The following is a 72,089-nucleotide window of genomic DNA, read 5'->3' on the forward strand; positions in this document are numbered from 1 at the left end:
GGGGTTAGACAATGGTCCAGTTTCATTCTCCTACATGTAGCTGTCCAGTTTTGCCAGCACCATCTGTTGAAGAGACTGTCATTTTGCCATTGTATGTCCATGGCTCCTTTATCAAATATTAATTGACCATATATGTTTGGGTTTATTTCTGGGGTCTCTAATCTGTTCCACTGGTCTGTGGCTCTGTTCTTGTGCCAGTACCAAATTGTCTTGATTACTATGGCTTTGTAGTAGAGCTTGAAGTTGGGGAGTGAGATCCCCCCTACTTTATTCTTCTTTTTCAGGATTGCTTTGGCTATTCGGGGTCTTTGGTGTTTCCATATGAATTTTTGAATTATTTGTTCCAATTCATTGAAGAATGTTGCTGGTAATTTGAGAGGGATTGCATCAAATTTGTATATTGCTTTCGGCAGGATGGCCATTTTGACGATATTAATTCTTCCTAGCCATGAGCATGGGATGAGTTTCCATTTATTAGTGTCCCCTTTAATTTCTCTTAAGAGTGACTTGTAGTTTTCAGAGTATAAGTCTTTCACTTCTTTGGTTAGGTTTATTCCTAGGTATTTTATTCTTTTTGATGCAATGGTGAATGGAATTGTTTTCCTGATTTCTCTTTCTATTGATTCGTTGTTAGTGTATAGGAAAGCTACAGATTTCTGTGTGTTGATTTTGTATCCTGCAACTTTGCTGTATTCCGATATCAGTTCTAGTAGTTTTGGAGTGGAGTCTTTAGGGTTTTTTATGTACAGTATCATATCATCTGCAAATAGTGACAGTTTAACTTCTTCTTTACCAATCTGGATTCCTTGTATTTCTTTGTTTTGTCTGATTGCCGTGGCTAGGACCTCCAGTACTATGTTAAATAACAGTGGGGAGAGTGGGCATCCCTGTCTGGTTCCCGATCTCAGTGGAAATGCTTTCAGCTTCTCGCTGTTCAGTATAATGCTGGCTGTGGGTTTATCATATATGGCCTTTATTATGTTGAGGTACTTGCCCTCTATTCCCATTTTGCTGAGAGTTTTTATCATGAATGGATGTTGAATTTTGTCAAATGCTTTTTCAGCATCTATGGAGATGATCATGTGGTTTTTGTCTTTCTTTTTGTTGATGTGGTGGATGATGTTGATAGATTTTCGAATGTTGTACCATCCTTGCATCCCTGGGATGAACCCCACTTGGTCATGGTGTATGATCCTTTTGATATACTGTTGAATTCTGTTTGCTAATATTTTATTGAGTATTTTTGCATCTACGTTCATCAGGGATATTGGTCTGTAATTTTCTTTTTTGGTGGGGTCTTTGCCTGGTTTTGGTATTAGGGTGATGTTGGCTTCATAGAATGAGTTTGGGAGTATTCCCTCTTCTTCTATTTTGTGGAACACTTTAAGGAGAATGGGTATTATGTCTTCTCTGTGTGTCTGATAAAATTCCGAGGTAAATCCGTCCGGCCCCGGGGTTTTGTTCTTGGGTAGTTTTTTGATTACTGTTTCAATTTCTTTGCTTGTAATTGGTTTGTTTAACTTTTGTGTTTCTTCCTTGGTCAGTCTTGGGAGGTTGTATTTTTCTAGGAAGTTGTCCATTTCTTCTAGGTTTTCCAGCTTGTTGGCATATAGGTTTTCATAGTAGTCTTTAATAATTCTTTGTATTTCTGTGGAGTCTGTCGTGATTTTTCCATTCTCATTTCTGATTATGTTGATTTGTGTTGACTCTCTTTTTCTCTTAATAAGTTGGGCTAGAGGCTTATCTATTTTGTTTATTTTCTCAAAGAACCAGCTCTTGGTTTCGTTGATTTTTGCTATTGTTTTATTCTTCTCAATTTTGTTTATTTCTTCTCTGATCTTTATTATGTCCCTCCTTCTGCTGACTTTAGGCCTCATTTGTTCTTCTTTTTCCAGTTTTAATAATTGTGATGTTAGACTATTCATTTGGGATTGTTCTTCCTTCTTCAAGTGTGCCTGGATTGCTATATACTTTCCTCTTAAGACTGCTTTCGCTGCATCCCACAGAAGTTGGGGCTTAGTGTTGTTGTTGTCATTTGTTTCTATATATTCCTTGATCTCTATTTTGATTTGTTCATTGATCCATTGATTATTTAGTAGCATGTTGTTAAGCCTCCATGTGTTTGTGAGCCTTTTTGTTTTCTTTGTAGAATTTATTTCTACTTTCATACCTTTGTGGTCTGAAAAATTGGTTGGTAGAATTTCAATATTGTGGAATTTACTGAGGCTCTTTTTGTGAGCTAGTATGTGGTCTATTCTGGAGAATGTTCCATGTGCACTTGAGAAGAATGTATATCCTGTTGCTTTTGGATGTAAAGTTCTATAGATGTCTATTAGGTCCATCTGTTCTAGTGTGTTGTTCAGTGCCTGTGTGTCTTTACTTATTTTCTGCCCGGTGGATCTATCCTTTGGGGTGAGTGGTGTGTTGAAGTCTCCTACAATGAATGCATTGCAGTCTATTTCCCTCTTTAGTTCTGTTAGTATTTGCTTCACATATGCTGGTGCTCCTGTATTGGGTGCATATATATTTAGAATGGTTATATCCTCTTGTTGGACTAAGCCCTTTATCATTATGTAGTGGCCTTCTTTATCTCTTGTTACTTTCTTTGTTTTGAAGTCTATTTTGTCTGATATTAGTACTGCAACCCCTGCTTTCTTCTCACTGTTGTTTGCCTGAAATATGTTTTTCCATCCCTTGACTTTTAGTCTATGCTTATCTTTGGGTTTAAGGTGAGTTTCTTGTAAGCAGCATATAGATGGGTCTTGCTTTTTTATCCATTCTATTACTCTATGTCTTTTGATTGGTGCATTAAGTCCATTTACATTTAGGGTGACTATTGAAAGATATGTACTTATTGCCATTGCAGGCTTTAGATTTGTGGTTACCAAAGGTTCAAGGTTAGCTTCTTTAGTATCTTACTGCCTAACTTAGCTCGCTTATTGAGCTGTTATATACACTGTCTGGAGAGTCTTTTCTTCTCTCCCTTCTTATTCCTCCTCCTCCCTTCTTCATATGTTGTGTGTTTTGTTCTGTGCTCTTTTTAGGGGTGCTCCCATCTCTCCATGGAATTTTTTAAAGAAAAATTACAAGATGCATCTGCAGATTTTAAACCCAGTTTTATTTTGTTTTGTTTTGTTTTTTCCCAAATGGATGGTTGAGCTATTGTTAAATGTTCCAGAAGGTGTGTGAGTAGGGAGACACCCAAAGATTGGGAGGGGGCGGCTGAAATCCGTGCTGAATCAGCTATGGAGCTCATGATGAATGTGTCAGGATCTAAGCTGTCTCTGTAGATTTCATACCAATCATGTTAATTGGAAACTGGAAAGAGGAAGTGGTCACAATCAACCCATTTATCACCCAAAAGGCTGGGCAGTTCATAAATTTAATCTAGCAAAGGAATTGGAAAATAGAATTGATGCTTATAAGAATCAGGGGCAGAGAAGGGGGGCCCCTATAAACAACCTTTTGCAGCCATATGGCTGGCAGTGCTTGAACATATTTTATTTGAAGCTATTAGAAATATGAAAAGGTGGCTTCCTCATGGCCCCTGGCTGAAGTATTATAGCTTTTTTTTAATAGTCTTTATAAAAGAACAATAAAGAGACACAAACAGGGTAGTTAAATTTAATGGTGGTAGAAACCAGACACCTGCATATATGTAATTTATTTTCCTAAAAAACTCACCCAATTGAAGCTGCTATTAATTAGCATGGAAATGCACTGCAGAGCCAAGATTGCATGAGGTTGGTTATCTTGGCTACTTTATCAAAAGGAAAAACAAAACCATCAGAAAAATCTTTTGACACTTCATCATAGAAGGAAGTGGATGCAAGTTATCCAAACAGCTTGGGGGCTTCATCTGGAAAAATCATTGTGTGAGATCCCACCCCCCAGAATTCCACAAGGAGCCTTCCTCCATCACGGTGCTGGGAGGAGGAACCTCAGTGGTTGGGGACCTACTGTGGCCAACAACAGGGCTATGTGCTTTACACATGGCAGGCACTCTGATTATCCCTGTACTTCAGACAAGGAAACCGAGGCTCAGTTCAGTGAAGAGCATTGGCCCAAGTGATGGATGTCCTTAAGGGAAAAACCAAGATCAAACACAGGCGAGCCAGGCCCGAAGCTCCTACTTGATTAGTGATTGGCTGGTTCTCAGGACAGTTGGGTTTTGTTTGCTTCTCAGCTGCCCAATTAGACCACTTACCTGGTTATTGGTCAGCAAGGAGGGAGAACTCAGAAATGAGCCAGTCGTTGTGACTTCTGAAAGCCCTCATCTACCTGTCTGCAGGGTAAGAAGGCTTAACCGTTTACTTGTTTCATTTTTACTCTTCATCACCACAGGCCTGGGTGGAGATAAGTCAGTAAACCTCATCTGAGCATCTACAGTGTCCACAGCAAGCTGCTGCTCAATAAACAGTTAACAGAGGATGTGGTCAGAGCTAAGAAGATTTTTAAAGGTGAACTGATCAAATCACATTATATTTGCATCCACTTGAGGAAATATCCCTTAACAAGTTGCTGCTTTTTGCCCCTTTCCTTTCTTCTTTCTTTCGTCCCTTTTTTCCTTCCCTTCTTCTTTTTCTTTCTTTCTTTTCTTTCCTCTTTTTTTTTTTTCAGAAGGTGGGAGAGGCATATGTTTGGCCTTACAAGTATGGTGTCATAGAAAGAACCAGGTCTTTTGTTGGAAAGAAAGGCTTAGGCCTCAACTCTGGTGTTCATTTACCATCAATCATTGTGCAAATTGCTTTACTCCACACACTCAGGTTTCTCATATGTAAAATAAGAGCAATAAATCAACCTGGCTTTCCGTGGGGCTCAGTGAGACAACACATGGGACAGTGTTTGGAACTCTGCCAAGTCAGAGCAATGCTCAGTAACTGTCAGCTCTTTTCCCGGAGGTGCCATTTCAATTCATGATGCGATAACCACCGCCGACGTTCCTCATTGTGTTGCACATGCAGGACACTGGCTTTAGATTTCATCTGGTCCTCCCCACAAACCTGTGAGGATGGCAGGACAGGGCAGGCATCACCACTTGCACACACTGATAAGGACTCTAAGGTGCAAGGAGATGAAATGCCCCGTCTGAGGCACATAGCATGGATGGGTTGTCCTGGGCTGTTCCTAAAACCCATGTTCTGGGGTGCCAGGTGCACTTGCTTTTATCGCCCCACATTTTTGCATTAGCAATGTCCACTTCATACTCCCCTGTTCATGCTGACACGTCATACCCCTTCAGCACCCTGGTCTCCTCCTGAGCAGAAGGGGAACTGGAATTTCAGCCTTGCAGAGTTATTAGAGTTGACTGGGTGGTGTATGCGATGCCCCTGGCATTGTGTCAGGCTCAACGCTCAGGAAAAAGGTGGAATTAAATGTATTATAACATGATATGGTTGTAACTATCTTGTGGCAATTACAGTCACAACCAGTAAGTATTGGTGCTTGCATTTAGACAGGGGTGAGAAAATCTGGGTTGCAAGCATTCTTATTGCATATATGGGTATATACACACTGCACTGGCAGAAGAAAAATAAAACAGGCATATAAATGGAATAATCACTCTGGAAACCTTTTCTGCTTCTTCAAATTGAGGAAATATGAGCAAAGCATGTTGCAGACTGAAAGAGTGAAGCAATGCCCGCTAAGGGGGCAGGAGGGGAGCTGATGGGTGGCCATCACTTGGTACTGAATGCTGATTTGCCAAATGGTCCATTCCTTTAGGAAGCAGAATGTCTTGCCAAAATAAGGCAATGGAGACACTCCTTTGATTAACAAGGTGTCAACATGTTGGCCAATAATTCAGAGAGTCAGCAAACACAGCTAACAGCTGGCCTGAAAACATTGGGAAAGCAATTTATGAGCCTCTATTCAATTCAGAAGGAGACAGGATGCAGTTCTAGCCTAATAACCGTATTTCTTACTTGCTTTGGGGGAAAAATCTTACCCTAGATTAAGAGGTTGTTTCTTTGATGATCCTGCATCCTGATTAGAAAAACATAAACTCTTTTGTGATTATCTGTGCAGTCTAGTGACTGCTGAACAGGAAACATGGCCATATTGTCCTGGTGCCATAAATATTGGGATGGTTACAAACCAACTCCTTACAGATGCTCACCGGCTCAAAGGGCTCTGAAACACTACCAAACATTTCAGATGAATGATAATGCAACTTCTGATCAAGCTGATTACTGGGTAACCACTAGAACTGAATTGCAAAGGGGAGATAAAAACGAAGGGAGAAAGGAGGGGATGACTTATGTACTAGGGAGGAGAAAGAGGGGCCAGTGAAACAGTGGCTATGAAGGAGTGAGAAAGGATAGTAGCTCTAAGCTATGAAGCATTTATTAAGTGCCAGACAAGTGGGCAAGGGCTGTCCACCAAACATTTTCCAATTAATATTCAAAATAGAATTATAAGTAGGAACTGTTCCTTTAGACAGAAGGACGTGGAAGCAAGCAGATTAAATCAGGAAACCAAGGTCACCCAACAAGTCACTGAAGAAACAAGGATTAGCATCCAGGATGGGTGAGGGGAGGAAGAAAAAGAAGAAGAAAGAGGAAAATTGATTTTGGAGAAGTGACTGACAGAGACCACCAACTTCTTTGTTGAAAAATTGGTGGCTTTTCTATCATGTGCAAATGGGCATAAACAAAGAGGCATTTTAATTGTGCCAAGCTTAACTTTCCACCCCAGAAAGTAAAAACTCCAATTAGAAGTGAGACTGAGCTGGAGATTCCTGCTTATAGGGCTGGAGAACATCAGTTGATGGGCCAGTTGGTTAGCAGGGGCCACTGCCTGCAGATTCAAAAGACTTTGGAAGGGTTTTACAAGCTGCCACAGCCCTGGGCTTCTTTGCACACTAGAAAGGAAAACCCTAGGGAGCAGGGACAGCCCACCATCCATTTGGTGGGAAGAGCTAGGAATGTACCAGAGTTCCAAGCAATCGCCCTTCCGGGGGCTGCTAGACGGGGCACTAAATAACACGGTCATACAACACAATCAGGGTAGATGCAGCTTTTCCCCTAAAAATAAATAGGAATGCAAGGAATAGAGGCAGTAGGGCTACAGAAAAGCTGCTTAGACTTTCTATGGCCCAAGGAGGAAAGACTCCAGTAGAAGCAAAATCGCTGAAAAGGGGCAAAGTGCAAATAAGCCCCCTCACGCATCCTTTCCCCCTCTGAGCTGCTCCCTGTCGCAGGCATTGGGAACAGTCTCTGTGCTCAAGATGGTTATCACACAGGTAAGTCTGGAGCCCACATTCCCACCTGATATTCTGGCCTCAAATCCCACGGACTTGGTTTGCAGATGCCACTGATCCTATTGATCCTATTGACTAATGCTCAGCTTCGCTTCCACTGAATATTTGATATCTCTGGTTTTGGCATCTTTGACAGAAGTTTCTGATAAAGCAGAAAAAGCATATTTAAAAATACATCAAGCCTGAATGTGCTCATTCACTCAGTGCATGTTAAAGGAGCCCTAGACAGTGGGGCCCCAGCTACAGACAAAGTCTTTGTCTCCATAGACAGGGACACACAGAGACTCCGACAAATCCCAGGGGACAGAGGAAAGGCGCTGCAGGTCTGAGGTATGCTTGGCAGATCACGTGCACAGTTCCAGGATGAAGACTGAATGGGGCAAGGGGGCTACTTTAATAAGGTGGCTCCAATTGCCTTCTAAGGAGGGGACACTTAATGGCTGTCACGAAGATAAAAATGAAGTCTGCAGGAAAACCCCCGTATCTATAGACACAGCATGGATGGGGCCCAGGGATGGAGAGGGGAGTGCATGCAGCCAGAGTCAGAGACTGGGGCCTCTACACGTCTCCCCTTAAGTCCTCACAACGATGAAGGACAGGAACCTAACTACCGAGGACCCTAAGCCAGGGGCTGATGGGAACCTACAGGCTTTCTGCAGATCCTCTGCAAACCAGGAGACATAAAATACTGACAATGAAGGAGAGGTTTTAAAAGCTACTGCACTGTCTGGACTCCTGAGTGCCCTTCACACGCTAACACTGGTGCCTTTCTGCACCAGGGAGAGCAGGGGTGTCCGGAGTAAGCACGGCCAGCTCCAGGCCCCCACACACTCCTGCTCCGTCTGCCCGGGAGGCACACAGCTGCCACACTAATGAGCACGTTCCCTTTGTCAGAATCATCTTCTGAGTCCAATCCTGTCTTAATCTTCAGAGCTGTTCTGAGCTGGCAACTCCTTCACTTGCACATGAGTGTGGTGATGGTGTCCCCCGGGACTCATTCACTGGCGCAGTTGGAGGAGGCTGGGAAGGAGGTCTTAGCATAGTCAAGGTTCAGGGGGTGAGACTCCAAAAGCCAGCCCTTGCAGTACTGACTGTCTGCACCTCCCAGCCAGGCCTGTGTTCTCCACCAGGAGCCACAGTGCCCCTGCCCTGCTCAGAGCGGGGATTCCCAGCTGCCCAGGGTCTGCTGCTCCCAGGCTAGCTTCACTGTTCCCAGCCGCCTCTGTGAGGCACTGCCATTGGGCTACCCATTCCACACTCAGCTGAGTGTCCTAAACCCCCAGCCTCTCCCTTCTCCCCAGAAACCTATCGTTAATGGAGAGCAGTCTTTGTGATTGATGCCACTTCCCAAGATATGGTTAATCGAGGTCTCTTTGTTCCATTGTGGTAGATCAAATAAAAAATGTTAGAAAATCCATTCATTCCCTTTTTTGGACAGAAACAGCTGGAAACCATTCCTAAGTATGAAAGTGGTGGTGTGTGGTAACCTCTGAAGAAAGTTAAATTTTATTTACATTGAGTTGCCATGCTAAGTTTGTTGTTTTGTCATAAGGACATCTAGAGTCAGCAGCTGTGGACATAACTGATTACATTCCTTCGGGTACAATATGCATGTTGTTGGATCAAAAAGGAATGAGGGAAGGAACATCAGCTCCAGAAAAACTGTATGAAGAACATGTAGTGTTTAACTGTATGGATTCCATATTTCATATTTGATTGATTTATGACCAGCAGCAAATACAAAAACAGGATGTCAATTCAAGTGTTAGTTTGAAATGCCCCTCGTCCAGCCTCATGGGGAGGGGGCACAAAAAAAGACAGAAAATTTGGACCTATGTGTCACAAGAACATAGATTCAGGTCCTACCCTGCTACCAGGAAGCTGTATCATCTTATCCAAATTATGTTACTTCTCTTAGTCGCAGTTTCCTAATCCTAAAATCCACAAGAACTAATCATAACCACTAATCGCAGTAGTTACATTGAGGGTGAAATAACGTTTTTCATCAGAAATCCAGACTAAGCCCTGAGACTTTGCTGAGTCCCATCTAAATGGTCTTATGCAGATAATCACCCTTTCTTTATAACTTTTCTTTTAAGAACTCATAAACCCAGGGAAACCCAAGACAATGGTGTGGGCAGCTGGGAGGTGGCAGTGATGTGAAAGGCTCGGGGGGGCTGGGAAAAGCCCTGTGCAGGGCCAGACATAAAATCTATGAAAAACTACTATTGATATGGGTGAGCCAAAGATTCAGTTTGGGGTCTTAAATGTCAAAAGACGTGGCAGCACCCTTAGAAACACAGATAAGAGAACGAAGAGTGAGGACCAGTAGGAGAGATGGAGCAGCACCTCTGGGCCCAGCAGAATGGTGTGTGGACTTCTGCAAGCATTGTGTGTGTGTTTATTTTTCCTTCCACCTTTTTTGGGCTCTCCCTTTATCCCTTAACTCATTTCTAACAACTCAGAACCACCTATTCACTCATCCATCCATTCAATCAATCAATAACCATGGAAGGCAATGTGACAAAGTGGTGATAAACACTGACTCTGGCCCCAGCATGCCTGGGTTCAAATCCCAGCTCTACCAGAAGTCCCCATGGGGGTCCTTTCCATGTGAGAGTCCCTAGGAAACCACGGTGCATGGGTTTCACTATTAGCATCCAGGTACAGTCGAAGACTCTCCAGCCAGGCTGGGCCCCTTGCTGTCACCGAATGTGCCCTCCAGGCATGGCTGTCATGACCTCACCGTGCCTACACAATCCACGGAAATCCCCCTTGTCTCAAAGGCCCATCCTACGAGGCTTCCTCTGTGTCACCACAAAGGTTTAATTCTCCAGTTAGCTCTTTCCCAGCTGGATGAGCGTCGCCCTTGCCGCCAGGAGCACAGGGTGCCGGGGGATAGTAGTTCTTGGTTCGCCGCTGATGGCACCCTTGAGCTATAGCACCCCCTGTTCATTCTTTGACTTCTCTCTGCAGCAGTTGCGACAAGTTTTTCATTCTGCCAAGAATGCATTTCCTCCTTCCTATGCTCAGTAAGTTAATACACCACAAACCAGGGAGCTCAGGGAGCCCTCTCCCAGCTCTTCCTGAACCACCTTGGCCCTCACCATCCTGACCGGCTGCCCCAGTGGCAAGTGCTGGTATGGGGAGACCTGTGAAGAATCTCAGTCTGACGTTCTAATGGAGAGGTGGGCCCTGAGACCTCTGCCGCCTGCCCTCCCTAGAGCTTCTCTGCATTTCCCTCCCTGATGCTGCCGCTCCGGACCGAGTCCAGAGACATAAGGAATGCTGAGCCCCAAGGGACAAGTGGACCCTTCCGTGGCTCCCCACATTCCCTCCCCTGCCTGACACAGAGGCTCCCTCACCTCGGGGCCAACAGCTGAAGTTTAACCGGCTGTGAGACATTTCCATGTCTGAATCTGATGCCCCACTCAGCCTCCTCCCCAGGGGTGGGCTTTGGGTTAGGATCAGGGGAATGTCCTCTAAGTCATGCTTCAGTCTAGGTGTCAGCCTTTCTCGCATGACTCACTCAACTTTACACCTGAACAGTGGACATGGTGTAGGAAGAGAAACCAAGTTCCTGAAAAGGTGAGGCGCTACTGGAGGGACTCACAGACCTGACCCTAGCCATGTGCCGTCATGCATCAACACTTGGGGCTGGCAATCTAGAGCTAGCTTCTGGGAAGAGGACAATCTTGGGCAAGTTTGCTCTGCCTGTCTGAGCCTCGGTTTTCTCACCTAAAAGAAAGACAATACTAGTGTTTATCTAGTAAGGCTGTTGCAAGAACTGAACATATATGAAGAAGCCTTTGCATGGTAGGTGATCAGTAAATGTTGCTTGAATGCATAAATCCTCCCAATGACCTAGAATCTGTCCCATCAGTGTTAATGGGAACATGGTGGTTTAGCTGAAGCTTCTATAGGCTAAAGAAGGCTCTTCAGTTATTTCCTTGTTTGAAACTTTACTATGAGTGACAGAAGGCAGACAGAAAAAACACACACAGCCTATATATCAGACAGAAGGTGATCTAGGTGGATCACATTGTTTAATCCTCACGTCTGCCCTGGGAGGCCACGGCTCAAGGAAGGAGAGCTGGCTGACTTCCCAACCTGCACACTCCCCCTGTGCTCCAGAAAAGTGGCCACAGGGCCTCCTCCCCGGCCTAAAGCCTGCAGCAAGACGTGAGGGCAAACAGGCCCACAGAGCAGGTCAGCGGGTGCATGTGCCAGTCACTGGGCCGTCGGCCAGTCGAGAAGCCACAGCTTTGCAGAAGTGATGCATATGGGAAACACGAAGAATTCACCGCTAAGCCAAAGCCCCAGTCCCCCACCTGATGGTTACTTGGTGCAGTCTCCTTGTCATTTTGTCACCATCCCCTCTTTAAGTACATCCAGATTTCATCTTTGCATAACTCCTGCCATGGTGTATCATGGACTTGAGCACAATTTTTTTTTTTTATTAAACTGAGATCATGTCTCTTCAGCTCCACATTGAGGACAAAGACCCTCCTTGTGTCTGTCTTCTCCACTGGTCCTGAAAACCTGACATCATCGTCATAATACAAGCAGCTAACACTCGAATAGCTCTTACCATGTGCCAAGCATCATTATTAGAATATATGATAACTCACAAAGTCCTCATATCATGTGATCCTATCATTATCATTCTTGTTTTACAGGAGAGGAAAGCAAAGCATGGAGAGGTTAAGCCACTTGTTCAAGGTCACACAGCTAGTAAGGGGTGGAGCCAGGGACTGAGCCCAGGGATTCTGATCACAGACTTTGCACTCTGGGGGGAGTGAGGGGGCTCACTGAAAGCTTCCTGGGGTGGAGGGGTTATGGGCATGTTAGAGTCGGCCTGGCATCGCTCAGCCTGACTCACCTCACTGACCCGAGTTTAACCAGCAGAGCTGTTACCTAATCATTGCCAGCACAGCCTTACTAACTCAGGGCCTTGGAAACCTGACTTATCATAATATTAACAGTCAGGTAATGCTCTAGTATTTAAAATGGCTTTCCACTAACCTGAGAATCAAATTTCAGCTGCTCCCCAGCACCATGAATGCCGTGAAGCAGCCACAGCCTCCAGCACCCCCCTTCCTGCCTGTTAGGGTCTAGGACTCCAGGGTTTCCCAGAGAACAAAACACACGGACACGGGGATGAAAATCCAAGCAAAGTCTTTATTCAGCCAGCAAGCTGGGGTCGACAGCACCTCCCCTGACACGCAGGTCAAGTCCGAGCTGCCGACCCCCAAGCAACTTTAGGTATGGTTTATATGGGATTTCTACAGTCATTGCACCAGAGCCCGCACATTACCCCAACCAATGAATTTGAAACACATTCTATACTTTGGCCAATAAAATTGGAACAGGGACACACCAGGTGCCTGACCTTTGCATAAGCATTCCTATGTGACTTATCACGAGTTTCGACCCCAGGGGGGTCGTTTACTTCTAGTTATCTAACTTAGGGCAGGGTCCAGGAATGTTAGCCTCACATAGTTTCTACGAAAACTGGGTGGCTCTGCCCTGTTCCCTGCATTCCTCTACACTGCCCATTCTCCCACCCCTCTGGCTGCTGTGCTGGGAACTCCCCTCCATTCTCATCGTGCCAAGCTCTTCCCTCGCATGGAGACCCTTCTTGGCCGGGCTTCTCCCTGCAACGCTCCCCCCCACCGGCTGCCTCTCACCCACCCTCCTAAAAGCCCTTCCTGCTCACCGGCCCCAGCCCGCCCCCACAAGGCCTCCTCTACCCTCAGTCTCATCACTTACTGCGATAGTCCCAAAACTAGTTCTGTCACCCACCTCCCACAAGTTATATCGCAGGGTTCCCAGAAGCCTGTCCAGATAAACCCTGCATTTGAGTCTTTATTCACAGTTGTCTGTGCTCTGGACCCCAAGGGTCAACCTCACCCACTGGGATGGTCCAGGTCCCTGACTTTGCCTGGCCCCTCTCCCTTCCTACGATCCACAATGGAAACCAGTCCAGGCCCTTGCGGCTCTCCACTGGGACTCTTTCTACAATCAGGTTTGTGTTTTCATTTGGGTGGGGCTGGCCAGACAGATAAGCAGAGCAATGGCTGAGTCTGTGGTGTGGCTTCTGGGTCCTTGGGGAGGGCATCACAACCTGTGTACGACCCTCTTAGAAAACCCCTCCTCCCACCAGACTATGCTTTAAATTCACCCTGCAAAGAACAGACTTCCTTTCCCCAGGGGAGCTTATTGGGGAACTGAGATCTGTTAACAGAGGCGGGTGCTGTGACTTTAACAACACCACGGCATCAGTGGTGCCCAGCCAATGACTTCCTGAGAGAATGTTCTGGAAGGTAGTAGAGAGCAGCAGAGGAGGAGTCGGAGAGCCCTGAGATGGGACAGGAGACTGAGGGCACCAGACCCAGACGTGGGTGGGGCTCGGACTTCCTTCTCCGGGAGAAGCATGGCGCCATTAACTGTTCTCATGAGAGGTGAGGTCCTAGAGCCGCTCTGGGGACAGACAACAGTGTGGGGGAGTCAGGACCCAGGTGTGATTCCTGCCTTTGTTACTTAGCTGTTTAATGAATGAATGAATATTTGGGACAAGTCCCTAAACCTCTATTTTCTCTTGTGGAGAACAAACCAGAATATTATCTATCTTACAGTAATTCATGGGGGTAAAAATTGTTCACGACTCGGCTAAACAGATGCCTGTCCCAGGGGAGCTGGTCAATAAACAGCTTCCATCCTCCCCATCCTTCTGTGAGCACCTCACACCCAGCACCGTTCTGTGCCCCAAGTTACCCTCAACAAGTGTTTGGGAGGAAGAAAGAGAGAGATTCTGTTTTCTCATCACCAGCTCGGCTCTCAGGGACTTGGAATTTCCAGCTTGAGAGATTTGCGGAACACGTCATCCGAACTAGCAATGTCCAGACCACACCTCCCCTCCCCAGATGAGGGTTCCCGGAATGAATGGAAGGCGGGTGTTGCTGCACATGGGCGAGGCAATGTCTGTTATTTGAGTTAAAATGGACAAGTAAACGCATAGTTCACGCTGTAAGTAAAACTAGACACATTTCCTCATTAGAACCTTCATATTGTGCAGGAGCCCACAGAGCAGCTGGAGGGCCTTCATGCGCCAGCTGTGACATACAAACCTCTGCATGGACCAGTTTTTCCTCAGCCCCATTGTGCTGCCAGAATGTGGCAATCCAAAATTCAGCTGGGAGTGCCCTGCCCAGAGGCACAGCAATCCAGGATGAAAGGCTAAAATCTGGGGCCCCCTAGGCTGGTCAGGTTTTCGCAGGCACCAGAGTGGGGCTTTCAGTCCTGCTCAGTTCCCAGAGGACATGTTGCTGTGTGCTCTGAAAAAGCTTCAGGGAAGGCAGTCTGGGGAATGGGTGGAACCCAAGATTTCTGACAAAACCACAGGGGAATGGCAAGCTCACCAGACCAGGTCTTCATTCCCTAAAAGGCATAAGGCATGGATTAACAATAGCAAAGAAATCAAGTGGGAAAAACTTATTTTCTATCCACATCTACAGAAGACTATGACCTGCCTTGTGCCCTTAAGAAATTCAGAGTCTAGTAGAGGAAGCTGACCCAGATTTACATATAACAAGTCCACCAGTCATTCCTCATTTGTGTGTTCAACAAATGCATATTGAGTTCCTCCTGAGTGCTGGAACTGTCTATACCCTGAGGAGTCAACGAATAAACAAGAGTGACAGTCCTTGCCCTTTAGCAATTCATAGTGTCCCATGGGGAACAGCTCATGGGATGACTAGGATCTGGGAAGTCTCCAAGAGGTTATGGGGAAATCATGGGTTGTGAAAGATTTTCTTCTTCTTTGCCCACCTTTCTGGAAGCACTAACTAACTGTCAGCTTCTGGAACAGATTGTGGTTACCCATGGCAACATGGAAAGCAAGCAACGAAGAGCTGAGGAAAGCACACGCTCACACCCTAGCATGAAATTATCCACACGGCTCTCTGAGTGCGTCGATCACAAACATAAGATGAGTTCTTGGTTAATTAGAAATTGTTGGAGTGGGTGTGTTGATCTTGGAATAGATGCTTAAGATTTTTTTTTTAATTGTGCTCTAAAGTTTTCAAAATGTGTTATTGGTATAAACTAAGTGATTTATAATTTGGGAAGAAGAAAATACTCAGATTTCCTGAGTAGAAAATCTCCTTCTGAGCAAGACTCACACAACCTGTGCTCCGTCATCTCCAGCGCGATCCTCTTACTATACTTTTTTTGCCCCCACTTGGTAGAAAAGCTCTCACATTTCCTGCTGGTGCTTGTTGTCTTTTTCCTCTGGGACACTGCAAGCTCTCCTTCCTTTCTGCCTGTGACAGCCTCTCTTGTCCACCTCTCTCTCCTTTGCAAATGTCCTCCTATTCTGAGTAACTTTAATATCAGCTTCTCCTCCAGTTTCAGGTGAGATTATGCTTCTTCCAGAAACCTGTCCTGGCCATAACCCACAATGAGATGACGCCCTTGCTACGGTTTCCACACCCTCCTATGAGCCCCCATCAGAGCACTAACAGTATGTGGCTAAAATATTTTATTTACATGCTACCCCCACTAGACCATGACAACACGGTTGTGCCTATCCCATTCATAAGTTTGTTTCTAGGGCCCACCACAATAATTGTCAAAGAAATATTAGTTTAATTAATGGATACATCAAGATCATCGGTGAATATAACTTATATTGGAAACAATTATATCAGTCAACTATTGCTGCGTAACAAACTACCCCAAAACTCAGTGGCATGAAATATTAAGTGGTCATCCACATACTCACACCTCTGCAGGTCGCTACAGTGGCTCTGCTCCAACCTGCAGGTCATGGGTCAGTTGGAACAATTCTCCTCCACACATGTGTCATTGATTTGGGACCAGTAAGTCTCTTAGATCAGGTTTTCTCATGGTAATGATAGAAATGCAAGAGGCAGAGCCCACCCATGCAAGGATATTTCTAACCTTTGCTTGTTTCATATCTACTAATATCCTATTATCAAAACAGGTCATATGGCCAAGTCCAACATTAATGGATAGGAAATACATCCTACACACAATGAGTAGGTAAAGAGAGCAAATATCTGCTTACAATAATCCAAGTTATCACAGTCATGAAGAATCAATCTATGATCTAGCCAACCCTTATTCAATAAACATTCTCTTTTCATCATAAGCAATTACAAAGCAAATTTCACTCCTAATGCACTATGCTAGGTTACTTGTATAATTCATAAGTAGAAATTAGTTTGGAATCTGCCATCAGCAGCATGCAAGGAAGATAAAACATGTATGTGAATTATTCTATGAGAAAGTGTAGTATATTCTTAATAAAGACTACACAGAGACAGGGAAGATTCTAGCATCAGGCAGACCCTGGTTCTGTTACTTGCCAGCTGTGTGATTATGGGTAGTTGTTTAAATTCTCTGGGCTTCTTTTACTTCCCCTGGGCAGCCATTAGGTAAAATGGCACATAGTATGTGTTTTGCCTGGCTCAGAATAAGCACTCCATACACATCCATTTTCTCTCTCGGCATCCTTCTGTTCTATTACGTTCTTGTTAAGGAACAACTGCAAAGCGCATAGCCCATCACATTCAAGAAATTGTGGGTGTCATTTTCTGCTTTGTTTCATCTCTGTTCTGGGGACACTCTGAATGCCTGTTTCACTGGATGAAATCTTCAAGGTATGAGTCAGACCTCATTTCTTAGAGTCTATCATCTTCTACATCTAATTTGGATCAGTTTCTACCAAGTATATCAACTTTCATCGAGGGGCTTCAAAGGGCTTCTAATATATCTCTGCTTATTTATGTCTGTGTGTTCACCTCGCCGTCCCTCCAGGGGTGGACTCACCTATCACACACTTTCAACTATCACCCTCGTGTATATGACACCTAATCTACGATACTGTAACTGACATCTATGTGTCAAATTGCTCACTGGATTTCTCCAAGTGAGTGTCAGGCCAGAGTCTCAAGTGCAGTAAGTACTGAAGTTGTCATCAGTTCTCCAAGAGTGTGCCTTTCCCAGCGTTCCTTATGTCAATGAACGTGACCTAGCCACAGAGGTAAAACCTCATGATTGCCTTGATTTCTCCTCTTCCCTCCTCATCCTAATCCATTCATTAGTAAGCATATCAGTCAAGATAATTTTGGATATAGGGTAACATAGAACTCTAATACAAGCCAGCCTAAATATGAACAGAATGTTAGTATTTCATGTAGTAGTCCAGAGAAGAGCAGACATCAAATATCAGGGTTCCAGACCACTTTACTTCAATTTTCCTTGCTTTTCTAACTCTGTCCATTTTGTATAAGCTTCGTTAGCATGCTGACCACATGAGCTATGGCAATCACAGGCATCATTATCTATAAAATAACAGCCAGTGCTTCTTTTGGGGAAATTGTCTCTTCTTGTATCTCTTTCTAAGGATTGAAGACACCCTCGATAGATATTGCCTTGTGTTTTGTTAGCTCTTAGGTCCATTCCGAAATGAATCACCAGCAAAGATGAGTTTATCATGCTTGGTTTATACCACTCCACCAATTACTCTAAGGCCCATTTCTTTGACAGTAAAATCTAACGGGTCCTATGTATTTTCCTCCTTAACACCTTGAGCTTGTTCCTGCCCGTATTACTGGCTCAGTTACATCTCTGACAAGAGGTATTCATTTCTGCCCTACTGATTTTCACACTCTGAACTCTATGACACCCCGTTCCTTCATATCCTCCATAAAGGTAGTCTTCTAGGATCATCCACAGCAAGTCACTCCCCTCTTAGAAAATACTCATGCTTTCTCATGGGATGGAGTTCATGCTGAACAACTGAGCGTTCAGACTCCTCCAAAGTTTGGCTATGTTCTGTTTTCCAGCGGTATCTTCTGATAATCCTAACAGCTTGTATTGTGCCTGTATTACTATATTAGCAAGGCACCATGATAAATCTGTTCTATCTAAATTATTCTGCACACTTCTCTGCGACACAAAATATTGTCATTGCCACTTTATAGAAAAGGAAGCTAAGTTCCAAACAGGTGAAGTAACTTTGCGCAAGGTCACCCAGTGAGTTGTACGGCTGCCTGATTCCAAAGGCTATGTTCCTGCCCACTACACAGTATAGCCTCCCTCTTGCCTCCACTAAAACCCTACAACCAAGCCATTCCATACTTTCTAATGCTCTTGAGTAAGCCCAATAAGGTCCTGTCATGTTTTCTGAGTTTACAAAGTTACTGTCACTGCCCAGAATGTTCACCTCTCTACCTCTGCCTTCAAAGTGCTATTTCTATGACTCCGACACTGCCAACCCTGGTTGGCATCCCTTCCCCATGATAATCTACTTGATTGTCCACAAATTTAACTCTTCCACCATGGGCTCAACTCCCTCATGGCAGAACCCAGTTCTTTCTTTGATGGCTGTATGCTACACAGCATTGCACCCCAAGAGTTTACATTCATTCAAAATTGTCCAAATATTTCTGGAGAAGATGCTCTGGGATAGAGTGTGCTAGTTACTATGTGACAAATACATAGAAGGCACACAGTTACTCCCCTCACCCTCAAGGAATGTGCATTGCATTCCAGTGTGAGACAGACTCACAAATGAATAATTTGAAGGGTAGATAGATGTACAGGGTTCAAGGGGCTATATAAATGTATCTTTGAATTTATTTTAGTAATGTGTTCCATAGATTAATAATATTTACCATCTATTGATCCCTGATGGGTAGGTTAAGAGCTCTGCATGTACCTTCTCATATGATTTAGGGGTGTTATACCTCTACTTCTGATGATTCTTGCACTGGGGAGGAGACCTACTAGTAAAATACTCCTAAATTCTCTTCATCCCCATATCTTATCTTCCCCAAGGGGTGAAGTATGATTTGATATAACCGAAAGGAGAAGCCAGGCAGATCACGGCTGACTCAGGCTCTCCCTCTTCCCCTTGGCAGCAGCTGGCCTGCAGAGACTGTACGTTCTCCATTGCTCTCAGCCACACAGGGGAGCTCAGCCTCATCTCATGCTGACAGCATTGTACAACAATTGTACGGCACGTTTTCTGTGTACTTCCTGACCAAGGGCCTTCTCTGATGCTGCAGGAGCCTTGTTAGCCTGCGTGCACGTGCAGCCCGAAAGTGTGGGGGACCTAGTACACTCAGCGGAAAACTACAACCGACACCGGGCAGGAGCCTGGAGATGAATGTGCCAGCCTCTCTGCACTTCAGTGGCGAGTCTGGGGGGCATGACATCCTAGCAGAACTGAGCCCTGCTGAAAATAGTGCTGGCATGAAAACACACCCTTACACTGGCTTTTCCTTTTCACCTTTTTTATACTCCCTACTTCTTCATTCCTTCTTCTTGGAAGATCCTCTCAAATAAACTACCCGAACTCAAGTTCTCATCTCGGGCTTTACTTTCACCAGAGCTCAGATGAAGATAGATGACATGAGGGCATAGTTTTTAAGCCATCTGTCAGGTCTACAGTCTCATGATTGGTTCCCTCCTAAGAGGTCTGTCCCTGAGAACACCTGAAAAATAATATGAGTACTCAGATTGGTCCATGCCCACCTTGAGCTGAATCATGTGGCCAGAGTGTTGGGACGTGTCAGTTAGCCCAGAATGAGTTATGCTTACCCTGGGCTGGAGGCTGTGGTCGGCCCCACCAGTGTCACATACACAGATAGGCAGGGTTTCTATGAAAAATCAGTTAGTTTGCTAAAAGGAGAGGTAATAACTGCTAGCTAGATTGAACAAGAGCTACTCATTAAGAAAGTCACCAAAGAGTCCCTTCACAGCTGGGTACCACAGGGGACTCTGACAGCAGAAATAAGTAAGAAGACCACAGCACCTTTTCCAGGGGAGCAATATTACCTATTAGGGTTAGAAATGACCTGAAACATTATTTCACCAAAAGACCTCAAATATTAGAGACGTTCAGAGAGAGATTAAGCCCATATGTTTGAGATTGTCCAGCCAGCAACTGGTAGTTCTTGATCAGGAACCCAAGATTCCAATCTCCTGTGCTGGGCTAATTGCACTGCAAAAATCAAGGTGGTTCTGATTATCCGTCCTTCCTCACAGTGGCTGCTTCCTCTGTGAGCCTGACAGTTCTAAACTGTAGGAACTACAGAATGATGCTTCAAAAACACCACGCTATTATAAGAATGATAGACTTGGCTCTAATACAGGTCCCCTTCTGGATTTACTGATTCAGCCCATTAAGTCTAATCTGTGTCTATAGAGAAAAATGTTGACTCCTGATTTACTGAGCTCACAAGACTGTATTTCTTTTCACACACAGAGTGCCTGGGACAGTCTTAACTCGGCCCTCAGCCACCCTGCCTGTATGAAGATTTAGGAAATACTAGAGAAAAGGAGGTTGAAAGGAGGGAGATACAGATTTGGCTGGAAGCTTTCACAGCAAAAGAGGACTTTCCCTCCCTTTTGAAGGACAGATCACGTACAGATCGACTGGGAAGGAGGCATGGGCTGGGGGTGGGGGACGGAAATGAGAATGTCTGGGCTGGGGGGAGGCATCTGGCTTGGCAGTGAGGACAAAGGAACTGAGCTAAACGTGTGAATAAATCTGAGAAGACCTGATGAGGGCGGAAAATATAAAATAAATATGAACAACAGTGATAGCACAAAGTGTTGCCTACAGAATGTGGCATAAGGGCAGGAGGAAAAAGTGGAGGAAAGAAAAGGAGAAGCTGAATTTAAGAGACTATCAAAAGGAACAGAAAAAGAATTTAGGCTAATATTATTAACCTTATAAAGGCAAGGACAAAACTGAAAGCTTAGCATAGTAATATCAAATTCTGGGAAGAAGGTAGGGTGAGATGAGAGGACAACAATACATCAAGAGATACAGTTTCAAGAGGAGTACTTAGAGTAATGGAGGCCAACAATGGAATAAATGAGAGCAGAAATGAGCAGAGGCTGTTTCTGAGCAGTGGCACTAGGAGTGGGGAAGGGGGAGTTAGTCCACCAGGAGCTGTTCTGCACCATTTGAATCATCACCAGATGCATGCCCGGCTTCAAGCTGTGAAAAACAAATCCCATACTTCAGCAGTTACCCCATCAGCCTGAGCTGTGCATCCATTCTGTGCCTAGCACTGTGCCTGGGCTCGGGAATAAGAAGATAAATAAGACAGAGAGAAAGGCTAAGGGTGAGAAGGGAGAAATCTTTCTGGTCAGGAGAAATGCAACAAGGGTGTGGGAGAAAGTTCCCAAAGAGGTCAACTAGGCAGCAGATACTGAAAAATGAAGAAGAATCCATCAAATAAACAATGAAGCCAGGACACCGACAGCAAAAAGACCAGAATGTCCCAAATACTAAAGTCATGGATGGTGATGACATCTTTGAGCAACTCCAGTTGTGCAATATTGCTGGTGCTTGGGATGGTGGATTAGGCAGCTGCAGGGACAAATAAGTCCCAATCAGGAAGAGCCCATGATTTCACACTTAGGGGTTTGAATTGTGTTCTGCAGACCTTGGGTCACTAACACAAATACGTGGAACAATAGTTAGGCAGGTAATGAAAACAGGAGAAGACAAAGGAGAAATCCAGGGCTGCATGAGAAAGCTCATGTCCTCCTTGGGCATGAGGTGCAGCAGATCGCTCCCATCCAAGGGTCCAAACCCAGTGTCAAGGATTTTCTAGTTTTTCAGATAAATCTAGGATTCAAGATTTTCATGTGAAACCTCTAAATTTTAAAATATTGGCCACTTTGTTAGTCAGGCTGTGCTATGCTATGCTGTGACAACAAAGAAGCCCCCTGTGTTCTGCAGTATAACATAGCAGTGGTTTATTTCTCACTCACACAAAGTTCAGAATGGTTGGAAGATCTCTCTTCCTTGTTGTTCCTATATCAACAGGATGTCATGGACTTCAAGGTCATTGAGGCAGAAGAGGAGGAAGTAATTACCTCTTAAGAGGCAGACATCCATTGGCTGGAATGAGTCCCTTGCCCTCAGTCTACTTGAAAGAGAGACTAGAAAGTATCACAGCACATCCGGGTGTGTGATGAGCAATTAACTATGCCTGCCACAGGAATGAATGCAAATTTTATTCTTAAATACCACATGATCCTATTTATAACAGTTGGTTTGAGCAGAGAGGTGGCAGTTTAAGATCTCTGCCAGAATTGAGGATCAAAGATGCTTAAAAACATATCACATTTTCATTTTACAAAAATTTATTCCAGGAACAGTGTGGACTGGAGGAAGGATAGTTTTTGAAATTGCCTTAGGGAGCAATCTGGAGAGCCTGAAACAGGACAGGACCAGCAGGGACAGAAGAGAAGGGATGCTCATAAGTGGTATCAGTGCTGTCACTTTGCAATAAAGAGGAGGAGGCCCGCGATGTTTCTGTGGATTGCCCAAGGTTGCAAGGTTACTAAGCAGCTGTCCAGGACCTCTCTCTTCATTCAGCACACTTTTTATTACACGGATAGGGGGCTAGAAAGGAAAGCTAATGGAAATATAACATCTTTGACTTTGCGAACTGGGCTTTGGGGAGCTTATCCAAGGCAAACTCTCCATGCCATCAGATTTTGTTCATAACTGATTCTGCGAACCTCCCTGAAGGTATTACTTTCTTGTTAACTTATAAGACCTGTCAATGGGTAAACATCAAACAGATAATGTATTCATTTTTTAACCTTGATTCAGACTCTTTTCCTTTTACCTTCTGGGATATACTCAGCTTAGGAAAGAAATGTTTCTCTCTCTCACCTCTAAACGTGTCCTAGTGATGGAACAGTAAGCATTCTAATAGCCTAGCTCTGAACCGTCTGTGATGAGATTTCTTCTGGAGGATTCATCTCAGTCTCTAATGCTCAGAAGTAGTTAATCCACTTGAGCCTAAAGCAGAAAGAAAATAAAGGAAAACTGTTGGGCAGGAGGGAGCATATGTGTGTGGGAGAGAAGATGGATTAAATGGAGCAGCTTATTTGCCCTAAAGCTTTGGAAAATGAGAACATAATACATCTGTGTAAGAGCACATAAGAAAAGCTAATGTTAAGCAAAAAGTTCTAATATTAATTATGTGGAGACTCTATAGCAGACACCCGGCCAGTCATTCAACACTGGCCCTATTTCCCCTGTGGTGGCTAATATTATCCCCATTTTACAAATGAGCAAATGGAGACTCAGAAATGTACCAAATCACAAGCTACTAGAGAATCCTTGTTATTTAAACCCAAAGTCTGAATTTTTGCTCTTTCCAAAATCCTATGTAACAGCCTTATATTCAGATTCAAAAAATGTTCATCAAATACTTATCATGAACCCCAAACTCTGAATTACTGTTATTTATCCCTTAAAAAAATACCATGAGATCAGTATTGTTCCACTTACTACAACAAAGGAAACAAGTGCATAACGAGAAGCCTGAAATGCTGAGTTTTGTTCTGGGTGCCAGTGGAAATAAATGGCAGAAGCTCAACTTTCTGAGAAAACGGCTTCTTCATTTTAGCCTTTTTCTATTCTCCTTGGGAAAACCTTACTGATAATGCATTGGTTTCTGGTCTTTCTCCCTTGGCCTAAAGGACCCACAGAAAGAGAATTTGTGGGAGGAAAATCATTTTAATTATGACAGCCATTTGGGGACACATATATTATCAGCATGTATCCTTATAACAACAGCATAAGACATATGTTAACAGAATAGTCAGTATAATGATGTCCTTAAGGGAAATTACTTCGGTGAAAAGGTAAATAGATCTGAGTGTGAAGTTGGTCCCTGAGGCATCTTTGTTATGAGATTTGAGCAAACATTTGAGAATTTGTGATTCTCATGCACAAATACCATTGTTAGAATATGATCCAAATGGGCTAACCATCTGAATGATATATTAATGAGGTCAAACATACAATAAAAAATATATACTACATGTGCAAAAAAATGGGAAAATGTGACCCATAATCAAGGGATAAAGTAGACAGTAGAATAAGTCCTGAGGTAATTCAGATAATGGAATTAGCAGACATGAGTGTTAGAAAGCTATTGAAATTATGTTCGTGGAAAGGATGAACATAAGAGTAAATAGATGGAGAATCTTAGCAGAGAAATTAAAACTTTAGAAAAGAGCCACATGGACAATCTAGAACTAAAAAGTACAACAAAAGTGAAAAGTTCACTAGTGATTATACTGAGATTTTTGTCTACTTATTGTACCAGATACTGAGAAAAGGGCGTAAAATCTCCAACTATGATTATAGACATGTATAAATTTTTAACTTTGGTATTATCGTATTTTGCTTTATAAAAGTTCGAAGCTCTGTTACTAGATGTAGAATTTTAATGGTTAATTTTATGTCAACTTGGCTGGACCATGGGGTACACAGATATTCAGTCAAACATTATTCTGAGTGTTTCTGTGTGGATATTTTTAGATGAGTTTAACGCTGAAATTGATATACTGAATAAAGCAGATTGCCCTCCCTATTGTGGGTGGGCCTCGTCTAATTAGCTGAAGGCCTGAATAGAACAAAAAAGCTGATCTTCCCCTGAATGAGGGGGAATTCTTCCTGCCTGACTGACCTTAAGATGGGACATTAGCCGTTTCCTGACTTCTGAGTAAAACTGAAACATGGGACCTTGCTCAGCCTTGAGCCTCCTGGCCTTCAGATGACCAACACCAGCAACTCTCCTGGTTCCCAGGCCTTCGGACTCACACCGGAACTATATCTGTAGCTCTCCAATGTCACAGCTTGCACACTGCAGATCATGGGACTTGTCAGCCTCCATGATAGCATGAGACAATTCCTTTTACTAAATTGCATACACATCTTATTCATTAGGTTTCTCTGGAGAATCCTGACTAAAACTAAAACTAATCTGGATTGTTCTCTCTTCCAGGTGAATAATTATTTTGTAACCTTTGCCAGACGATTTTAGATCTCTATTTCTTTGGCATTGGTTAATGGAGCTTTATTAGTTTTTTTTGGTGCTGTCATGTACGCCTGATTCTTTATGTTCTATGTAGCCTTGTGTGGCTACATACTTCAGGATCTGTGGCTGCATTTGAAGGAGCTCACACCTTTTCCATTCTTGGAAGTCTGATTTTAGCAGGTAAAGAGTTTTTCTTGTCAGTTTCCAGAACTGCTGGGATTGCCTCTGGAACCATCATCATGCTGGGTTGAAGCCGGGTCTGTCTGGGCTGCTGCTGGGTCCATAGAGGGGCTGTTATCTGTGGGCCTGTTAACAGGGACTCGGGTGGCATGGATCTTGTCTGGTCCTTGGATGAATGGAAATGCCTCCAAGGCCTTGTCCAGGTGGGTGGCACTGGAACAAAGGTGTCTGTCAGGTCCTCAGTTTGGGCTGCAGACAGTGGGCCTGACACCAGGTGCGTGGGTGGATGTGTTCCCTAAGAGGGCTCCTGCCTGGTCACTGGATGGTTCTTTGGGAGGGCAGGTCTGACCCCAAACCATGGCTGAGGGGGGATGTTTCAGATTCCACAACCAAGGCTGAAGTCTGAAGATCTGGCCCTTGAGATCTGATGGGCATGTCTTCCACCAGGTGTCTGAGTGACAGATCTTCCTGACTGGCTGGACAGGGCTATAGCTCACTTAAAGGACTGTTTCAGGATGTGTAGTCAGACCAAAGTTTGCAGGCTTACCTCTGGCAGCACAGGTGGGTGTGCATCTGGCGAGGTTCCTGGATGGACAGAACCACTCATGTTCTGTGACTGAGAGGGATTGGAGCCAAGTCACAGGGCACTTCAGGATCTGTGGCTGGATCGAAGTAGGCTAACCTGCCTTTGGGGGAACTAATGGCTGAGCGTCCCTTTGGGTGTCTGGATCAGTGGGACTGCTTGCAGTTAGTAGCTGGGAGGGCCTGAAGCCAGATCACCAGGTCATTTCAGGATCTGCTGTCAGACCAATGCTGTCTGGCTTTCCTCTAGGAGCATGACAGGTGTGCCTCCTGACAGGTCCTTGGAGCAGCAGGACCGCTCAGAGACAATGGCTGGCAAGGTCTCGAGCCAAGCATAGGGACACTGTAGGATCCCTGGGGGTGCTCTCAGGAGTGTGTCTCCCCGGGTCCCCGGGCGGGCAGGACTGCTCCTGGACTATACCTGGGAGTGGCTGGAGCCTAGTTAAGGGCCATTTCACAATCTATAGTCAGACTAAATTTGGTGGGCTTGCATCTAGAGGATCCCACATAGAGGACAGGAGAGGCTGATGTCAGGTCACAGCCCACATCACAGTCCACAGCCCAGACAAAGCCAGACCTGTGGGCCTAGTACCAAAGGTATGGGAGTGACTCCTCCCATGTCCCTTGGCATATGGTGCTGCTGACAGGACCAAAGCGAAATGGAGCTGTCCCTGTGTCCATGGGATTCAGAGCTGTTTCTGGGTTTGTAGCCAAGACCACAGTCAGCCAGTCAGCCACCTGGGTGCAGATCTACCTTCTCAAAATGGCTCTTGGTCTCGTAGTTGCTTAAGCCTCACAACCCCCTACCTGGATCCCAAAGCCCCCATAAGGGCAGTTTTGTCCAGGGGAGATACAAGACAGAAGGGGGTTCCCATATCCCACCATTCTGCTGACAACACCTCAAAAATGAGTTTTAAATCTCTGAATTCAAGGCTTTCTCTTTTTCTTCTGCTTTTAGTTGATGCTTTGAATTCTTTAAGTTGTTGTTTTAAACTTTAGTTTGATTTTTGCCCATGACATTCCTAGGTTTGGTTTCCTTTGTGTCTGTCCCATTGGGAGCTGGCTCAGCTTAGTGGACCTACAATTGATGTTTTCATCCAGTTTGGGGAACTTTTTACCATTATTTCTTCAACTATTTTTTTCTGCCCCAGTCTCATTCTATTTAATTTCTATAGATTTAATTACCTACATTTTAGGCTCTTTTTGTTTTATTGTAGTAAAATCTCCAGTAGCTCTTTTCTTCCCCTGCTTTTTATTTTCTGTCCTTTGCCTATCCTAATATTGAAATCAGGTAAGAGTCATCTAATTTTGATATTTTTTTAATGTAAGGTTGTTTCGGCTTGTATAGGTCTTTTGAATTTCCACATACATTTTATAATCAATTTGCTGATGCTACAAAAATAATCTGATTGGAATTGAACTGAATGAATAGATGAATACATATTTTGTAATCATAATGGCAAGGTACTAGAAATATGAAAGAAGATTTTTAACAAAATAAAAAAATGGAATATATGATTATCAACTTTACAAAGAGAGGATGGAGGGGAAAAGAGGTAATTAAAAACAAAGATGATAATCAGGAAGAAAATGACGTTGGTTGATAGATACATATCTGAATATGCTTGTAATCACAACACATATAAACTAACCTTTTAATAAAGATTATCACAATTACAGTGAGAGAGCTTTCTCTTTCTACCTCTTATTGATCACAAGAGACAAATCTAAAATAAAAGTACTGAGACAGGGAAAATCCATACACTGCATGTTATAAGCAAGGGGAAGCAGACAATGGCATATCCCTGTTTTTAAAAAGTGGAATCTAAAGTCAATAGCATTAATGAGAATGAGGATGTTCACTTCTTAAATCTAAAAATAACAAGAACAGTATTTGATACATAGTGGACGTCAATTAATATTTCTTGAATGAATAAATGAATATAGTAAGAGGAAAAAAGAGCCATGATTTAAAGCTTTCTTAAGGAAACTGGTAGATGAAGAATATTAATGACCTGGAAAGTATATAAATTATTTAAATAATAAAATTAATTTAATGTAAAATTCTAACCCCAACAAATATAAAGTGTTTTTTAAGGTAAACATTCTCTCTTTACAAAAATTGACCATATCCTAAGTCAAAAAAGGATCTTGTAGTCTTAAGAAATTCAAATAACCAATGTTATACACCAGTGCTTGCTAACCTTCATTGTGAATAAAATTCACCTACTAAGCCTCAATCCCTAGACATTTGATTCAGTGGATCTGGGGTGCAGCTTAAGAATTTGCATTTATAGCAACTCTCAGCTGATGACAATGGTACAAGTTCCTGGACCATATTTTGACAGCACATTCTCTGACAACAATTTAAATCACATTAAAATCAGTGATAGAAAGATATCTTTAAAAAGTATGTGTCTAAATTTTTTAATGGCCTCTTTAATTACTAGGGATTAAGAAAAATACTACAGTGAAAATTGCAAAACATTTTGAAATGAACTATGAAAACTCCAAATCAAAACCTCAGAGATTAAGTTAATGTGATATTTAGAGGTTAATATACAGCCCAATATGTATTTATTTATGAAAAGCAGCAATATTGGAATTAAATGAATTATACGTTCAATCAAGAAGCCAGAAACAAACAAAAATAGTTCTACTTCCGGTGATGAAGAGCTAGCCTCCAAAACTCCTGCTGAGAACACAGAGACTAGGTGGGTAGGATATAAAAATAAACTATTGAAATGTTCCAGAGCCACCAAGGGAGCCAGAATTTGAACCACAGAGGGAAGGGAAATACGCTGGAGTGAGCCTGACGTGCTACGTCATGTTCTCCTGCAAGGAAGGCACTGACAGATATCTAAGTATTTCCGGGAAAAGGCCGAGAAGTTGAACAAAAAGGGGATGCTGAGGAGTGGGGAAACTGACCACATTTTGGCACTTTTTTGGCACTTCATATCTCCCTGCTTTGGACCATGCAATGTTCCATGATTAGTCTGCTTTTCAAACATGGTCTGTCTGCCAGATAGTTAGCTTCTCCCTCGACAGTGTTTGCATATTGTCTTGCACATATACTATGACAAGATCCATTCCACTGAATTATAATTACCCTTCCAGGGAGGTCACCTCCACTGGACTCCGGGATCTCTGATGATGGTGGGCCCACTTCTTTGTAGCTTTAGTGCCCTGAAGAGTTCTAAGCACATAAGGGGTTTGATCAATATTTGCTAAATGTACATCTCAATCACACATTCTAAGCAAATGGTCTATCAAATAACTAGAACCAGACAAATGGATTTTTATATTGTGAGATAACTTTCAACAACTTTTCTGTTTGATGATGCTGAGTTCTTTTTAAACCAGTATCTAACTATATTAAAAGACATACATAAATGCTTTGCAAAGAAAGTAAATAAAAAATTATAATATTATTTGACATTAACTAGAAGCTAGCACTAAGCTAGGAATAGTGCATGCTGTGTGACGGTTAATTTTATGTGTCAATCCGGCTAGACTGCAGTGCCCAGTTGGTTGATTAGACACCAGTCCAGATGTTCTGTAAAGGTATTTTTAGATGTAATTAACATTTAAATTAAAAGACTTTGAGTAAAGCAGATCACCCTCCATAATGTGAGTGGGTCTTGTCCAATCCGTTGAAGGTCCTAAGAGAAAAGGCTGAGGTCCTTCAAAGAGGAAAGACTGTTGCTTATTGACTCAAGACTGCAACATCAAAAACATCAACTCACTGGAATTTCCAGCCTGCCAGGCTGACCTGCAAATTTTGGACATGGATATCCACATGGATACTAGATGCTCTGGACGTAGCTATATGCTCTGGATGACTAGATGACTAGATGCTCTGGCTTGCCGAGGCTCTCCTGGTTTTAGGATGTCGGGCACCTTCAGTTTCAGAAATCACCCCTGACCCCAGTCTGGTCATCTGAGGGAACTGTATTTCCTGCCCCTTGGCAAGGCCATGCGACTTACTTTGGCCAATGCAATGTGAGCAGAAACGGACTGTGAGTTGCTGCTGGGTAGAGGTGTTTAACTGCCATTGTTCAACTCTTCAGCTTTCTCTTCTACTAGAGTAGAAGATGGTTGATGAATGTGTTGAATGGGACGTGAATGCTGAGCCTTCCCGGTGGGTGATACTTGTCCTGGAATATCTCCTGACCACTGCTGGCGGAATTTGGTCAAGCCACTGAGACTCTGGTGTTGCTGATTACTTCAGGCTATACTGTCTTGTCTTGAATAGTGTAGTGGGAGTCTCTATAATTTTTCCATAGCTATCCTGTAACCAAGAAAAGGCAGTTTTTGTTTAAGTAGATTTCTTGAGGAAGGAAATGTATATTTTTACACTCAGAGACAGGGTCCAGGGGAGCAACCCAGCCAGAGAAAGAAAGTTCTGGAGGGCAGATACAGTTAGGCCATGGTTAGAGAAGGAAGCAAGGAGGAGCATGGACTTCCACCAAGGACTGAGGGCAGACAGCGCTTGCCCTGAGGGACTAGGGAACGGTTGAGAGACAGTGACCCTTTTAGGATGGGGATGGGGAACTTGTCATAAATGCCAGTGTTCTCAGGTGAGTGCTAGACAGGGAATCTGGTTAAAAACCTTAAATAATTATTTTCTCTCTCTAAGCCTGCCAAGTAAAGGGGCAAGCAACATATTCACTGAGATATGACATGTGATGGTTGTGGAAATCCTACTCAATATCATCAGAGACATTCCTCCTAGATTTTCTTTATCTCCAGAAGGTAACGAAGAAAGTTTGAGATGAACTAAAATTACAGGCACAATAAGGAGACACTAACAAGTGTGTTAGGGCTTTTAAATCACAGAATTCACTATGGTAACTGTGAAGAGTTTTGAGTCCTTCATTTCCTGCTTATCTCATTAACTACATTTGTATCAGGAATGATTTGACTTTCAGTTTGTTGACAAGAATAGACAAAGTAATTAAATAATTATAGACAGGAAATGTTCTTTGCTGCAAGTAAGGTGGATGTGAGGCAAGACAGTGTGAAAACAACCCAACCCCAGCCAAAGCTTGAGGCTCTCAGACCCAGGGGTCAAGAGAAAGGCTATTCCTTTCAGAGCTCCCCTGATCTCAGTCGGAGAACCACCGTCTGCACGCAGGTGTCCCTCAGCATCTACTTGCTATCTGCACCCACGTAGATTTGTGTGTATTCTGCTGTCTGTGCATTTCAAAATTAATTGGTCAATTTTCTAAAAATGTAGCTGAAGTTTTCAAATTATATTTTTTTATGTTTGGATATGAAGATTCATTTGTGTTAAATTCCTAGATGTCAGAGTGGAAAGAGTTCTTTCTAAATGAGTCAGAGCACACACAGAGAGCTGATGTGTTTTATCTGAAGTCAAACAACACATTTGCTAACACTTGATGCATGCCCAGGTCTACATTTGGGTTGGGAATGTAAAAGGCATGCAGCACTTTTCTACCCTACTGTGAGGCTAGTGCTGTATCTTAACAAGAAATTGGTTCTCTGGGCCAGGGAAGAGAAATCAGTTCATTCTGCTTGAAATACATGGTGTCCAAAAGGATATTTGGAGAATGAAAAAAAAAAATTAATGAACACATAGGGAAGAGGGCGTTAAAAGCAGAGAGAGATCCTATGTGAAGAGCTTGACAGAAGCTCTTCTATCTCTTGAAGATGACCAGACTCTTTAAAAAATTAAAGATTAATAACAGGCAACACAAAATAGAGAAAGCTTTTGGACTAAAGAGCAGAGCAGATCAATTTCAAATTCCGGCCTCCTCCCACACTTGTAAAGAACAGGGAAGTTGCATATACTCTCTTTGAGCCTCAGTTTCCTTATCTGCAGATTGAAGAAATAATATTAATTTCATATATACTATGAGAATCGAATGTGTTCATTCAACCCTTATTGAGTACATAACCAGTAGCAAGAGTTAAAATATTTAACAACTAGCAAAACACAGGCACTGCGCAATCAGAATTTATACTGCCCATTACAAAGAGAAACACAAAACAAAACAAAACAAAACAAAAGCAGAAAAGTATAGGTAAATTTCAGCTTAAATGAGCACTGGTATAGGTGGGAATACAGAAATAGGTGGGACAGAGCCGTACCTTCCATTCCTTGAGGGATTCAAAGTACTCTGAAAGAACCTCAGACACACAAACAAAACGCACTGTTGTGTTCTAGACAGCAGGATATGTCAGGTCATGGTTGAAAGGCCCCGACACAGAGCTTGTTACTTAGCTGGCACTCTCTCCTTTATACTCACCTCCATAGGGAAATTCGTCTTTGGTATGGTGAGATCAAGACTCACTTTATTTGAGATAAATGGGAGGAAAAAAGACAAATCAGAAGATGGAAAATAATTTACTTAGATTATGAATAAAAGGAAACCAGTTCAAAAACCCAACCCATTTAGCGGTTCACCTCTCACAAGCCGTAGTTCAGCATACTACCCTGCACTCACCTGTAATTTGTTACTGTTACCTGAGCACAAGTAGTCTCAATAATCTAAAAATAATTACCATTATTTCTAGTGATCCAGGTGTCTATTTTATGTATTCACTTCATTTAATTCTCTTTGAACCTATTACAATGGTAATATTATCTCTGGTTTATCAGGTAAGAACTGAAGGTCAGAGAAGTAAAGTAAATTGGTCAAGGTCACTTGACAGAAGCTCTTTTATCACCTGAAGGTGACTATAGGTCACCATCCTAGATAAACATAATGACCTAGAGTTTTCAGAGCAGCCTAATTCTCTGCCTTTTTCTCATAGCATGAGGACCCATTGAAACAAAAGGCAAAGACTCTTTGCTAAAATGGGCAACATCACAAGACAGTGGAACCCCAGGCTTAAACAGGAACAATATAATACTATGAAAAGTTTTAAGGAAATATGCTGTAGCATCAGAAATATGGTTACTTAACGATTCTTCCCGTTATGTGAATACAAAAAGAAAGAGAGGTAGAGATTTATTAGGAAAAGGGGGATTTTAGCATTATCCTTGTACGTACAGTGATTTATAATCTGCAACATTAAAAAAATATCTGGGGGAGAGAGGTGGCTCAAGATGGTGGAGTAGGAAGGCAAGGTGGACACCTCCTCTCACACACACACAAAGGAAGCAACTACAGTAAATACAACTAAACCTGAAAATGACCAGAAGACTGCAGAACAGACCATCTACACCTGGGGAGGAAGAGAAGACCACACCAGAAAAGGGTAAAGTAGCAGAGTCACAACTGAGTGGGACTCAAGCCCTCCCCAACCCCAACCAATAGGCAGGAGAAAAAGAAATAGGGTGGGGAGGGGTTAGAAGCCCAGGAACTGTGTGCATATAGTCCTGGAGATCTGCCCCAGGAACATGAGTCCACATTGCATTGGATTCTGGTGGTTAGCAGGACTGGACACCAGGGACAGTTGGAACACCCTGGGAGGCTGAGACACCAGCCACCGATGGAGGACAGGCACACGCCACTGGTTCCACTGAGACCCAACACAGCAGTCGTTTGAAAGACTTGCCAACAGTGGGAGGGGAGCCAGAGGGGTGAAGGGTGGACTGAACTATCTCTGCCAGAGAAAGGGCAGGTGGACGACACCTCCCCAGCCCTCCCTTGGCCCAACAGGTCAGGCTCTCTCAGGAGCCCTCGATGTTCCATCCCCCTCCTTGGCAGCTCAGCTACAAGGTGCTTCCCTGTCCACCACTGATGCAGCAGCCCTCTTGGCCCAGCAGCATCAGACTTCACTGGCTGGTGGGCAGAGGGAGACTCTCCCAGGTTTCAGGGCCCTGTTTCAGCCTGACTGGGAGGCACCTGTAGGAGCCAGCTCCAAGAGTTCCTTCCTCCCCAAAGGTGGCCAAGCTGGGTGCTGTGCACCACTGCTGCTGCTAGGGGGCACCTGCAGGACTCACTGCTGCAGCAGTTGTGTACCAGCCACCCTAGAACTAGCTGCCTCTGGTGCCAGCAAAGCCCCTCACCACACAACTTGCTACAACCCCTTGCCTGTGCACCAGCACGCCTCCCTACCACCCACAACACCACCTCAGCGAGACCCCACATTCTTCCAGTGCCAGACTCGCTACTTCAGCCTTCCCAAGCACCCTTGCAGCACAATTCACTGCCACTGCTGTGCACCTTGCCACTACTGCACACCCATGCACCCTCCCATTGTGTGACTTAACACCACTGCCCAGCACCTGCACACTCTGCAAGCAGGCAACTTGTCACCATGGCAAGCCTGTGTACCTTGCCGTCCTACAACTTGCCCTGCAATCACCCAGCTCACCTAGTTAGCCCAGCAGCCACATCATTGCTGCAGAGCAGGCAAAGGGCAGCCCCACCCACAACAATCCTAGAAGAAACTATTGCTCTGATCACATAGGCCCTGCTGAGGAAAACCACTGGCTTCAGCACACTCAGATAAAACACTGCCTGCCAAAAAGACAGAAATGTGACCCACCAATAACCCATGAAGAGCAACTGGGGATCCATAGCAAAGGAGAAATAGGCACTGGAGAGGAAAGAGTTCTAAGCTTCTGTGAACCACAGGATGCCTTCCTCATAAAGCCATTACTCTCTAGATCAGGAAGCATAGCAGAATTAACTATGCAAAGGAAGAAACACAGAAACCCTGACAAAATGAGAAGGCATAGGAATATGTTCCAAACAAAACCATAGGATAAGGTACCAGAAAAAGGACTAAATAGAATAAGGTACCAGAAAAACCATAGGATAAGGTACCAGAAAAAAGTACCAGAAAAAGGCCTAAATGAAACATTGCTCACCAATCTTCTTGAAAAATATTTCAAAGTAGAAGTCATCAATATGCTCACTGATCTGCAGGAATGTATTAAAGATCTTAGGGAGGACTTAAACAAAGAGATACAAGAGCTGAAGAATACAATAATTGAAATGAAATATACGATGAATAATAGATTGCTGCAAGTGTAGGAGACAATCAGTGAGATGGAAATTAGAGAACAGGGACACAATGAAGCTGAGGAACAGAGAAAAAAGGATCTCTAGGAATGAAAGAATGATAAGAGATCTGTGTGACCTATGCAAATGAAACAATATTCACATAATAGGGTACCAGAAGAAGAGGAGAGAATCAAGGGATAGAAAGTCTCTTTGAGGAAATAATTGTTGTAAACCTCCCCAATCTGGGGAAGGAAACTGGCATGTCAGGCCATGGCTGCACAGAGAACCCATAACAAAAGGAACCCCAGAAAGACAACACCAAGACATATAATAATTAAAATGGTGAAGATAAAGGATAAGGAGAGAGTATTGAAAGTAGACAGAGAGAGAAAAAAGATTATTTATAAGGGAAACCCCATCAAGTTATCCACAGAAACTTTACAGGCCAGAAGGGAGTGGCATGAAATATTTAATGTACTGAAACAGAAGGACCTTCAACCAAGAATCCTCTGCCCAGCAAGATTATCATTTAAATTTAAATCAGGATTAAACAATTTCCAGATAAATAAGGCTCAAAGGACTTATAACAAAACTAGTATTACAGGATATGTTAAAGAGACTGCTGTAGATGGAAATGTTCCTAAGGTTAAATAGTTTTTACCAGCGAAATTAAAGCCACAGTACAGGTAGCAGACCAATTAATTATCAAACAAGTTAGAAATTCAAACAGAAGTAGCCAAACCAACTATACACAAAATCAATTAAGGGATACACAAAAAGTGCAGATTATAACATCTAATACATAAAGTGCAGAGGAGGAGGAAGAAGAAAAAAAAAGTACTTTTAGTTTGTGTTTGAAAACGAGTAATCAGAAACATAATATAGACTGTTACATAGTCAGGAAGCTATCCTTGAACCTTTGGTAACCAGAAACCTAAAGCTTGTAATAGATACACAAAAAATTAGAAAAGAGAAATCCAATCACGACACTAAAGAAAACCATCAAATAACATGAGAAGGGTATAAGAGAGGGAAAAAGGAACAAAGCTATAAAAACAAACATAAAATAATTAACAAAATGGCAGTAAGTATATACCTGTCAATAATTACCTTAAATGTAAATGGATTGAATGCACCAATCAAAAGACAGAGTGGCGGATGGATAAAGAAAAAAGGCTCATCTAACATGCTGCCTACAGGAGACTCATTTAATACAGGAGACCCAAAGACATACACAGACTATAAGTGAAGAGAAGAAATAAGATATTTCATGTAAACAATAGGGTGAAAAAAGCATGAGTAGCAGGACTTAAATCAGATAAAATATATTTCAAAACAAGAAGTAATAAGACATTACATAATGATAAAGGGATCAGTCCAACAAGAGGATATGACCACTATAAATACCTATGCACCCGACATAGGAGCACCTAAATATGTAAAACAAGTACTCACAGAATTAAAGGAGAAATAGGTTACAACACATTCATTGTAGGAGACTTTAACACACCACTCACGTCAATAGACAGAACAACCAGATAGAAAATAAGGAAACAGAGGCACTGAACAATACATTAGATCAGATGGACTTCATAGACATCTACAAAACACTCCACCTAAAAGCAGCAGGGTACACATTTTTCTCAAGTGTACCTGGAGTACTCTCCATAATAGATCAATACTAGGCCACAACAAGAGTCTCATGAAATTCAAAAAGACTGAAATTGTATCAAGCAACTTTTCAGACCACAATGGTATGAAACTAGAAATAAATTACACAAAGAAAACAAAAAAGCTTACAAACACATAGAGGCTCAGCAACATGCTTCTAAATAATTAATGGATCGATGACCTAATTAAAACAGAAATAAAGCAATATATAGAGACAAATGAAAACAAAAATACAATGGTCCAATATTTGTGGGATGCCACAAAGGGCATTCTAAGAGGGAAGTACATCAACAAAGGGTTACCTCAAGAAACAAGAACAACCCCAAATAAAGTCTAAACTCATAATTGAAGAAACTAGAAAAATAAGAACAAATGAAACCCCAAATTAGTAGGAGGGATGTAATAAAGATCAGAGCAGAAATAAATAATATAGAGAATAAAACAGTAGAATTTTAAAGCTGCTTCTTTGAGAAAATAAATGAAATAGATAACCCCCTGGCCAGACTTATCAAGAAAAAGAGAGAGTGTACCCAGATAAGCAAAATCAGAAACAAAGAAGGAATAGTCACAACAGATACCACAGAAATACAAAGAATTATTAGAGAATACTATGAAAAATTATATGCCAATAAACTGTACAACCTAGAAAAAATGAAAAAATTCCTAGAAAAATAGAACTTTCCAAGATTGGCCCAGGAAGAAACAGAAAATCCGAACAGATCAATCACCAGCAATGAAATTGAATTGATAATCAAAAAGTTCTCAAAAAATGAAACTCCAGGTCCAGATGGCTTCACAGCTGAATTTTACCAAACATTTAAAGAAGAGCTAATACCAATCCTTTCTTAAAGTATTCCAAAAAGTAGAAGAGTAGGGAATGCTTCCAAACTCATTCTATAAGGCCAGCATCATTCTAATACCAAACCCAAAGACACCACAAAAAGAAAATTATAGACCAATATCCCTGATGAACACAGATGCAAAAATCCTCAACAAAATATTAGCAAACTGAATCCAAAAATATGTCAAAAGGATCATCCATCACAACCAAGTGGGATTTATTCCAGGAATGCAAGGATGCTATAATATTTGTAAATCAATCAGTACCATAACACCACACTAACAAAAAGAAGGAAAAAAACCACATAATAATCTCCACAGCATGAAAAAGTATTTGACAAAATTCAACATCAATTCATGAAAAAAACCTCTTAACAAAATGGGCATAGTAAAGGTCATGTATGACAAACCCACAGCCAACATCATACCTAACAGTGAAAAGCTAAAAGCTTTTTCTCTAAGATCTGGAACAAGACAGATTTCCACTCTCACCACTTTTATTTAGCATAGTATTGGAGGTCCTAGCCATGACAATCAGACACCACCAAGAGATAAAAGGCATCTAAATTGGCAAGGAAGAAGTTAAACTGTCACTATTTGCAAATGACATGTTATATATAGAAAACCTAAAGACCCCACCAAAAAACTATTAGAGCTAATAACTGAATTCAGCAAAGTTGTAGGATACAAAATTAATACACAAAAATCTGTTGCATTCCTATATACTAACAAAGAACTAGCAGAAAGAGAAATCAGAGAAACAACTCCATTTACAATTGCATCAGAAAGAATGAAATATCTGGGAATAAACCTAACCATGGAGGTGAAAGACCTATACTCTGAAAACTATAAGATGCTCATGAAAGAAATTAAAGAAGACACTAATAAATGGAAATCTATCCCATGCTCATGGATAGGAAGAATTAATATTGTCAAAATGGCCATCCTGCCCAAAGCAACTTACAGATTCAATGCAATCTCTATCAAACTATCAATAGCATTATTCAATGAACTAGAACAAATAGTTCTAAACCTTACATGGAACTGCAAAAGACCCCAAACAGCCAAAGCAATCATGAAAAAGAGGAACAAAGCTGGGGGGGACTATGTTCTCTGACTTCAAGCTCTACTACAGTAATCAAAACATTTGGTACTGGCATAAGAACAGACCCATAGATCAATGGAACAGACTAGAGAGCCCAGATATAAACCTATACATAAATGGTCAATTAATATATGATAAAGGAGCCATGAATATACAATGGGGAAAAGACAGCCTCTTCAACAACTGATGTTGGGAAAACTGGGCAGCTATATGTAGGAGAATGAAACCGGATTATGGTCTAACTCCATACACAAAAGTAAACTCAGAATGGATCAAAGACCTGGATATAAGTCACGAAATCATAAAACTCTTAGAAGAAAACACAGGCAAAAATCTCTTGAACATAGCATGAGAAATTTTTTTCCCAGACACATCTCCTCAGGCAAGGGAAACAAAATAAAAAATGAACAAGTGGGACTACATTAAATTAAAAAGCTTATGTGCAGCAAAGGACACCATCACCAGAACAAAAAGGCATCCTATAGTATGGAAGAATATATTCAGAGACAATTTATCTGACAAGGTGTTAACATCCAAAATATATAATGAACTTGTATGCCTCAACACCAAAAACACAATGGGCAGAGGACCTGAACAGACATTTCTCCAAAGAAGAAATACAGATGACCAACAGGCACATGAAAAGATGCTCCACATCACTAATCCTCAGGGAATTGCAAATCAAAACCACAATGAGATATCACCTCACACTAGTCAGAATGGCCACCATCCAAAAGACAAGAAATAACAAGTGTTGGTGAGGATGTGGAGAAAAAGGAGCCCTCTTACACCATTGGTGGGAATGTCAATTGGTGCAGCCACTGTGGAAAGCAGTATGGAGGTTCCTCAAAAAACTCAAAAGAAAAATACCATATGACCCAGTAATTTCACTTCTAGGAGTTTACCCAAAGAAAACAAAATCCCTGATCTGAAAAGATATATGCACCCCTATATGTGTATTGCTGCATTATTTATAATAGCCAAGATACGGAAGCAACCTAAATGTCCATCAGTAGATGACTGGATAAAGAAGGTGTGGTACATATTCACAATGGAATATTATTCAGCCATAAAAAGAAAAGAAATCCTGTCATTTGCAACAACATGGATGGTTCTAGAGGGAATTATGCTCAGTGAAATAAGTCAGGTGGAGAAAGACAAATACCATATGATTTCACTCATTTGTGGAGTATAAATACAAAGCAAAACAGAATGAACAAAACAGCAGTAGACTCACAGACACTGAGAAGGACTGATGGTTACCATGAGGGAGGGGCTGGGGACGGTGGGTGGGGAGGGTGAGGGGATAACAGGGCACAAAAATTCTCAATCTTAATGTTGGTCACAGATACTAGCACAGCACAGAGAATACAACCAATATTTCTGTAACATCTGCCTATGTTGACAGATAGTAGCCATAATAGTGGGTGTGAGGATTTAAGAATCTGGGTAACTGCCAAACCACTGTGTTGTATGTGTGAAGCTAATGTAAGGCTGTATGTCAATAAAAAGAATACATATATATTAATTTTTAAAAATGATCTGAAATGCTACTAGCTTGAATTTCTTGGGTTAAATAAATAACAGATACATGCCTTTTAAATAAAAGTATTACCAAAAATAAAAAAAGAAAGCGGTCTTTATAACCATGTGCTCAGATACCAAAAGGGATCCAGAGGCGCTATATGTTACGGTCTGATGAAGAGGCTGAACACGTGGTCTACCAGGAGCTACACAAGCACTGCTTTAAAAACCAACAGGGACGTGGTGCTCAGCAGTCAAAACCCAGCCTGCAGGGGGGAACAGTGCCTGTGGGGCTTAGTCTTTGAGCACATGTTTCTGCACAGCTTGATACCAATTTTTGTATTTTAACTGATCCTTCATCCTCATGACCCAAACCTGCCTTTTTTCTGGCTTAGTCACAGAGACCTTCCAATTTTCTAGTTTCACTTTCAAGTTTCAGATTGCCTGTCTCCTTCCAGGCTGCCTCTGCTTTCTCACCAGTAGCATCCAGGATGCACCAGGCTCCTGCTGCTATCACACCTTGTCCCCTGTGACAGTCATTCAGTGCATTTCTTTGCTCCATCTGCCTACTCTTTACTACTAATTCTAATCCAAGAGGCTAACTACTAATTCTAATCCAAGAGTTAATACCAAAGTTCAAGGGCCAAGCCAAAGTCCATTGCCATATGTCAGAACAGAAGACCCAAAATGCCAACCCGAGCTAGAGAGGGCATGGTAAACAGGAGCAAGGAGAAATGCAGATTGGAACAAAGGTTGAAGAGAAGCCAGCTTTAGACCAGCTTGGCTAAAGATACAGAACATTATTTGTTGCAAAGGGCCAGAGTCAAGTTTTCCAGCTCATGTTACAAGCTTTGCCAAACCCAGTGCCCATCAGCTGATAGTATTACCCTTAAAAATAATATCACCAGCTATTTTACAAGCAAACATGGGTTTATTTGGGAATAGCAGAGAATTGCAATTCAGGGCAGGAAGCTATGGCAAAACCATGGGCAAGTCCCACAAACAAAGGAAAAGAACATTATTATATGGAGAAGGAGGAGGTTAGGAGGGGGTTGTTTTGAACCAAAGCCCCTTGGAGGAAAACGAGTCTGGAGTGATGAGTTTTCTCATTGGCTGAGTTGCAGGGGTGACTGATTTCTTATACGAGATGCAATGTCCATCTTTCCTTGTTGGGGCCTCTGATGGTTCTTCCTGTAACTGACATGGATGGCACGGCTCCCCTTCTAGCCTTCTGATTCTACTCTAGTGAGGTTTCCTTTGGTTAATTTTCACAATTGCAAGGGGGGGAAATCAGCATATCCATGAACTTCCATTCCAGCTGACTCCTCACCTCACTGAAGTGCTGAGATGCTAGTGACACCCAGGCTTTCAGCCATATCATATAATATTAGAATTGCACAAATAGGGGTTAATAATCATTCGCACACATTATTTTGTGCAATGCCCACTCTCAGAAGCAGTGTGAAGTTTCTTATAGTAAAGATCCCAGCTAAAACAAATCTATTACAATGAGATGAAAGTGAACGCTAGCCAATAATGGACTAGCGTTAGAAACAGAGGCCAGCGGAACGCAAGTATCAGAACTGAGCTCTCAGGCAGCACCTGCAGACGGGGTGAGGGGCATAACTGTCAATTAAAGGGAAACTTATCATTATGCCTGGCAGGAGGAAATCATTTTGATGGGAAAACTACTACATGCCAGAAACCGATTACTTTGGGCAATCATCTCATCAGTTCTGTATGTAAAAAAAAAGAAGATGGACAATTTATCCAAAGTCAGAACAGCAGTGAAAGAAGAGCTGGATTTGAGGGAGGAGCATTCTGATTTTGACATCTACCTGCTCTACAGGTTACACAGAGGCCATCTCTTCACAGGGATATAATTGAGCCATGACACGAAGACCAGCTTGCAAATGCTAATTCAGTCATCCTAATTGTTTTAATCTCATTAACTTTCAAAACTCCATTTGCTACCTCACAAAGCCAATATTTATTCACTGTCTGTTATTAGTGCAAGGAATACACGGTTAAAGACACAGCTTTTCCCTCTGCCCTCAGGGAACTTACAGTTTGGTAGAGGGAGAGACACAATGAATAAACACAATGAATGTATACTTTTTCTGATGATGGCAAAGATAAAGCAGCACGTTATGATGATGACAGTGATGGGGATGGTGGTGGTGATAGTGGTGATGACAGTGATGGTGGTGGTGGGATGGTGGTGGTGATGGTGCTGGTGATGGTGGTGGTGGTGATGGTCGTGATGGTGGCCATGGTGGTGATGGTGATGGCGGTGATAGTGGTGATGGTGATGATGGTGAAGGTGGTGGTGATGGTGGTGGTGATGGTCGTGATGGTGGCCATGGTGGTGATGGTGGTGGTGATGATGGTGGCAGTGATGATGGTGGCGGTGATGGTGATAATGGTGGTGATGGTGGTGGTGCTGGTGATGGTGGTGGTGATGGTGCTGGTGATGGTGGTGATGATGTTGGTGATATGATGGTGGTGGTGGTGGTGGTGATAGCGGTGATGGTGATGATGGTGAAGGTGGTGGTGATGGTGGTGGTGGTGGTGATGGTGATGGTGATGGTGGTGGTGATGGTGGTGATGATGTTGGTGATCGTGATGGTGGTGGTGATGGTGATAGTGGTGATGGTGATGATGGTGAAGGTGGTGGTGATGGTGGTGGTGATGATGGTGATGATGTTGGTGATGGTGATGGTGGTGGTGATGGTGATAGTGGTGATGGTGATGATGGTGATGGTGGTGGTGATGGTGATGGTGATGGTGGTGGTGGTGATGGTGATGATGTTGGTGATGGTGATGGTGAAGGTGGTGGTGATGGTGGTGGTGATGATGGTGATGGTGGTGGTGATGGTGATGGTGATGATGGTGGTGGTGATGGTCATGATGGTGGCCATGGTGGTGATGGTGGCGGTGATGGTGATAATGGTGGTGATGGTGCTGGTGCTGGTGATGGTGGTGGTGATGGTGCTGGGGATGGTGGTGATGATGTTACAGAGGTGCAAAGGTAAGAAAGGGAAAGGGGAAGGAAGGCGATGGGGAGGTCAGATGGAAGATGAAGTGGAAGGAGGTACAGAGAGAAGTAGACTTATAAATAGTTTCTGACATCAGCCTAGCAGAGTGTTACATCTCAGACATGCCTTCTAAGTCCTGGGGTCCCCCATCCTCTTAACTTTCCATTTTGCTTCCAGCAAAAAAGATATTGAGTTCAAGCTCAAAAGTCTGCTTCAGCATGGTTCACTAAGTAACTTCAAGTGGGACAAAATTCATAAATGAATTATCCTATCTTCTTGGTTTTTGCGAAAAGAATTTAAAAATCTCCTCTGTGAGCTGGACATGCAGACAGAAAGCAGTGTCACGGCTGAAGCAGAGCGTGGAATAGATGAGGAGGAACTTCAGATGGTGATGCACTTTAGACAGGGAAGACAGACCTACGGGTGCCGTCAAGCTCCCACCCGGTGCTGCACGAGCACTGGGGCATCTGTCTCTCAGGGAGAGGGAGCAGCGGTCAGAAGCAAGTGAACAAACACAACTTCTACAAGGAAAAGACCTAATTTCTTCCCTGGCGCCCAGGCAGCTGCATCAGTAATGGTGAAGGCGACGGATAAGCAAGCTTCATTTGCCACTTGAGGAAGTGCATGCTGAATGGTCAACACACTTGTTTGCTTTTAGTAATGGATAAAACGGCTAAGTGGAAAATGTAAAGCTCCTGGAGCGCCCAAGAAAATGACTGACATTCTACATGCTGTGAACTTAGTGTTGTTATCTCAGCAATCCCTTGGAAAGAGCCCAGAAACAAGTTGGAAAGCAGTGAGTTCTGTGGAGAGAGGGGCTGTCCCCTTCCCCTTCCCCAGAATGTTCTAGTGTGATGCCATGTCTCTGACCCCAACACAGACCACCACTGCACTGGGATAAATGGTACCACAGCTGAAACTTGATTGGACAGAACTGCCTTTTAATCTCTGGTTCATTCCCAAAAGCTTTGTGACCTTATACCAATTATCTGACCTTTCTGAGACTGAGATGGGTCCAAAATCCATAGTCACACTGACACTGGAGCAAATTAAAGGGCTGGAAAGCTAAGTCATAACAGCCTCCAGTCAACCACCTGGCAGTAGACTTACTGCCTTCCATTGTTCAGTTGTAATAATCCCTGTGTCCAATGTGAGTATCTTTGGCTTTGTTTATAGATGAGGAGAGACTGAGACTCAGACAAGATCAAGCATTTGCCCAAGGCCACACAGGAAGTGGTAATGACCCAGATTCAAACTCCAGTCAAAAATCATTCCCCTGCTCCATTCCCTATTACCTAATGCTTCAGGAGATGCCAGATCTGCTAGTACCTTGATCCTGGACTTCCAGCCTCCAGAACTGTAAGGAAAATCTGCCTTTTAAGCTACCTAAACTGTGGTATTTTCTTTTTAATGGCCGCCCTAGCAAGCCAAGGCAGTTAGTAAATGGATATGGAAGTCTGACAATGAGGAAAGGACTCTGAATAGGACACATATCTTGGAGTTATTTACATGGAGACGAGGACTGCAGAAATGGCTGTAATTATCCAGGTAATGTGTGTAAAGTGGAGAAAATCTCAAGGAACACTGATAGGAAAGGAGAGGGTGAGGGTTCCTTGGAGAAGACTGAGAAGCAGATCCCAAGGTGGTAGGAGTGAAATCAAGGAGCCACACAGTGTGAGGAGCTGTGGAATCTGAGAGCTTTGTTGGGGTGGGCTTGTCAACAGCATCTGAAGCCCCAGGAAGGACACAAAAACATGTCCTTTAGATTTGGCAATGCTAGGAAGGACATGGCGGCCTCAGAGTGGGTGGTTCTTTCTTAGTCATGCAAGATACATTCATGCACCCAGACCTTTGCAAATACAGCTCCTTACATCTAGAATATCTCTCTCCATTCTTTTCCTAGAAAATTTAAACTTATCTTTCAATGTTTCAATGTTCATCCAACCAACAATTACTTGTTAAAATGTCTACAATGTTAAGGTCGTTGTTTTGGTATCACTCAAATGTCACTTCCATCATGAAGCCGACCCCATGCTGATGGGAAGCCCTCTTTCGCCTGCAGTCATAGAACTGTGTACACATGACTCTGCCTTCCAACCCCCAGCCCACTCAAATATGGCTGCCTGCTTACTCACTGCCTCTAAAATAAATTCTTGAGAGTAGGATTTTTATTTTATTTACCTCTGTATTTTTTATGGGTGGAATTGTGACCTTATTTGGAGAGAGTGTCTTTATAGAAGCAATCAAAGTAAAATGAGGTCATTAGGTTAAGCCCTAGGACACAGACATGTGCACAGGAAGTGTGTCATGTGAAGGTAGCAAGGATGATGCCAGGCGAAGAAACTGTCAGAAGCAAGTAAAGAACTGCGGCAGATCCTCCCTCACAAGCCTCAAAAGAAACCCACTCTTTTGACTCCTGATTCAGACTTCTCACCTCCAAAACTATGAGAAAATAAATGTCATTTAAGCCACTCAGTTTGTGTTACTTTGTTAGGACAACCCCAGAAAGCTAACATGGTATTTACAATACTGTGCTGTCCTTAAATCTACTTACCTACTGATTTTTGCCTTTGTCTTTCTTAAGAAAATGCTTGTTCCTGACCTCGTCTTCCCTGACCGGCATTGAGGACACAATGATGACAGTCCATGGTCCCTGTTATAAAAATGGTTATATTTACCTTCGTTGGGGAAAAAAAAAGTCTGCTGGTTGGAAGTATCAGTGAATGGAGGATGAATGTGGGCATACACGTGTAAGACAAAGGGCTTCTCTCCATCCGTCTCCAGCTGTTATCAGGTAGGGAAGGGAAGGTCCTCTGGCTCTCTCATGACAAGAATGGCAGTCCCATTTTATACCCACCGATTACTGACCTTTATAGACAGGACAGAGCTTCCTTCACGAGGTTCTGCAGTGATCCTGCTCAATTCCTATAGGTCATAGCTGCTCCTGTCCCAGCATCCATCCAGTCAGTACTTCCTTAACTTTGGAAAGACTGTAAATAGTGGAGCATCCCACTCCCTGGGGGGTGAAATGGCTGCCAGATTTCTCTTCAGTTTTTAAATTGCTTTGACGTAAGTGGCAACTTTGGAAAAGGTAAGTTTAGTCAAACCACAAGGGCCCTGCAAGAATTCTGGGAGCATATTATGTACGACCTACCACACGAGCTGCTGCGGCGCACCTGGTATTAGGTGGAATTATTAAAACTGTGATTTGACATGGGTGGCTTGCTCCCTTTCCTCTTCCCATTGCAGATCCTGCTGACCAATAATTCGAGTTCGTCCATTTATCCCTGTACCAGGAGTGTCCTAAGGGGGGCATCACTTCCTGGAATAGAATCTCATTCCCTGCTTCCCACACTTACTCAAATACCCACCATAAAGGACTCTCTGCGCTAAGTTACGTGAACACCAAGGCAAGCGTGACCCAGTCTCGGATCTCAAGCAGCTCAGAATCTAGTTTAGAAGCAGACGAGTTAAGTTTTCACAGCTCCGTCTTCTGTGCTCCCGGGGCACCTCCCACGTGATTGTATCGTCACAAATGTACATCACTGCGCAGCCCCTGCCCTGCTCGTGGTAGAGCGGCGAGGACGTGACTCCACCTGCTGCACGTTTGCTGCCCCGGGGTTCACCTGTGGGAATAAAACCTATCAAAGCATCAAGTCCCTGGGCCCTGGGCCTGACGGGCCGGGGACTCTGCACTCTTACAATGACTTTTCTTTGAGGGCTTCTTGTGTTTTTTTGCTGTTACTTTGTCTAAGTCAGACCAGGCTGAGTGTTTTAAGCGCTGAGCTGAAGGAATGCTGGCTAATATGGGGACTGTGGCAGAGGTAGGGATGAACGCTTTGGGAACCGTCTCATGGAAATACGGGTTCCTTGCAATATCTTGGGGCTTCAACCTTGTTCCCCCCCCAAAACTGGAACTTTAGTGACTTGTTAGAAATATGCCAGAATAAGGGATTATAGGCTCTGTCCTGTAGTCTTCAGTAAACTTGCACACCAAGGAGACAAACTGGCCCATGTGAAAGCAAAAAGAAAACGGTGTGCACCTTTTTATGAACACATTCTAGATGGCTTAGCAAGGTCTCCCTGTAAGGGTCAGACAGTAAAGTGGCCTGTAGAGCTGGAAACCTAAGTTCCCTACCCCGTGATAAAGTGGGTATGGGCAATAACTGGGTAGTGAGAAATGTGGGTGAGGATCAATTTTCCCTCCACGTGACAAAAGCAATAATTCCTTACGGTCTGAGCAACCTGACTGCCGTTCTGGGGAGGGAAAGGATTAGGCTTGCCTTATCCTATACCCTGCCTCCCACTTTTCTCTGAGGCAGAAGTCAAGACAGAAGCCATTAATCAGAGGCCAAGGAGGATGGCCGGAGCTCCAGGCCTATTGCTAAGCAATTAAAAGAGCTGGGTCCGGCTTCAAAGATAATGACCAGACATGGTCTCTGGCATTAGTCCTGCCCCTTAAGAGAATGAAACTGTTAGATAGCTGACTGGGGATTTAAGGGGTATTTATGGTAGAGAGAAAGCAGATGTCATACAAAGGGTCTCACTGCTTACTCCCTAAAATACACTCCAGAGTCATTAAAGCATTAGTTAAATTAAGGTTCAGCGCCAGAATGGGAATTCTCCTTGCTGCACTGCCTCTCTTGGAAACGGCCAGGGAAGATGCCAGACAAGTATGTCATTTCTACCATGAAGCTGGTCCCATGCTGCAGGACTGGCTCCATGCAATAGGCAGGTTCTGTGGCAACCATGTTGGGGCAACAGGGACCCAGGCTATTGCTGACAAGCACACTCCAGAACGGTGTGCATTTCTACCCCTGTCCACTGAGGTCCCAAGGCTGCTGGGTATCACTTGCTCCTTCTTCCCCCTTTCTCCATGGGAGTTTTATTTTGACTGTTTCATTTTACCCCAGGACTCTCTATTAAAAGAAGCAAATATTTATATTTATCATGATAAAAGCCTAGAGTTTGCAGAATCTTTCTGAGCTCTATAGTTAGTTACCAGAGAGAGTCAGGCATAGCTTTTAAAGACCCTGGATTTGGGGATGAAGGCAACATCTGAACATTATTTCAGAAGCACTAATTCTTTCTATACACAGGGTAGCTGCATTTTCTTAGGTGGGAACATTTGGGGAATTTAATGTGTGCTAAAGAGTATTTGTAAATATGCTGGAGAATCAAAGACTAGATCCTATGCAGTACACAAGTCTTCTATGTTCTGATAATTGGAAATCACTTCCTTTGACCACCACGGACACATATCCAAATGTAGGCCTCATATAATTCTATCCATCTGGGATTGTTTTAGGACCAATCTTAGTCTTTAGGATTTTTATGCTATAAAGATTTACGAAAGTTCTCTGTTTTCAGGAGACTTGGAGATTCAAGGATGAATCCCTGGACCATTTGGTAATGAATTTATCTTTTTAGGGAAAGACAGAATCAAACAGGAAGAGATAAGGTGAGCCTAACATTGATTCTGGTCTGTGATGTCCTCAGAATTATAGTTCTGTGGCCCATCCTACAATCATATGGACCAAGCCCAGAGCTTTCCAGTTAATTCTGTTTTTCATTAACCTGGCTAAAAATGGCTTTCCTTCCAGTTACAAGATAAATAAGCACTAGAGATATAATGTACAGCATGATGGCCATAGTTACCACGGCTGTGTGATATTTAGGAAAGTTCATAAGAGTTCTTAACTAAATCCTAGGAGTTCTTATCACAAAGAAAACTTTTTTTCCTTTTTTTAAAATTGCATCTTTATGAGATGATGGATGCTTATTAAACCTAGTATGGTGATCATTTCACAGTATGTGTAAGTCAAGCCATGACACTGTACCTTAAATTTACACAGTGATGCATATCAGTTATATCTCAATAAAATTGTAACTCAAATGAATAAGTCATGGAAATGCCATCTACATCATGGTGACTATACCTGATAATACTGTATTGCTTATTTGAAAAGTGGCCAGAGAATGAATCTTGAAAGTTTTTATCCCAAGAAACAATCATTTGTGACTGTATGGTGACAGAGATTAACTAGGTTTATTGTGGTGATCGTTTCGCAATATATGCAAATATCAAGTCATTACATCATACATCTGAAACTAATATAATTTAATGTCAATTATTCCTCAACACAAATAAAAGAATATTCCAAAATACATGAATTTTTGTTGCTTCTGAATGAAGGAATCCTGAAAGGTACTCTCCTCTTTTCTGTGGTGCCATTGAACATTAGTGAAAATAATGTGTTTTTTTTAACTAATAGAAAAATTTGATCCAAAATCTGTAACTCACTGAACATTATAAATTAAGAGAGAATTATAAATAAAATACTTTGTATAAATCATTAACAGTGTTTAGATTTAATCATTCATTTTTCTCACAACATTAGGACTCAGTGAGGTATCGTGTTCTTCACTGTGATCATAAATATTGTATGGCTAACAGGCAGTAGATAGAGCAAAGTGGTTAGGATCCTGGGCTTCACAGTAAACCAGCTCCGGCTGGACTCCCCCTACTGCATCCGCTATTTATGTCATGGCTTTGAACAACTTAATTACCCTCTCTCAGCTTAATTTTCCTCATCTTTAAAATTAGCATGATACTGTCAACATTGTAAGAGCTAACTGAGTTATATAAGTAATACTTGGAGTATAACTGCAGCCTGTAGTTCATGACCAATAAGTGATATTGTCATTGAAAATCCCAGCCATTCATTCAGATGTTACACACGCACTCAAAGACTCCTATGTGTGTCAGCAGTCACATGGAGTTGGAAACACTCCCTCCCACCATGCTCCCTGGTCAGTACTCTGAGTTTTGTGACTGTCTTGGTGCTGACCAACAGCAGAGCCTCGGCAACCCCTCTGTGCAAAGCTGGATGCCACGGGGCATCTCAAGATGATGCGAGAGAAGGTCTGAAGCAAAGCATGGAGACCCAAATCATTCAGGCACTCAAGTGCTTGCTTCCCAACACCTGCCACCCTTCCATTTCAAATGTAACCAGTGGAACACAGTTATGAAAAACTCAATTAAGATAAGCTTGTCTTAAAAAGTAAACACACATTCAATTTATACCATTTCTTAGAATTAGTTTAGTTGGAAAAAAATTCATATAATACCATTAAATTTCCCATTCACCTTTCAGCCAGAGAACAAGGGCTGCCGGCAATAATTGCTTTTTTAATGACTTGCTGCAACTCAGGGTAAACTCTGCTGTAATTATAGTCACGCGGGGGAAGCACCTTATGATTAGATTTTGAACATGGCCAAAATATCACTTCATGCTTTCTGCCTCTTTCCATGAAAGGCTTTTCAGTCTTTCATTTCTGATGCTTATCTAGTAAGCCCATTTAGGGAAATTAGCACTTTCCCTTGAAAAGCTAAGTAAGGCAAGTATTAAGGTAAGAGAGCTGTAGTATTGTCCCTTGGCTTGGGTTAGAGAGCTCATTTACCTGTGCCTCTCACCCCTGCTTCATGCTGCCTGTCTGTTTTCCTCCTGTTACCCTGCAAACATGCTGGTTTTGTTTCCCTGTGCACATGGCAGGTAAATGGCCTCTTCACCCAGAGGCCAAACAACCTCAGCTCTTAGTTAAGCTTCACACCCAGCTACATGGCTTCCCAATGCAATGTCCCAATTCTAAAGTCCAGGGACCGAGACTGTAATGAGCCCAGCAGGCCGGAAACAGCCCTGCTGAGTAGTTAAGTTCTGGCCAGGTTGGAAAGCTCATGGAGTACAAACATATCTCTCTTCTGAGTGGTCAGGAGAAATAGCTGTTGGATAAGAAGCCCTGGGCTCCAACAGATTCTCCAAAGAGGTCACCTTCACAAGTATTATCCCAGTTTACTAAGAAGAAAACTGGAGCCCAGAAAATCCAGAAAGTTGATCAAATCACCCACTGGTATGTGTACAGAGTTGATGTCAGGTTTGTCTGACTATAAAGTTGCGACTCCTATTAAATCAGTGATTTTCAAAGTAGGTGCACTATACAAACCACTGGATTTAAAAAGAGAATGTTAGACATTTTTCATCTCTTTATTTTTAACGTGTAAATAAAAAGTAAATTAAAGTTGACATGTATTTAATGTGCAGACTGACACTGAATCTTTGACTCAGTTCCTATGTCAAGTGGTACCCTAGTATAGGGACAGGTAACAGCTCTGCCACATGGCAAACTTAAAAGTTGCACCCACACATTTATTGACTTATAGGCTATTCCAATATATTGCAATGTAGGTGGGCTACTAAGAAGGATTCACAGAGTACACATAGTTTTGACTAACTTAACTACCACAGCATGGATAAATGATCTAAAAAAATACCTGCAAAGAAACCACAGCTTAAATATAATAATAATGTCAGAAAAAGAACCAGTGAGAAAATGGTAGTCATTTGAAATATGGATTTAAGAGCCACTACTCTTAATGATGAATCTGGCTTCAAGTGTAGAGTGAGCCTTGAGGTATTAGCTAATGGCAGTATAAAGCCATCACAATTAGGAAGACATTTAACATCTCAGTGCACAAAACGGTATTAATAGTACTACTAATAATATGCTTCATTGAAGGAAAAAGCTCCCTGTGCTAGGGCAAATAAATTGAAATGACATTATTTTAAAAACATCATTTATTTCATCTTTATAGTATTATTTTTCCATTTATATTTTGGGGCATTATTGTGTAGGGTTGAGCTGTATGAAATGGTGATTTTTCAGAGGTCAAAAAGGTTGATCATCAGCAATTTCATATTGTTCAGCTTATATATGACAGCTGTCGCACATGATTTAAAGTAAATAAATATGCATCTGTTGGAGGAATTTCTAGAATATTTTTTGATATATGGGATATATGATCAGTGAAGTTTGTGGACCATTCATCTTGTCTCATGTTAGACTAGATGATAGCATTGGTTGAGGCTTTAAAGAATATGTAAGTTCTCAAGAGATAAAGAATTTATAAGCGAGAGAAGGCATGGGTCTTGCAACAGTGGTCAGACACGGACTGAGATGGAACAGAATAGAAAGCCCAGGAATAAACCCATGCATTTATAGTCAATTAATATATAACAAAGGAGGCAAGAATATACAATGGGGAATAAAACAGTCTCTTCAATCAATGGTGTTGGGAAAACTGGACAGCTACATGCAAGAGAATGAAACTGGGTTAATATCTAATACCATACACAAAAATAAACTCTAAATGAATGAAAGACCTAAATATAAGACATGAAACCATAAAACTCTCAGAAGAAAACATAGGCAAAAATCTCTTGAATAGAAGCATGAGTAATTTTTTTCTGAACACATCTCCCTGGGTAAAGGAAACAAAATAAAAAGTAAACAAGTGAGACTGCATCAAACTAAAAACTTCTGTATAACAAAGGACACCATCAGCAAAACAAAAAGGCAACTTATGGGATGGGAGAATATATTTGTAAATGATTCATCTGATAAGGGGTTAACATCCAAAATATGTAAAAAATTCATATGCCTCAAAACCAAAAAGAAAAAAACCTGATTAAAAAGTAGGCAGAGGACCTGAATAGAGATTTTTTTCAAAGAAGACATACAGATGGCCAACAGAGACATGAAAAGCTGTCCCACATCGCTAATCATCAGGGAAATGCAAATCAAAACCACAAGTCAGAATGGCCACCATCCAAAAGACAAGAAATAACAAGCGTTGGAGAGGATGTGGAGAAAACTCTCCTACACTGTTGGTGGAAATGTAAATTAGTGCAACCTCTGTGGAAAGCAGTATGGAGGTTCCTCAAAAAACTAAAAAGAAAACAAACAACAAAACCATACAACCTAGTAATTCCACTTCTAGGAATTGACCCAAAGAAATCAAAATTCCTGATTCTAAAAGACAAATGCACCCCTATGTCTACTGCCACATTATTTACAATAGCCAAGATATGGAAGCAACCAAAGTGTCCATCAGTAGGTGGATGGATAAAGCAGAGGTGGTACATACACACAATGGGATATTATTCAGCCATAAGAAAGAGAAATCCTGTCATTTGTGACAACATGGATGGACCTAGAAGGTATTATGCTAAGTGAAATAAGCCAGGCGGAGAAAGACAAATACCATATGATCTCACTTATATGTGTAATCTAAAAAAAAAAGAAAAAAAAACAGCAGTAAACTCAGACACTGAGAAGTGACTGGTGGTTACTATAGGGGAAGGGCTGGGGGAGTGGGTGAAACAGGTGAAGTGATAAGGAAGCACAAAATCTCAATCGTAATATAAATTAGTCAGGGGGATGAAAGTATAGCATAGAGATAGAGTCAATAGTTCTGTAACACCTTTCTGCGTTGACAGATAGTAGCTACACTATTGGGGTGAGCATTTAATAAGGTGGATAACTGTCAAATCACTGTGTTGTACACTTGAAATTAACATATTATTATATATCAACTATTCTTTAATAAAAGTAAAAAATTAAAAAACAGCAAAGGGAAGAGGCAAATGTTAATCATTCCGTCTGTCTGTCTGCCCGTAGTCTCCTTTGCCTCCCGATTCATGAAAAATCAATGCACAGTTGGACAATTCAGTGTCAGCTCTTAGGGACATAAGGTGATGCTCTCTTCATCGCTGAAGACTGATGCCACAATATGTTAATCAGCAAAGTCCAGTTCATACCAATACATAGCCCCCCAAAGAGGTCCACATCTTAAAAAAGAGAAATAAAAACTAGACTGAGAGAGAAATCACATCGTCAATGTGAGAAGGCATGGCTCTACATGTAGATTTGGGCAAAGAGACTCATTCTCTCTGGCAGAAAGGTAGAAGGGAAGGACACAGTAACTGTTCAGTGAAACCTCTTCCCTCCCTGGAGGATAGTTACCAAGTGGCCAGCAGGACAGGGGACAGATGCTAAAGGCATCACTGTACAGCTCCTGTCTGGGACACAGCAGTACTCATTCCTCATGCCATGTGCCCCTGAGGTCTCCCTCTAAGACACACAGAAGACCAGGGATGGGTGTCAATGGTGATGCCCTGACACCACAAACAGAAGTTTTACACATTTATCTGGATAAGATATAAACTATGTTCCTTACTGTTCCTCTAGATCTCTTTCCTCTGGTGACACCAGTTTTCTGCCCTCTACCAATACACCATGAAGATTTAGAAAGTCAGGTGTAAATCCATGACTATTTCTGTGAAAAACTAGAAAAGAAAAAAAAATCTCAATGTTCAGTACTTTCAAAAGTGAAAAAAGAAGTGATATGAACAAAGTTTGCCACAGTGAACCATCACACTCACACTACACTCCTGTAGCTCAACGATATATTTATTTGTCACTGATGCAGAACTCAAGTAGACAAGGTGTTAGCCGGATGCATCCTAGATACATCATCACCCTCTTTTTGGAATGGACAGGACTGAAAGGCAGAAGAAATCTGTTGGATGTTCTAAACATTGATGGATGACCCTTTCCACCCCACCCCTACACGCATGCACAGAAGTCTGCAGTAATGTGGTATGCCACATCTTTCCTCTAAACATTAATAGAGCATATGCGTATCATGCCAGTTAATTGTAATCACTTATATATATAATAACGTAAAGAACAAAATTCCTACTTAGAAAGTTGACTACAGTATAACTTATGATTGGTGAAAAGGCACAACTTTTGTCCTTAGCTGATTTTTTTTCTCCTTAGTACCTTTGTGTGTCTGAATTACTTTGTGTTTTATCATTAAAAAGTGTAGTTAAATAATTTCTATGCTTTTCTAAATTCTTCATGAAATACGCTGATGAATTATTTGGTGATCTCGCCCAGCTTCATCCTGTTATCCACGCTTGAAATAAGTCCAAATGTTTTGCCTATCTTATCCTAATCCTCTTGTGTCATTTATCAGATATCTAATCCTCTAGTGTCAACTAGCAGAACGATCCACAGGAATGTGGAGGAATTAACCAGCCTCTCAAGTTTCCTAAGAAAACTTAGGCCTTCACCATGATGAAGACATCACCCTAACTATTTCCAGCATCGCTAATTCACAGGAAAATTTATATAAAAGATTCCTCATTCATCCAGCATTTATAGAACTCCACTTAGTGTGACTCAGAAAAGAAGCTCCTATAACTGATGTATTTACACTATTTGCAAATGGCTTTTATTGTACTGTCGCTCATTTAACCCACACAGCCTCTTCATGAAAGAGGCATTATTATTATATTATTATTGTTATCCCCATCCCTATTTTAACAGGAGAAAACCTAAAGAGTCAGAAAAGTCAAGTATCTTTTTTTCTTTGCCTAGTATCTTAAATAACGTCACACAGCAAGTAACTGGCAGAGCTGGAAGTCAGCTATAGAGTTCTGCCTTCCACTGTCTCTGAAACTACAAGAAAAATGTTTCTAAAATTAGCCCAAAAAAGAACCATATACAAGGATATTTATGCTTTTAAAAGCCACAGTTTTTGAACTGTAGAAAATGGACATAATCTAATAGCTTATCATAGCAACATAGCTGAAGGCGTTTTGCTATATTTTGTATCAGACAGCTTTCAGCCAGGTGTTCTGCAGTAAGGGATGATCACCAAAGTCCTAGTAACTTAAAAAGCAAGGATTTTGTTCATATTCATGTCTGTGTGAGGCAGCTTTGCTCCACATCCTTTCCTTCCAGGATCCAGGATGAAGAAGCAGGTTCAACCTGAGATGCGGTGGGCTGTGGCGAAAATAAAGCACCATTCCTAGAACCCTGCCATGGTTCTTGAAGGTTCTGCTTGGACATGGCATACATAACTCCCACTTGTTCAATGAGCAATCGTCACAAGGACAGACCTAATGCCAATGGCAGTGGGAGGGGGCAGAATCCTCTCCTCCCCAGGCAGGGCCACCAGAGGGGGTTCTCTGTAGATATGGACCTCTTAGAGTGACAGCAAATGTTTCAAACAACTAAGACAATGTTATAAATGTACATACTAAGTAATCTTGGGCAGGCTTTTGAAAATCATGTATTTAATCTATAGTTAATGACATGGAAAAATATTCATGATGAATATTCCTCCACGCTTGCCCATCTGTGTCTGCTAAAATGCAAACTCTATGAGGGCAGAATTTTTGTCTATTTTGTTCACTAAGATATCTTAAATGCTGTGAACAGACTGGAAAAAGCATGGAGCCATAATAAAAATTCACTGAATGGATGAATAAATGAATTTTCTTCTAAGCACAATTTTATATTCATACCACTTTTTTTTTTTTTTTTTTTTTTTTTTTTTATTTTTATTTTTTTTTATTTTTTGAGAGGGCATCTCTCATATTTATTGATCAAATGGTTGTTAACAACAATAAAATTCAGTATAGGGGGGTCAATGCTCAATGTACAATCATTAATCCATCTCAAGCCTAATTCTCGTCAGTCTCCAATCTTCTGAAGCATAACGAACAAGTTCTTACATGGTGAACGAATTCTTACAGAGTGAATAAATTCTTACATGGTGAACAGTACAAGGGCAGTCATCACAGAAACTTTCGGTTTTGATCATGCAATATGACCTATAAACCATCAGGTCAAATATGAATATTCATTTGATTTTTGTACTTGATTTATATGTTGATCCCACATTTCTCCTATTATTATTATTATTTTTATTTTTAATAAAATGCTGAAGTGGTAGGTAGATGCAAGATAAAGGTAGAAAACATAGTTTAGTGCTGTAAGAAGGCAAATGTAGATGATCAGATGATCAGGTGTGTGCCTATGGACTAAGTATTAATCCAGGCTAGACAAGGGCAGCAAGACATCCACGGATGCAGAAGATTTCTCTCAAAGCAGGGGGGGTGAGGTTCTGAGCCTCACCTCTGTTGATCCCCAAATTCTCACCTGATGGCCCCCCTGCGACTGTGCCTGTCTTAGGTTGTTCCTCCCTTGAGGAATCTTACCCGTCTCTGGCTAACCAGTCATCTTCCGGGGCCATACAGGGAAATGTAAAGTTGGTAAGTGAGAGAGAAGCCATATTGTTTGCAAAGGTTAGCTTTTTACTTCTTTGCAGATTTATGCCCTGTGGCTTCTATGCCCAGCACTTGTCTCGAGGTATCTTTACCACCTGGAGGAATTATGATACTCGGTAAATTCGATATGAGGCATGAATTCTATTTAAAGTTTGTAATTAGGAAGGAAGAAGAAAAGCTATAGATGTAGCATATGAAGGAAACTTGGGAGGATTGATTATTTCTTTGACATATCTTCTTGTATAGTACCTTAAGTATGTATAGGTTTTAAACTACTAACTAATTTGCACACACATATTGACATAATAGGAATACAGTGACATAAACAAAGCAAATCTATAATTACCAGCCATCTCCAGTGAAGCCAAGAAAACCATTTAGGCACCCTAGGCATTTGTGAAAATTTATCTATGATATGATGGATATTTTCCAACTGTACTTGAACCATCAGACAAATTAAAGCAGCCCATTTCTGGGATCTGTTCACATCCCATATGTTCTTTTAACCATAGATAGTCTATAGTCATGAGATTTTGGGGTGCTACAACTTGCACCCCTCCCAACTCCTGGTTGAGTTCCAACAGTACAGATCCAGTCAAATTCGTTGTCTCACTGTATGCACATGCCAGCCTAGACATCTCCCTCCTCATTCCTATGGCAAGTCCAGGAGACGGTGGGCTGGATGCAGCCACAACCGCAGCATCGTCCGGATCCCTGTGGAGGCTTTTTGATGATCATCCCCCGGCACGAGTCCTCCAGAGAGTGCTGATGCCGGAAGCTCCTCCTCATATCGTATCTTAGTTCATTTTCTGGGTATCCAAGCTAGGCCTTGATCTTCTGCGTAGAAACAAACAGACCCTTTGCCCACACTTTGACATGCCCTCTATACCACTGTGCAGAACTCATTGGAGGTCAGCACACAGTAACTGCTTTTTTTTTTTTTTTTTAATTAAGAGAAAGGAATATTATCAGAAAAGAGTACCTCCATAGCTGATCATCTGACACCCTTTAAGTGATCAACATTAAGGATATTTAAAGCATGCATTGATCTTTGATTTACCAATAGTTTTATCCTGTTAAGGAGTAATCCCCCTTTTCTTTCTTTCTTTCTTTTTTTTTTTTTTAAATTTTTAATCTACACTTACCTGAAGAATACTATGTTTACTATGCTCTCCCCTATATCAGGTCCCCCCTAACAACCACATTACGGTTACTATCCATCAGCTTAGCAAAATGTTGTAGAGTCACTACTTGTCCTCTCTGTGTTGTGCAGCCCACCCTCCCCTTTCTCCCTCCCCCCCATGCATGCTAATCTTAATACCCCCCTTCTTCTTCCCCCCCCTTATCCCTCCCTGCCCACCCATCCTCCCCAGTTCCTTTCCCTTTGGTACCTGTTAGTCCATTTTTGGGTTCTGTAATTCTGCTGCTGTTTTGTTCCTTCAGTTTTTCCTTTGTTCCTATACTCCTCAGATGAGTGAAATCATTTGGTATTTCTCTTTCTCCGCTTGGCTTATTTCACTGAGCATAATACTCTCCAGCTCCATCCATGTTGCTGCAAATGGTTGGATTTTTCCACTTCTTATGGCTGAGTAGTATTCCATTGTGTATATGTACCACATCTTCTTTATCCATTCATCTACAGATGGACATTTAGGTTGCTTCCAATTCTTGGCTATTGTAAATAGTGCTGCGATAAACATAGGAGTGCATCTGTCTTTCTCAAACTTGATTGCTGCGTTCTTAGGGTAAATTCCTAGGAGTGGAATTCCTGGGTCAAATGGTAGGTCTGTTTTGAGCATTTTGATGCACCTCCATACTGCTTTCCACAATGGTTGAACTAATTTACATTCCCACCAGCAGTGTAGGAGGGTTCCCCTTTCTCCACAGCCTCGCCAACATTTGTTGTTGTTTGTCTTTTGGATGGCAGCTATCCTTACTGGTGTGAGGTGATACCTCATTGTAGTTTTAATTTGCATTTCTCTGATAATTAGCGATGTGGAGCATCTTTTCATGTGTCTCTTGGCCATCTGTATTTCTTTTTTGGAGAACTGTCTGTTCAGTTCCTCTGCCCATTTTTTAATTGGGTTATTTGTTTTTTGTTTGTTGAGGCGTGTGAGCTCTTTATATATTCTGGACGTCAAGCCTTTATCAGATCTGTCATTTTCAAATATATTCTCCCATACTGTAGGGTTCCTTTTTGTTCTATTGATGGTGTCTTTCGCTGTACAGAAGCTTTTCAGCTTAATGTAGTCCCACTTGCTCATTTTTGCTGTTGTTTTCCTTGCCCGGGGAGATATGTTCAAGAAGAGATCACTCATGTTTATGTCTAAGAGGTTTTTGCCTATGTTTTTTTCCAAGAGTTTAATGGTTTCGTGACTTACATTCAGGTCTTTGATCCATTTTGAGTTTACCTTTGTATATGGGGTTAGACAATGGTCCAGTTTCATTCTCCTACATGTAGCTGTCCAGTTTTGCCAGCACCATCTGTTGAAGAGACTGTCATTTTGCCATTGTATGTCCATGGCTCCTTTATCAAATATTAATTGACCATATATGTTTGGGTTAATTTCTGGGGTCTCTAATCTGTTCCACTGGTCTATGGCTCTGTTCTTGTGCCAGTACCAAATTGTCTTGATTACTATGGCTTTGTAGTAGAGCTTGAAGTTGGGGAGTGAGATCCCCCCTACTTTATTCTTCTTTTTCAGGATTGCTTTGGCTATTCGGGGTCTTTGGTGTTTCCATATGAATTTTTGAATTATTTGTTCCAATTCATTGAAGAATGTTGCTGGTAATTTGAGAGGGATTGCATCAAATTTGTATATTGCTTTCGGCAGGATGGCCATTTTGACGATATTAATTCTTCCTAGCCATGAGCATGGGATGAGTTTCCATTTATTAGTGTCCCCTTTAATTTCTCTTAAGAGTGACTTGTAGTTTTCAGAGTATAAGTCTTTCACTTCCTTGGTTAGGTTTATTCCTAGGTATTTTATTCTTTTTGATGCAATGGTGAATGGAATTGTTTTCCTGATTTCTCTTTCTATTGATTCGTTGTTAGTGTATAGGAAAGCTACAGATTTCTGTGTGTTGATTTTGTATCCTGCAACTTTGCTGTATTCCGATATCAGTTCTAGTAGTTTTGGAGTGGAGTCTTTAGGGTTTTTTATGTACAGTATCATATCATCTGCAAATAGTGACAGTTTAACTTCTTCTTTACCAATCTGGATTCCTTGTATTTCTTTGTTTTGTCTGATTGCCGTGGCTAGGACCTCCAGTACTATGTTAAATAACAGTGGGGAGAGTGGGCATCCCTGTCTGGTTCCCGATCTCAGTGGAAATGCTTTCAGCTTCTCGCTGTTCAGTATAATGCTGGCTGTGGGTTTATCATATATGGCCTTTATTATGTTGAGGTACTTGCCCTCTATTCCCATTTTGCTGAGAGTTTTTATCATGAATGGATGTTGAATTTTGTCAAATGCTTTTTCAGCATCTATGGAGATGATCATGTGGTTTTTGTCTTTCTTTTTGTTGATGTGGTGGATGATGTTGATGGATTTTCGAATGTTGTACCATCCTTGCATCCCTGGGATGAACCCCACTTGGTCATGGTGTATGATCCTTTTGATATACTGTTGAATTCTGTTTGCTAATATTTTATTGAGTATTTTTGCATCTACGTTCATCAGGGATATTGGTCTGTAATTTTCTTTTTTGGTGGGGTCTTTGCCTGGTTTTGGTATTAGGGTGATGTTGGCTTCATAGAATGAGTTTGGGAGTATTCCCTCTTCTTCTATTTTGTGGAACACTTTAAGGAGAATGGGTATTATGTCTTCTCTGTGTGTCTGATAAAATTCCGAGGTAAATCCGTCCGGCCCCGGGGTTTTGTTCTTGGGTAGTTTTTTGATTACTGTTTCAATTTCTTTGCTTGTAATTGGTTTGTTTAACTTTTGTGTTTCTTCCTTGGTCAGTCTTGGGAGGTTGTATTTTTCTAGGAAGTTGTCCATTTCTTCTAGGTTTTCCAGCTTGTTGGCATATAGGTTTTCATAGTAGTCTTTAATAATTCTTTGTATTTCTGTGGAGTCTGTCGTGATTTTTCCATTCTCATTTCTGATTATGTTGATTTGTGTTGACTCTCTTTTTCTCTTAATAAGTTGGGCTAGAGGCTTATCTATTTTGTTTATTTTCTCAAAGAACCAGCTCTTGGTTTCGTTGATTTTTGCTATTGTTTTATTCTTCTCAATTTTGTTTATTTCTTCTCTGATCTTTATTATGTCCCTCCTTCTGCTGACTTTAGGCCTCATTTGTTCTTCTTTTTCCAGTTTTAATAATTGTGATGTTAGACTATTCATTTGGGATTGTTCTTCCTTCTTCAAGTGTGCCTGGATTGCTATATACTTTCCTCTTAAGACTGCTTTCGCTGCATCCCACAGAAGTTGGGGCTTAGTGTTGTTGTTGTCATTTGTTTCTATATATTCCTTGATCTCTATTTTGATTTGTTCATTGATCCATTGATTATTTAGTAGCATGTTGTTAAGCCTCCATGTGTTTGTGAGCCTTTTTGTTTTCTTTGTAGAATTTATTTCTACTTTCATACCTTTGTGGTCTGAAAAATTGGTTGGTAGAATTTCAATATTGTGGAATTTACTGAGGCTCTTTTTGTGAGCTAGTATGTGGTCTATTCTGGAGAATGTTCCATGTGCACTTGAGAAGAATGTATATCCTGTTGCTTTTGGATGTAAAGTTCTATAGATGTCTATTAGGTCCATCTGTTCTAGTGTGTTGTTCAGTGCCTGTGTGTCTTTACTTATTTTCTGCCCGGTGGATCTATCCTTTGGGGTGAGTGGTGTGTTGAAGTCTCCTACAATGAATGCATTGCAGTCTATTTCCCTCTTTAGTTCTGTTAGTATTTGCTTCACATATGCTGGTGCTCCTGTATTGGGTGCATATATATTTAGAATGGTTATATCCTCTTGTTGGACTAAGCCCTTTATCATTATGTAGTGGCCTTCTTTATCTCTTGTTACTTTCTTTGTTTTGAAGTCTATTTTGTCTGATATTAGTACTGCAACCCCTGCTTTCTTCTCACTGTTGTTTGCCTGAAATATGTTTTTCCATCCCTTGACTTTTAGTCTATGCTTATCTTTGGGTTTAAGGTGAGTTTCTTGTAAGCAGCATATAGATGGGTCTTGCTTTTTTATCCATTCTATTACTCTATGTCTTTTGATTGGTGCATTAAGTCCATTTACATTTAGGGTGACTATTGAAAGATATGTACTTATTGCCATTGCAGGCTTTAGATTCGTGGTTACCAAAGGTTCAAGGTTAGCTTCTTTAGTATCTTACTGCCTAACTTAGCTCGCTTATTGAGCTGTTATATACACTGTCTGGAGAGTCTTTTCTTCTCTCCCTTCTTATTCCTCCTCCTCCCTTCTTCATATGTTGTGTGTTTTGTTCTGTGCTCTTTTTAGGGGTGCTCCCATCTAGAGCAGTCCCTGTAGGATGCCCTGTAGAGGTGGTTTGTGGGAAGCAAATTCCCTCAGCTTTTGCTTGTCTGGGAATTGTTTGATCCCACCATCATATTTAAATGATAGTCGTGCTGGATACAGTATCCTTGGTTCAAGGCCCTTCTGTTTCATTGCATTAAGTATATCATGCCATTCTCTTCTGGCCTGTAGGGTTTCTGTTGAGAAGTCTGATGTTAGCCTGATTGGTTTTCCTTTATAGGTGACCTTTTTCTCTCTAGCTGCCTTTAAAACTCTTTCCTTGTCCTTGATCCTTGCCATTTTAATTATTATGTGTCTTGGTGTTGTCCTCCTTGGATCCTTTCTGTTGGGGGTTCTGTATAATTCCATGGTCTGTTCGATTATTTCCTCCCCCAGTTTGGGGAAGTTTTCAGCAATTATTTCTTCAAAGACACTTTCTATCCCTTTTCCTCTTTCTTCCTCTTCTGGTATCCCTATAATACGAATGTTTTTCCTTTTGTATTGGTCACATATTTCTCTTAGTGTTGTTTCATTCCTGGAGATCCTTTTATCTCTCTCTATGTCAGCTTCTATACGTTCCTGTTCTCTGGCTTCTATTCCTTCAATGGCCTCTTGCATCTTATCCATTCTGCTTATAAATCCTTCCAGGGATTGTTTCACTTCTGTGATCTCTTTCCTGACATCTGTGATCTCCTTCCAGACTTCATCCCACTGCTCTTGCATTTTTCTCTGCATCTCATCCCACTGCTCTTGCATTTTTCTCTGCATCTCATCCCATTGCTCTTGCATTTTTTTCTGCATCTCTGTCAGCATGTTCATGATTTTTATTTTGAATTCTTTTTCAGGAGGACTAGTTAGGTCTGTCTCCTTCTCAGGTGTTGTCTCTGTGATCTTTGTCTGCCTGTAGTTTTGCCTTTTCATGGTGATAGAGATAGTCTGCAGAGCTGGTACAAGTGACCGCTGGAAGAGCTTCCCTTCTTGTTGGTTTGTAGCCTTTTCCTGGGAGAATAGCGACCTCTAGTGGCTTGTGCTGGGCAGCTGTGCGCAGACAGGGCTTCTGCTTCCTGCCCAGTTGCTTTGGGGTTTATCTCCACTGTTGCTGTGGGCTTGGCCTGGCTGGGGCTGTTCCTCCAAAATGGTGGAGCCCCGTTAGAGGGGGAGCAGCCAGGAGACTATTTATCTCCGTAAGGGGCCTCTGTGCTCCCTGCTGCCCAGGGGGTTAGAGTGCCCAGAGATCCCCAGATTCCCTGCTTCTGGTCTAAGTGACCTGTCCTGCCCCTTTAAGATTTCCAAAAAGCACTCTCCAAACCAAAACAACAACAGCAACAATGAGAGAGGGAACAGAAAGGAAAAAAAAAAGAAAAAACACGCGATTTTTTTTTTTTTTTTCCTCAGGTGCCGGTCCCAGGCACCCGCGCACTGGTCCTGCTGCCCTGTCTCCCTAGCACCAGGGTCCCTGTCCTTTCAAGGCTTCCAAAAAGCACCCACCCACCGGTCCCGCAGGGAAGGAACGCTCAATATTCTTGGTCCTCAGGCACTGGTCCCACGCACCCGCTCACCAGTCCCGCCGCCCTGCCTCCCTAGCACCGGGGTCCCTGTCCCTTCAAGGCTTCCAAAAAGCACTTGGCAAAAAGAGAGAAAAAAAAGGGGAAAAACGCGCGATTTCTTCCGTCCTCAGGTGCTGGTCTCAGGCACCCACCCACCGGTCCCACAGGGAAAAATGCGGGATATTCTTTGTCCTCAGGTGCCGGTCCCAGGCACCCGCTCACCAGTCCCGCCGCCCTGCCTCCCTAGCACCGGGGTCCCTGTCCCTTTTAGGCTTCCAAAAAGCACTCGCAGAAAAGAGAAAAAAAAAAGGGGAAAAACGCGCGATTTCCTCTGTCCTCAAGTGCCGGTCTCAGGCACCCGCCCACCGGTCCCGCAGGGAAAAACGGGGGATATTCTTTGTCCTCAGGCGCCGGTCCCAGCCACCCGCTCACCAGTCCCGCCACCGTGCCTCCCTAGCACTGGGGTCCCCGTCCCTTCAAGGCTTCCAAAAAGCGCTCGCCAAAAAGAGAAAAAAAAAAAAAGGGGAAAAACGCGCGACCTCCTCCGTCCTCAGGCACCGGTCTCAGGCACCCGCCCCCAGGTCTCGCAGGGAGAAACGCGGGATATTCTTTGTCCTCCGGCGCCGTTCCCAGGCACCTCCTCACCGGTCCCGCCACCCTGCCTCCCCAGCAACGGGGGCCCGTCCCTCTAAGGCTTCCAAAAAGCGCTCGCCAAAAAAAAAAAACTGCTCCGGTTTCTCTCCACCCGCCGGGAGCCGGGGGGAGGGGCGCTCGGGTCCCGCCGGGCCGGGGCTTGTATCTTACCCCCTTCACAAGGCGCTGGGTTCTTGCAGGTGTGGATGTGGTCTGGATGTTGTCCTGTGTCCTGTGGTCTCTATTTTAGGAAGATTTTTCTTTGTTATATTTTCATAGCTCTATGTGTTTTTGGGAGGAGATTTCCACTGCTCTACTCACGCCGCCATCTTGGCTCACGCCCTATTCATACCACTTTTATGCAATATTTATATCACCATTTGATCCTTAGTGTTTTTTATTCTCTTATATTTTATTCTTTGAACCATTAGTTATTTAGAAATTGCATTAGAAATTTTCACATGTACAATTATTTTTACCTATACATTCATTAAATCAAAATTATAAAAATGATGTGTTTGCTAAAGAACTTTTGAAATTTGTTGATGGATTGTGAATATTCATATATATGTTCCCTGTATATTAAAAAAGAATGTGTATTCCCTAATATTTAGATATGAGGTTTCTTTGTATGTTCACTAGGTAATTTTATAGATTGTGTTGTATAAATACTCTGTTTTTATTTACTGTTTTCACGTTGGATATCATTTATTAAGAAAGTGATATTAAAATCCCCACTATTAATCTGGACTTGTACAAGCATTTTGTAATTTTGTCAATTTTGTTTTATACATTTTGAGTTGTATTATCAAGTGTACGCAAGTTGAGAATTGTTATAATATGCTGCTAACTTAAACCCTTTACTGCTATATAATAATATGCCTCTGCTAATACTTTTGCTAGAACTCTATTCTGTCAGATCTCCTAACAACAGTAGCCTTTCCTTGTTTTACAAAGTTTACCCCTTATAGCTTTAATCCATTCTTTTCCTTTTTGACTTCTTGTGTCATACCTTTTAGATCAATTTCTGTTATAATTTATTTTACTAGATTAGCATTTTTATCCTGTCTGGAAATATTTAATAATTGGTAAGTTTTGTCTATTATTGGAATAGGCTTATCACATAGTAGGCTCTCAACAAAAAGTTTGTTAAAAAAATAAATGAGTGAAAAATTGAGTAAGCTTTTGTGATTATTGCTGTATTTGAATCTATTTCTATTATTTTTTGTTATTTATTGTATACCAATAATCCATATCTACATATATAAACATTTGGATTTATTTCTATGATTGCATTTTGCTTTCTACTTCTTTCCTGTGATTTTTGTCTATTTCTTGCTTCAGTTTCTATGAAAGAGGTACTTCTATTATTAATTTTTGTCTTTCTACTGCTCTGAGATGTAGATGCTGTATTAGCTTTCTTTTAATCATTACTCTTAAATTTTTCACCTACACAATGAATTAATAAAATAAAAACTTAATCTGTTTCTACTCTTCTATCACACAATACAAAAATCAGTTCATCCACTTTCCTATAATTTTTTTTAATTTGGGGTATTTAATTTCATTTTGTTTTTCTTTCAAGCCAATATTGACTACCATCATTATTACCCTGCATAATCAGTGCTGGCATACGATGGGCTCACATACTACTATGCATAGTAAGAGGGAATTTCCTCTCATTACTCCGCTGTTTCTTGGGCCTTCTGCCTCAGGTCAATTTTTTCCTCCAGTTATAATTTGCACAGTTCTTGCAGTAACAGCTGGCTCCTGTCACCTTCACTCTGGAATAATAATGCTGGGAATGAAATGTTATAGTGCTAGTTATTTTCCTCCAGCACTTTGAAGAGATTTTTTTCACTGTCTTCCAGCTCCCATGGAGAAAACTCTGAATCATTCTGCTCCCCCTTTGTAGACATCTGACATTTCTCTCAGGTTATCTTTAAGATTTTTATCTTTATCCTTGAGGTATAGCAGTTTGACTACAAAGAGTGTAAGTCGGGATTTCTCTCGCATCAGGTCAGCTACCTAAATCTAATGATTTGTGAATTTCATCATCAATTCTTTTTCAAGAATGTTTTCCTCCAAAGTCCCGTGTTGCTATTTTTTTTTTCTCCTGGAACAATTGGATTAGTCTAAACTTTCTCATTCTACTCTACTTTCTCGTACCTCTCCCCCATAGTTTATATCTTCATTTATGTGTTCTACACTCTTGTTAATTTCTTCAGCTCTAAAATTCCTATACTAATTCCCTCAGCTGTATCTAATCTATCGCTCTTCATATTGTCTAAAATACTTTTTAATTTCAATGATCACATTTTCTTCTCTAGAGGTTCAATTCGGTCTTTTTAAAACATGCCTGAAATTTTATTGATAGTATATTATTACTTTCTCATGGTTCCCACCTTTAATTTTTTTCAACATTTTTAACACACAATTTATATTATGTATCTAAAAATTCTAAGTCTGTCGTTCTATGGCATCTAACTCTGGCATTGTTTCTGCTGCCTCACACTCATGCCGATGCATATCCTCTTACATTTTGCAGTTCTGGCTCGCTCGCTCATCTCCTAAGAGACTGACTCTATCTACATGAATCCTCGGAAGTCTTTTTTTAATACATGCTTATCTTCTAGAAATCATGAAGAGAAGCGAGGTGATCAGCATCTATAACCTCCATCTATTTCATCCTTTCATAGCCCTGAAGGATGGGTGACAGGTTTTAATACCAGTTGTCCTCTTCTCCCTTTCCATCACTGCTTGAAAGTTGTAGAAAGCCATGTAGAGATGAATGCACCAATGGTGTGAACTATACCACCCTAGAAGGCAGAGTGGCGTCCTGACACTCAGGTGTCCGGTTCTTCCATTAAAAGTCTGTGTCCTTTTCTTCCCAGGTAATAAAATTACAGATATACAAGAAATCCTGATGGCTCCAGAGTGAACAATGTGTCTAAGGCAGAAACAGATAATCTAGTTAGGTTTTTTCCTTTGAAATTTATTTATTAATCATATCTTATGGGACAGGCAATGTGCTAAATGCTACAGCTACACAGATAAACAGGACATCCCTGTTCCTTGGAGAGGTCACTGTCTAGAGGAGACAGGAATATAAACATAATTTCATAAGAATCCAAATTTCTAACAAGAAACAAAGGCTTTTCTTTGGATATGCAGAAGATGTTCTGGAGGAGTTTAAACCCAAAATGAATCTTCAGAAGTTCCTGAGAGTCAGTCTATTCTTTCATTTAGCACATTTATTGTTCTTTTTTATTTATTGGTTATTTACTACTTGCTTGGCATTGAGATAGGCCCCTGTACATAGACGGTTAATAACAAAGACATAGGTCCTATCATCCGGGGCTTGCACACTACCACCCAGCACTTGTACATCTGAACATTTGTCCTACAGAACTAAAGACATACGCTCACAAAAAACTTATACGTAAATGTTTTATCTGCTTTATTCAGAATATCTCAAGACTGGGAATGACTCTGATGCCCTTGAATGAGGGCAAGGTTGAGCAAACTGTGGCCCATCATACTGTGGAACATGCCCAGGAATGCAAAGGAATGAACTACTGATATATATGCAATAACCTTGTTGAATCTCTGGAGACTTATGCTGAATTAAAAGAACCAATCTCAAAAGGTTACATACTATATGATTCCATTTAAATAATATTTTTGAAATGACAAAATTATCTAAATGGAGAACCAAATGAGTGCGTGTGGGGGTGTCGGGTAGGAGGGGATGAAAGTGGGTGTGGTTTTAAAAGTGCAACAGGAATCCTCCTGTGGTGACGGAATGTTCTGGAACTTCTCTGTGGCAGTATATACACAGCCTATATAGGTGCTAAAATGACACAGAACTAAACACACAAGTAGAAGTCGAACCAGGAAATCTGAATATGATTGGGGACCATATGAACGGTAATGTCCTGGCTATGATATTGCACTATAGCTGTGCAAGAGGTTAGCATTGAGGGAAACTTGCTCAAGTGTAGGGGAGGATCCTCTATCGTATTTCTTGCAACTGCCTGTGAATCTACAATTATCTCAAAAAACAATGTGAACAATTTTAATTTGAAATATCTTCGTGGAAAAGCAAGAGGACTGTTGCAGCTTAAGCTGGTGCCTGTCCTGAGCTGACACTTCGAGGTCATTCCCCTCTGCCTGTGCGTATCTACCTCCCGCTGCTCCTGGGAAGCACTGAGCCTGGAAACCTTTCACCGGAGGAGGAGTTGGCAGTGCTAAGCTGGGTCTGCTGTAGAGCTCTTTTCCCGCAGCCAGACTTCTGGACGAGGGCCCCAGCACTGGGGCACGAGTCCAAAGCCCCTGCACGCAGGACCCTGGGCTTGCCAGACATCTTCATCAGTCGCACCGGCAGGAGCTGCCTTTGGACTCGTGGAGAAGCTGACCGGAAATGCGTCTCCCTCTCTGCAATAGCAACTGCGTGTCCTGCTCAGCAGTGGAGGCCCAGCTGGACCCCTTGCATTTCTCCACCAGGTTTAACTCTACTGATCTCTGTGGTTAGTGGTATTTCTGATAACAGTAGGAATTTGGAGCTAGCTGTTTGGGGGTCCAATTCTTGAGGGGCAGCAGTATGAGTGAGCCCAGGCTTTGGGGTAGAAAGGCCTGATTGAAATCCTGCCTCTGCAGGAAGAGCTTGAACAAGTTAGTTAACTCGGCGGAGCCTCCCACATACATCACCCTGGGGGGGGGGGTCCCTTGGCCCTGTAGGGGACACAAAGGGGACGCTAGGAAGAGAAAAGACAGCAGTGCCATAAACCTCCACAATCAACAAAAAGACGCAAGATCTAGAAGCACAGGGGGAGGAGTCACATTCTGTCGTGTTCTCTTGTTCTATCATCTGCTCAGCCATCTTCTTACAGCGCCGCTGAGCTGCGGTACTCAGGGACTTTTCACCACCAGGACTGGTGATATGCCTGAGTTCCACCTGATTGAACCTCAGAAACGTTCATAGCAGCAGCTCTCCCAGCCTTGTGCTATGTAGCTGGCTGTCTGGTTACCCAGCACACTCGGGGCAGAAACTGTCAGCAGAATGACCGCCTGTCCATGGCGGGCTTGTGTGTAGTTCATTTACTAACCCCAACAGGGCAGCCGGGCGCTGAGAATCCCTGTATGATTCCGAAAACTGCTTCTCAAACCAAACATATTAAGGCAGAAGGAGATTGTATCTCTAAGAAAAATCACGATGAAAAACTTTCCACCTTGCAAAAACTTCAAAAAATGACATGTATTGCTTTAAAAGTTGCTGAAAAATTGCCTGTGGTCATTATAACTAAAAAAAAAAAAAAAAAGAGGGGCCAAGGTCATGAAAATCTAGACGATGTCTGTGTTGAGGCTGTAGCTTGAGTGTCTTAAATTCTTCTCCACACTGAAGAAACACCGGAAGTAGAGGACACTTGTTTGTCATTTATGCAAGAAGGTCAAGGCAGAGCCCTAGCAGAGAGATCTCAACGAAGCAGCCTTGGTCTGCATCACAGCTGATAAATATGTGTATATTTACATGCATATTTACATAACTTGAAAATATTTAAGCTATTATGCTTTTTAGATTATTTCCCACTTTAATTTTTTTCCTTTCACCCGTGAGCCCCTTTTTCCAGTCACGTATATGGCAGTCCTGGGGAGTCTTCTTTATTTATGGTGTTAACTTGAGCAGGGTCTTTGGGATGTGGGGAGGGCATGTTATCTGAGCCTTCTGTGTCTCAGCTGCATCACCTGCAAAGTGGGTGTATTAAGGGTGAGTCTCATAAGGGTGGTTGAGAAGATTAGATAATTTCTGTGACATGCTTAGCACATTTCCTAGCATTTCCTGAGTATTTAATAAATTCTGGTCACAATGGAAATGATGATATTGCTGTGTGAGCAAGCACTTACTACTTGGCAGGCATTGCTCTAGATGCTGAGGCTTCTACATGATAAGTAAGCCCCATGCCTGCCCCACAAAGCTCACCACTCACTAGGAAGGACAGTCGCGCGGCAGAGACTCCATGTACGTGTTCATTCACTACTTATTGAGCAGCTACTAGGCATCAATGAGTTACTATGAAAACTACTGTGATGATCAAAACAGGCTCTGTCCTTGCCATCATGCAGGCTTAAATCTAGTGCAAGAGACAGATATTTAATGATTAGAACTCATAGAGCACATCACAGAGGAACTTACTGTCCACTGGGGGTGCACACGTCAGGTCTGACCTCCTGGGGAATAAATCTCCTGGAGGGAGATTTAGTTTGTTGGAACATTAACCCAACTAGAAGTAGGAGGAGGGCCAGCGCTCCCGACCCAGGAGCACCTAGGGTGAGTGGTTTGCTAGAACTGCTCTGGGAGGCACAGGGAAGGGATGAACCAAGTTTGTCTGGGTTTGGGAAAGTGGTATGATCCAGGAAGACTTCATAGAGGAGGTGACCGTGGGATGAACTGTGAACAGCATTAACTGTTCTCCAAATAAACAAGGTAAGAAGAGATGTCCAGGAAAGGGAGCTGCCCGTACCTATGCTGCAGCCTGGGCTTGTGGGAGAAGAGAAGTGGCCTGGAGCCAGGCCACAGAGCGCAGGGCTGTGGGCTCTGCTAAGTGTCAGGGAGATTCAGGTTGGTTGTCAGGAAGGCCGCTGTGGTGAGAGTCATGGGACTGCAGCTCGGCAAGAAGGGAGAGGTGACTGTCTGGAAAGGCAGCACCATGATCCAGGGAACGGAATCCTAGACTGGGGCCTATCCTGGAAAAAGAGGCAGGGCCACTCCGGGTGAGGGTGGGTCTCAGCAAGGACAGGGGTGTTGGCAAGAGACAACCTGGGCCCCGGATGGGATCATAACTAAAGCTGACTGTGAAAGCGTCCAACACATTTACCTGTGACTACAGAAGTAAATACACATTTTTCTGTGAAAAGGAACCACTGGAGGCTTCATGGACCAAATGGAATGCAAAATGCGCCTTAAGAATGGGAACCTTTTTCGCAGATGGCATTTGGAAGGTGGCAGTTCAGTGCTCCCAGGTCGCATTTCCTCCATCCTGCACAGTTCTGATTTATCTCCTATGTTCTGGCCCTTTAAAACTTAATCTCTGACGAGATTGTTGTGAGCTAATCAATAGGCAATTAATCCAGGTGTTACCTAAAGTGGATAGTGGCTTAATGTGTTTCAGATCCCAGAAAATAAACTTCTGAACATGCTTCCAACCCCGCACATAAAACTCTGGTCAAATTAGTGGAAGAGAAATTTGGAGGCTGTTTTTCTTTTAGTTTATATCCCCAACTAACAGTGTACCTGGAAAATGCACAATTTACAGTTCCATATTTAGATTGGTGACTTGCAACTGGGCAGATTTTGTGCTCCAAGGGACATTTGGCAGTTGACTAATGACATTCCTTTTTTTATAAAAACTTGGGGGGTCGGTGCTA

The 72,089-nt window shown here is 42.1% G+C and overlaps 1 long non-coding RNA gene across 4 annotated transcripts; it reads right to left on the minus strand.

Moving 5' to 3' along the window:
- Window positions 1-4,561: 4,561 nt before the first annotated feature.
- Window positions 4,562-46,787, minus strand: LOC140845477 (uncharacterized). 4 transcript variants are annotated; one of them, XR_012124267.1, is made up of 9 exons: window positions 46,394-46,787; window positions 46,177-46,274; window positions 45,891-46,001; window positions 45,577-45,675; window positions 32,193-32,236; window positions 29,908-30,211; window positions 29,030-29,116; window positions 22,998-23,126; window positions 14,317-14,701 (listed from the first exon to the last, which is right to left on the minus strand). It is a non-coding gene; the product is annotated as an uncharacterized lncRNA (long non-coding RNA). The 4 variants fall into 4 exon arrangements; XR_012124265.1 differs by lacking the exons at window positions 14,317-14,701; window positions 46,177-46,274 and adding an exon at window positions 4,562-5,003; XR_012124263.1 differs by lacking the exon at window positions 46,177-46,274.
- Between the last annotated feature and the right edge of the window lie 25,302 nt (window positions 46,788-72,089).

The sequence above is a fragment of the Manis javanica genome, chromosome 2 (assembly GCF_040802235.1).
Source record: "Manis javanica isolate MJ-LG chromosome 2, MJ_LKY, whole genome shotgun sequence".
Classification (NCBI taxonomy): Eukaryota; Metazoa; Chordata; class Mammalia; order Pholidota; family Manidae; genus Manis; species Manis javanica.